The sequence below is a fragment of the Ochotona curzoniae genome, unplaced genomic scaffold (genome assembly GCF_017591425.1).
Source record: "Ochotona curzoniae isolate NIBS_2020 unplaced genomic scaffold, NIBS_Ocur_1.0 contig_2235, whole genome shotgun sequence".
NCBI classification, from domain to species: Eukaryota; Metazoa; Chordata; class Mammalia; order Lagomorpha; family Ochotonidae; genus Ochotona; species Ochotona curzoniae.
The window spans coordinates 2162870-2233222 of record NW_024465384.1 but is presented as its reverse complement, the minus strand read 5'-3'; the positions used below and the strand labels follow the sequence as shown (position 1 = coordinate 2233222).

Below are 70353 nucleotides of genomic sequence, written 5' to 3'. Positions count from 1 at the left end.
AATCCCACACGAAGCCTTAGTGATGACTCCCACAGCTGGTGTTCTGATAACAAAGAAAGGGCCTGTTGAAATAACGGGAAGACCTTCAAGTTCTGAAGTTGACCATGCTGGGAGCTCTGGGCTCAGACTCACACCTGCTGTTCCTAAAAGGAATATGTTCTGATGCCTGCCTTTACTGCCAATCCCATCACGACACTAAAGAGCATCTTTTCTGCGATGAATCACAGGATACTGGACAGGGAAGTCATCTTTGTAATTTCTTGAAAACTGGTTTCATAGGTTGGAAGAAAGAGCAGTTTAATGGATATTATTTCGCATGCTTCTTGTGTCGTAAATTGTTAGCAAGTGGACTGATGGAGAAGGCTAGCCTGGGTGAACAGGGACTCCAGCTGGCTTCATTTTGGCCATTTGTAAGTCACATCATGTTGAACTCACAGCAGGTCACTCAGGGTCAGCTAGTGACAGTGCACGGTTCGGCTGACCGAGCTGTTACTGCCTCTGAGAGAGGCTGTGCACCTGCCTGTTGTTCTAATGACAACAGAAGAGCACTCTGCTTGCTGGCATCAGCTGACTGTACCGACAGTATCTGAGAAGCTGGGGAGAAGTTCCTACATCCTATTTCTGCAGAAAGATGTTTGTAAATGGGTTACAACTAGAGTTAGAAGTAGCCTTCAGAGAAGTATTTCCTGTTGCTCACAGTGTGGACTATGCACCTGCTAACAAAACTTCTCTCCCTGCAGTTTTGTGACTGCAATTTCAGTGCAATAATCACAAACTGTGGGTTTACAGCCTTGGCTCCATGAGGTTCCTCTAGAACCTGTAGTTGAAAGTGTGAGTTCTAAGTACCAGTTCTTTAAACCCAGTGCAATCTCTTGTAACAAAACCTGCCAATCTCACTCTAGAATACCAAAATTCACAAAAGTGGGTGATGCTTTTAAGAGGTTGCAAATACACTGAAGCTACCGGTCACTATAAACTAGAATTCGGCATACGGCAGCCGCCACGTGAGGCTATTCATGAGAACGCCGTCACAGAAGAGACCCCAATCACTGCCGAGTAACAAGAGGAGACAGGATTCGCATGGAGTGTGATGTTCAGGTTATCTTTCTCAGGAGAACTATTTCAACAGTAACAAAGGCTTCATTTCCTCAGGTTTGGGGAATTCACTTCCTTTCCATTAACTCTTTTCCCATTTTCTAACTGTTGGAGAGACTCCTGGTCTTTGTGGGAAGCATTCCGTCGTCTTTCCTAATCTGTACTGCTTTTATCTTTCCCAACACCTTTCCTCTCTGAATGGCCATTTAGGCATGTGTGGACTAACGGATATCACCATTTTGACAAGGCCTTGATCTGGTAGGTGTGTGCTGCCCTCCAGTGGTAGACCTGGGTAAATGAGATGGAAGTACAGAGCACCTAGAGTCAGAGAGGTGTCTCCTGAGGGGAGATTGGCTTCTGTGGAACGCTGAGAGTTAGAAATCAAGGCTAAAGACGGCTGGAGTCTTTTCTGTTCAGCTCGCTTACCCTAGAAATGCTTTGCTTTACAGGGAGGAACCCACTGAGCAGCTCTGGATGCTGTGGATCCCAGTATGTCTTAGCAACATCTTTCCATCTTCAGCACCGATTCCCTTCGACTAGCTTAGCACTTTTGCCTGTATTATTTCTAAGCACTTAGTCAAGTATGTCAGCCTTAAGGAATATAAAGCCAATTCCACAGGCAAGACAGGGACAGCTGGAAACACTGAACCTCACTCTGACCTGGTTGTCTTCTGACACCCTCCTCTGCGCTCCACAGCCCTCCAGACCTGTTCTCTTTCACCCCACCGTGTGGCGGATGCTCGCACCTGCACCTGAGCATGCAGGGGCTGGATGGCCCTCTGAGATGCTCCTGATGTGCTCAGTCTGGAAGCTCCTGTGCTGCACACCCCGCTGTGGGAGAGGGGGCGCACTTGGTGCAGAACCCTCACAGCCACAGCCGCTGTTGAGCCGGCAAGGGCTCTTTCTGCCACTCAACAGTCAAGTCAGGACACTCCCCCTGGGAGTCAGAAACTGTGTTAAGACACAAAAAGGAAGCAGCGAGAAGATAGGCCCTGCTTGACTGAGACAGACACCTGATGCCAGCTGCAAGGAGGAGGCACGATGATGCTAGCGGTGGCTGATGGGGAGGATGGCAATGACATGGCATTGACGGTGATGGGAGGTGACAACTATGAGAGCATCCAGTGCCTATGTATGTGTGCCAAGTGTCAGACTCTGTGCAGGCACTCAACAGGCTGGCCCTCCTCTGACTCTTTCTTTACGGAGGAAGGAAGAGGGGGATTCAGGGAAGGACCCTGACAAAGTCCACCACGAGGCGGAGGTGGCCGTGGAATGCAGGGTTTGATGGCTGCTGTGACAGGGGACATGCAGAGATAAACTGAGCCTAACCCAGCTCGGCTAAGCTTGGATGTTTGGGGAATGCTTCCTGCACCCTGTGCCATTGAAGCTGGCACCAACAAAGCCCTACTGCATGTCGGCAGCCACACACAGCTGCTGGTGTCAACTAATTGTAATGAGACACTTTCTCATAAACATACAGGTTTACTTGAAGTGTCCAGGATTTGCTGAAGGTTGCAGGGAAAGGCCTGAGGAGTATCACAGGACCTCAAGAGATTGTCAGTGTCCCAGCAGCAGGTTCAGGGAGGTCAGAGCTCCAAGCATTCCTAGGTTTGTCCGGTCTGCATGGGAAGAGCATCCCATTGAGGCAGGAAGGTGTAGAGCCAGCAGGAGACAGCAGAGCTGAGAAGTCACTGACCCAGCAGGAAGGCATCTTCCCAAATCACATTAGGTATCTGGCCCGGGTCTTCGCAATACTCTGTAGTTCTTATTTCCACTGTATGTAGGCTGTGGTCAGTTTCAGAGGTGCCAGGAAGGTCTCCACTGCCATTTCATGTAAGGAAAGCCATAGACGCTATAGGAAAAGGCAAAGAGAGGGAACCTCTGTCTACATTAGGGGTGATTTTTTTCCCCAGAATTAATGGGAATGGATTGAATGTTTTATAGTACTAAATTAGGGTACATGCGCACATTTATTGAAAAGTTGGGATAAAAGGTGATGCTGGGACAGGTGTTTTAGTGCGGTGATAAAGGCATGACTTCAGACATCTGCATCCCGTATCTGCTTCCCAGGCCCAGCTGTCTGTTCATGGATGCCCTGGGATACCTGATTGGAGTTCTGGGTTCCTGACTCTTGTTCTGGCCCAGTACTGGCTGCGGCAGGCATTTGGGAAGTACATCCATGGATGTTCATTCATTCATTCATTTCTTCTCTCTCCGCCTTTAAAATAAATACAAACTGGTGAACTTTTTAAAAGATAATGCTTATTCCTCACAACTTTTGAAATGTCCACATATGTCTTCTAGCTCATATAACAAATTAGAAGACTATTTTAAATGTCCTTAGTCATGCTTGCTCTCACATAACACAGAAGCACAAGATACAATAAAAGAACATTTTATTCCTCCCAGGGTCCCTGTGAACCTGACAGTATACTTTGAGAGCAGGCAGCTCAATTAGTGTCATCCTTTATCCTCTGAAATATCTCAGGATATTATTGGATAAAGTATTTTGGTATTCATAAGACCCGGTTATTTCAAAGAGATTATATTTGACGTTTTCCAGTGACAGCCAAGTGCTTTAATGAGTTTTGTTAGAATAAAATAAGTGGCTCCTGTCTGGAAAAACTAATTAGAGTACTTAATAGGTTTAAAGGAGTCCTGTGTTCTTGTGCTGAATTTCCTACCTTTGATCCATAGCCTCAACTTTACATCTGTACAGATTGAGCAGGAGAAAAACGTTGGGATTGTTTTCCAGCATTACACTGTGTATGTTGTTTCACATGTAAGAAGAAAAAATAATACTGTTTCTGTAAAACTAAAATTAACCTGCCTCCCTTACAGTTCCTGGCTTGTGCCCTGGGAAAGCAGCAGAGGACAGTTCAAACACTTGGGACCCTGCACCCACGTGGGAGATCTGGAAGAAGTTCCTGGTTCCTGGCTTCAGATTGGTTTAGCATCGACCATTATGTCTACTTGGGGAGTGAACCAGCGGATGGAAGATCTTTCTTTCTGTTTCTCCTTCACTCTGTAAATCTGACTTGCCAATAAAAATAAATAAATCTTTAAAAAGATTTATTTATTTGAAAGGCAAATGACAGAGAGAGGAGAGACAGAAATACAGAGAGAGCTCTCCCATCTGTTGATTGGCTGCAACCCCTGGGACTGGATTCTGGCCAGAGTGACGCTCCTATGGGAAGCCATTGTCGCAGGCAGCTTAACCCACGGTGTCCCAGCACTGGCTCCTGGAGCTGGGTATTGAACCAACAAACTTTGATACAGGGCATGGAATTTTCATCTCATGCTGTTAAACACCTGCTCTTTTAGAAGCTATTTTTAACATGAAGATATTGAATACACTTTAAGGAGTTTACTTCTGTACTCACACACGTAGCACACTTCACTTCCTCAGCAAGGAGAAGGAATGAGCAAGAAAATGAGTGTGGTAGTCATCAGGGGCCAGTATTGGCCTCTTGAGGTGCCAGCATGCTATAGCCAAGAGCTGGTTGGGCTCCTGGCTGTTCTGCTTGCTGTCCAGGTCCCTGCTAGTGAGCCTGGGAAAGCAGCCAATAGGTCTGAAATTCAGGTCGAAATTGGACTCCTAGCATATTTGTTTGAGAGAGTTACAGAGAAGGACACACACACACACACTGCAAATCTTCTATCTTCTGGTTCATTCTCCAGATGACTACAATTGTCAGCTGAACCAGAATGAAGCCAGGAGCCAAGAGTTTCATCTAGGTCTCCCACATGAGTGCAAGGATCCAGAAACCTGGGCTATAGTCTGCTGCTTTTCCCTAAGCACATTAGCAGGGAGCTTGAGCGGATGTAGAACAGCCAAAAGATGCGAGTGTTGCAGCATCCCTCACCAGCTCAAATGCCATCTCTGTCTTTAAAATTTTTACTTACTGTTTGCACGGCAGAGGTACTGAGCGAGAAGGAGAGAGAGAAATCTTCCATCTTCTAATTTCCTCCACAAATGGCCACAGTGGCCAAGGCTAAACCAGGCCAAAGCCAATGACCGGAAGCTTCACACAGATCTTCCACACAGGTGGCAGGAGCCCACACTCTTGGGCCCACACATCTTCCACGATATTCCCAAGTACATTAGCAAGGAACTGGGTCAGAAGTGAAGCAGCCAGGAATTGAACTGGTGCTAATGTGGGATCCGGCCTCAAAGGTGGAGGCTTAATGCACTGTGCCACAACACCAGCCCCATGTCTTCTTGAAAGTCCTGAACCCCTGTAGGTGGCCCGTGTACCTCTCTCTGCTGTCCCACCTCGTGCACACCCAATGTGATGCCAACACATTCAAATGGTTAACAATGAGTGACAGTCGTCCGTGTTGTAATTGTTACCTTTGACTGTGATTTCTTTGAAGGCAAAGACCGTGTTTGGTTTATCATTGTCTTCCTCAGGGCCCATAGTGAGTTCTCATTAGATTAGTGCTACTGCGCAACTATTAAGTGAATGATGGTGACTCTTATGGGCTCCTTCTTGTCTTGATCACGTCTCTCTCTCTCTCCTTTTGGACCCCAGGGGACATTATGAGCACAGCCCTGAAGAACCTAGACAGCCTGCGCATGCCCAGTGGCTGTGGGGAGCAGAACATGGTCTTGTTTGCACCCGTCATCTATGCCCTGCAGTACCTGAGAAAAGCAGGGTTGCTGACTGAGGAAATCAGGACCCGGTCTGTGGGATTCTTGAATATAGGTAAGCTGCCTGTATCTTCCTTTCTTGGCTACTCTTCTCCTCCAAGCCTTTGACAGGCCCGTCCCGGGCCCCCTCTGTCCCAGCTCGGAGTGGATTTTAAAGCTGTCACTGAGATGGAGAATCCTATATGGCTTCACAGGGTACCAGAAGGAGCTGATGTACAAGCATAGCAATGGCTCATACAGTGCCTTTGGGGAACAGGATGGAAACGGAAGCACCTGGTAATGGGACTCCCTCTGGCAGTGCTGTGATTCATGGCACAGTCGCTGGGTCCCCAGGAACTATTTTGCTACCTCCCCACTACGTTGCTCCTTCCTTCTTATATTCAGTTTTCTTTCTGTTTTAGCCTCATGGCCGAGTCCCTCACTCATCCCCTGGACTTTGTGCCTGCCCATTTCCTGTCCTCATCAATGTAAGTGATTGCTCTCTCTCTGGGCCTCCAGAGTCGAATTCCCTGGGTTCAAATCCTGATCCTGCTGAATATTAACAGTACAACTTGGAGCAAATGTGTCTATGTCCTTACTATAAAGGATATAGAATAATTTAGATTAGGTTTTTTTTCAGATTAGATATTTTTAAAGATCTGTCTGGTGAAGATTTGACGCAGAGAAGTTCTCATTTAATCTCCTTGGAGAAAGGGCTGGACTTGGTGCAACTGGTAGGATATTCCCTATGCTGACATTCAAGTTCAAGAATAAGGAAGTTGATTCTCTGTATCCCTCCCTCTTTTATCCCTCTCACTTACTGGAAAGATAAAGAGATGGAGAAAGAAAAAAAGAGAAGTAAAAACAGACATCTGCTGGTTCACTCGCAAATGACCACAACAGCCAGCACATGGCCCATGCCAAAGCCAGATGCCAGGGACTCAGTCTGGATCTGTCACTTAGCTAGCAGGAATCGCGGGAGGAATGCACTGCTGCCTCCCAGGGTGTGGGAGGACTCAGGACTCCAGCTCCCTGCAGTGTATGTTGATTTCTTGTGACTGTCTCCTTTCTAGGCTCTCCTATTGTAGCCTCACCTGCTTCCTGCCATGTTCTTTCACTCAGGTTGCGTCCTGTACGTTTCTTATAATTTCTGCAATTGGACTTTTCTCTTCTACTCTTACTCCAGTTTGCTCTTACTCTTCAAATTACCTGTCATTTTGCCTGTCAGAGATGTTTGTTTTGAGCTTATATTCCACTTGATTGCCAGCGTGTTTTTATTTGATCATCTTCATTAGCATTTCTTCTATGGTTTCTCCGAGTCAGCTCTGCCATTTTTATTCTTCAAATCTGAAGCCCTTGACTGGGTAAAGCAAATGCTGAAAAATTCATGAAATCCTGTGAGTCAAAGAAAAGGAAAACACAATCCTCAAATAGATAAAGATTCTTACAAGAAGTTCCTCCTTACCTATCTCCATTAGCCCTCAGAATTGCTTTAAATAAACAAAGGTAATGTTCATGTAATTGCTGGAGACAAGAGCGTTGATCTATACTTCCAGGTTCACCTTAGGGATCTATGTGTGGATATGTATACAATTCCACCTCCAGCCCTCTCCCCCCCATTACACATCTTTCTGCTTGCGTTTACAGCATGGTCAATTAATCAGTTAAGTTCCCAGATGGACAGAACTGAAGGGCATTCTGTTAAGTGAAATAAACCAGGTAGAGAAAGACAAAACAGCCCATGTTCTCTCTCACATGTAGAAGCTGAGAAAAGTCGATTTAAACGTAGTCTAATGATTCCTAAAGCCTGGGAAGGATGGGGAGACGAGAAGAGAACAGAGAAAAGTTGGGTAACAGGCACCAAAATAGCGCAATGGAAGGAATAAATAAGAGTGTCCCACAGCACACAGGGGTGGTTACAGCTCAGAATAGCATAGATATTTTTATGAAGAATTAGAATAAAGGAACCCAAAGGCTGCAAAGATAAAGAAATGAAAATGTTGATGACACATACCGTACATACATGCATGACGATTTTTACACTAAACCCCTATGAAATATACAAGTACTACATGACAATGCCAAGTTAAAAGGTAAATGAATAAAAAACTTGGATCCTGAGAAGTACTCATTTCTACTTCACCATACATTCTTGGTGCTTCCTCTGTGGTGAGATGCAGCATTGGCAAAGTGAACATGAGAAGGTCAATTTCTTTTGAGCCTGAATAGCTATGCCTGTTTCCCCGGGGAGACCATTCACTGGAGCCAGAAGCTTGCTCTGTCTTCAGGGGCCATGCCTTGGTCTGAAGCTCAGAGTGTGGATGTGGAGTTGACGGCATATGCGTTACTGGCCCAGCTGGCCAAGGACAGCCTGACTCAGAAGCAGATTGTCAAGGCCACTGGCATCGTGGCTTGGTTGGCCAAGCAATGCAATGCATACGGGGGCTTCTCTTCTACCCAGGTAAACAGTTAATTCTACTGCCCCTTCTCAGCCAGGGCTAGAACCTGGTGCAGAGGTTAAAAAACAAACAAACCACAACAACAAAGCCCACATATTGCCCTTCCCTTCGGTTCAGGGTCTTGGGGAAAAAAGAACATCTAAAAACTACTTCAAATAGTCTATAGAAAAGTAGAACTAAAAGAGAAGTTTATTTTGGTGCATGAAACTGTTAAATCTGTTAGACCAGTTTGATGCTAAAAATTTTTTTTGAGATTATGCTTAGATTTTTTTTTTATAATACCCATTTTCCATGGACTTTTTGAAGACTCCTCAAATGCATGAATTTCAAATATTTTTTTCAAAACATTTTTAATTCCTCTTTTTGAAATATCCTCATATCTTAAAAGATTAAGAAAATGGAGTCGAGTGAATACATAAACAGTAGCAGATGCATGTAATTTTCTTGGTAGCCAATGAAATATGATTAAGTCTATATTTACATGTAAGTAGTATCTAATTCTGGGATGCTATCAGTTTAAAACAAAACAAAACAAAAAACTGCTTCAGAAAGATTGATCTGTCACTTGGTGTATGAGATAACCAGGGATTTCTGTTTATCTAGGTTGGGGTGGGAGGTGCCAAATTGGCAGAGTGGCAATAGCAAGGATAAGGATAGAATTCTGTGATGAATTCAAGTGGCATCCAAAAATTATCTTAGGTCATCACATGAAAAGTAGTTGTAATTCATTTGTTCTGAAAATATGATTAGATGTCTGCCGTGCCCAAATCACTTTGGTGAGGAATCAGCTTAATGAAACTAGAAGTTTCACTAAAGGTATGACATAAATTTAGTCCTAGAAGAGTGACCAGATCTTAATAGGTGGAATGTTTGTTAAAGGTATTAAAAGTACTGGCCTTGAATATAGCAATGACTTAACTGGAATTTTTAAAAATTATAGGACATGAGTTTTCCTTGTTTAAGCAAAATTCTTGACCAAATAGCAGGGAAAACCCCCATCTTGCTCAAGCAACAAGAATGATAACACATGATAACATTTTTAGAAATCAGTGGTGACATGTTTAAAACTTCTCGGTGTCAGAATTGTTTTCAATAAAATCCTTGGCTACCACAAAAAGTCGCAAATCACACATCACCTGCATTGATTTTTCAGCTGATGGTGAGGTCCCTTTCCCTGAATTGCTTCCATATGTTCAAGCAGTAAAGATCTCCCTTTGTTAAATTCCCAATGAACAGACAAAAAAATTGCTTATAGCTCATCATGCTGTATGAATATAAATTGCTCATATCTTCCCCAGAATGGGTGACCTGACTTCCTAATCTACAAGATAGTGATGAATATAAATGTTCTTATTTTTTTAAAAAAATGTTCTTTTTAAAAATTTGGGATATGAAGATGTGAAGTCTTAAAAATTTTGTATCAGATACTCTCCAGTGTCACACATGTAGACATTTTTGTAACAATGAACCAAGTATGACAATCTAGCTGAATACCTCATCTTCTTCCCCTTAGTGGTCATTTATACAGGCCGAGTTTTCAGAACGGAAAGGTTCAAACCACACAGCGCCATGATACTGATAGTTTATCTGTCATAGTCCAAGATGCAGGAAAGATTGTTACATGGCCCGATGGCCAAGAAGTCTTGGCCTGTAAAGAATGACTTCCCAAGGACCCCCACCCACATTGGCCCTGCAATTTTGACAGGGAGATGATGACACAGCTAAACAGGTCCATGGACTGTGCAGGTCTCTGGGCTTCTCAGGGTACTACTGTTTCCTCCCCAAATCAGGAAGCTGCAAAATGCATACTGAACAGTTCCCCATTTGTCTCTGAGGCTAGATCTAATGTATGATTACACGTCCATTACATGAGCCAAATGACCTAAGGTGGTTGGCCAATATCCCTTGACAAGTAAGATACTGTGATTTCTCTGTCAGCTTCCTCAGAGCATAGTTATCTAGATACTTAGAAGAGATAGCCTCCGAACCAGCTAACAACAACCAGATGTGTGTGGGGGCTGTAGGGTTGCCGGAGGTTAATTCCACAGGCTCCTAAAATGGCAAGCATATGCTTGATTGTTTTCCCCAGGACACTGTAGTCGCTCTCCAAGCTCTTGCCAAATACACCACTATTGCCTACATGCCATCTGAGGGTGTCAACTTGGTTGTGAAATCCACCAGGAATTTCCAGCACACTTTCAACGTACAAGTCGCCAACTGACTGATATTTCAGCAAGAGACTCTGCCTATTGTCCCCGGAGAGTACATCTTGGAGGCCTCAGGCCAGGGCCGTGTCCACGTGCAGGTGAGGAGATTCAGGAAGACAATGAGTGTCGTCCATTAGGGTAAGGGCGTCTGACGGCATCTTCAGTTCAAGGGGAACTGGTCTATCCATGCAAGGAAGGTACTATGAACTGTACAGTCTCTGAAATTCTTTCCTACTCTGATTCGGTTGTTTATTTCTTTCTGCCAGCTGGTTTTGAGATATAACATTCTTCCTCTGCAAAATACAGAGACCTTTAACCCTTAGTGTGGAAGTGGAGAAAGCTCAGTGTGAGCAACCTGCCTCGCCCAGATCTTTGACTGTCACTATCCGCAGCAGGTGAGTCAGGTTGGCATCATGGCGGTGCTTGGATCGCAGGTGCTGAGCTGGTGTGTGGTGTGTGTGTTGTATGTATGCATGGTGTGGTGTATGTATTATATGTGAATATGGTGTGGTGTGTGTGTTGTGTATGTGGTATGTATGTGTGGTGTGGTGTGTGTGTTGTGTATGTGTGGTGTGTGTGTATGGTGTTTGTATGTATGTGTGCATGTGTGCTGGGGAGGCAGAGTATGGAGGCAGAGAACAGGCCCAGCTCCCAACACATTTCTGCTTTATCCTTCATGGGGGGGTCTCTGTAATTTTACCAATACTCCTTTCCAAGCCAAGTGCTACCTTATGGAATTACCTGGTCTCCCAAAACATTTAAATTCAACGGCACACTCCTTTTCTCAAGCTTTCCATGCAAGAGACATTCTATATGTTCTTACGCAAGAAGAACAAGATGGGCCATTGTCTTCAAAGGGTTAATGCCTACTAATATTTTTCCTATGATTGATAATTTGTAGCAACATAAAAATATAACAAATTGAGACCCTCTTTTAGGTCTAACTCTGCTCCTAGCTGCAGGAATCCTTTGAAAAGGGCTAAAGCAGTCATTCTCATAACGGATTTTCTTTCTGAATCTACGTGGCCTTCCAGGTCATAACAGGCATCATTTTGTTTTATAGATGGACAGGCCACAATTCAGTACTCTGATCCCTGTGTGTGAGTTAAGTGCAGCAGAGAAATTTGTTCCTTTTTTTTTTTTTTAAGATTTTTTTCTTTTTATTGGAAAGTCAGGTTTACAGAGAGGAGAGACAGAGAAAAATATCTTCTACCTGGTGGTTCACTCCCCAAGTGGCTGCAACAGCCGAAGCTAAACCTATCTGAAACCAGGAGGCAGGAGCTTCTTCTGGGTCTCCCACACAGGTGCAGAGTCCCAAGGCTTTGGGTTGTTCTCTGCTGTTTTCCCAGGCCACAAGCAGGGAGCTGGATGGGAAGTGGAGCAGGTGGGATACAAACTGGCTCCCATATATATCCTGGCACATCAAAGGCAAGGACTTTGGCCACTAGGCTATCATGCCGGGCCTGAGAAAATTATTAAATTATGAAAATTCTAAGTTACTCTTGTTGTCTTTGAAAATGCATTTGGGTAGAAAATGAAGTTTCCATTAGAAATATTTTTTTGAATGGCAGAGTGGGACCCAACACAATAGCCTAGTGACTAAATTTTCGCCTTGTGTATGCCAGGATCCCATGTGGACACTGGTTCATGTCCCAGATGCTGCACTTCTTTTTTTTTTTTTTTTCTTAAAGATTTATTTATTTTTATGACAAAGTCAGATATAGAGAGAGGAGGAGAGACAGGGAGGAAGATCTTCCATCTGATGATCGATGATTCACATCCCCCCCACCCCCGACAATTGACTGCTACGGCTGGTGCTATGCCGATCCGAAGCCAGGAGCCAGGAACTTCCTCCAGGTCTCCCACACGGGTGCAGGGTCCCAAGGCTTTGGGCCGTCCTTGACTGCTTTCCCAGGTCACAAGCAGGGAGCTGCATGGGAAGTGGAGCTGCTGGGAAAAGAACCGGTGCCCATATAGGATCCCGGGCACACTCAAGGCGAGGACTTTAGCCACTAGGCCACAGCGCTGGGCTCTTAATAAGACTTTTAAAAGAACTGTGTCTCCAAGATGGGATGCTGCTTCAATATGTTGATGACATTTTTGGCATCTAGTATTTCTAAATTCTATTCAAATTGAAGCACCATGACCACTTTTTTTTTTTAATTTATTTTCATTGCAAAGCCAGATATATACAGACAGGAGGAGAAACAGAGAGAAATACCTTCCATCGATGATTTCACTCCCCAAGCAGCTGCAATGGCCAGCGCTGTGCCAATCCGAAGCCAGGAGCCCAGATCCTCTTCTGGGTCTCCCATGTGGCTGCAGAGTCTCAAGGCTTTGGGCCATCCTTGACTGCTCCCCCAGGCCACAAGCAGGGAGCTGGATGAGAAGCGGGGCTGCCGGGATTACCCACTAGGACACAGCACTGGGCCCACGACGACCACTTTAAATATCTTGGCAGAACAAGTATATAAAGGGCCTCATAAGAAATCTCAGCTATCCTTGTCTTCAGTAAAATATCTGGGTTTTAAATTAACCCAAGCCATAGAAATCTGCTTCCCAGCAGAGCAGAGATAAGTTGCTCAAGTAGCTGTCCCCACCAATAAGAGATGGTGCAGGGTGGTTTTGAGAATGGCTTTTTTCTGGGTTTCTTTTGAATCTTGATGTCCAGTGTGGGGTTGGTTGTGCAATCTTTGCATAAAGCTGCATAAAGAGGTCAGTATATGCATAGTTACTACTCACATGGGAAGGAGGAATTGTCTTCATGGTCCAGGCTTGGGTTCCAGCCCAATCCCAGTCATCATGGGCACTTGGGCAGTGAGCAAACTGATGGAAGTCCCCCCCCCATCTCTTTCAAATAAAATTTTTAAAAAATGATGTCATTTTTACATATAGCTGCCTTGTTCCCAGACCCCCTCTAGGGACCCCACACATGACTGTAGAGAAATTATTGAACACATGTATTCCGACAGGAATTCTTCATGGACAGAAGCAGCTCCATAGGCCAGGCAATTCCGAAGTCTGGGTGTGCATTAGAAACTCATGGAAGACTTCGGAAGTGGATGTGTTGCCATTGGTGACCTCAGTCCAAAAAGCTAAACCTACAGCACTCACACGTACTCTCTAACTTGGAAGAGGTAAGAGGCTAAAGATTTACACTGATTCCAAGTATTTTTTTTCTGTATTATATCCCACAGGGCTATGTGTAAAACAAAATAAAAAGTTGACTTTAGGGAAGGGGAAAATAAAGTATACTCAAGAAATCTTAAAGTTTCTGGAAGCAGTACAGGAGCCGAGTAAGGTGGCAGCTACACAGAGTCCTAAGCATCAGACATCAATCTCTCTTGAGGAGAGAACAAGGATAAGCAGGCAGCAAAAGCAGCAGCAAAAACCAAGAACAATTTTATGATGATGCTCACGATAATAGACTCAACTCATGTCAAACCAGACTCTTTTCAAAGTGACCCAGATTGATTCCAGCAAGGAGGGTCTTAATTGCAGTCTCAAAACCTGATACATGCTTAATAAATCATTCTAGTGCTCAAACACTTGTTGGATGATATGCCTAACCCTATACAAATCATGACACGCTCTATGGATGGGCTGAAATTCTCCTAAAGGATTCAGAAATACTTGGCCAATCAAAGCATGCAGAGAATCGTACCAAAGCGCATGACTGCATGACCTTTGCTCAAATCCATCCTGAGGCAGGATTGTACCAACTGAGAGTACAAGCTGAAGGAGTGGATTCCTAAAAAAATAAATTAAATAAAATTTAAAAATACACCTCAAAAGACTACAAAGACTCTTCTCCAATCCTGCAGCATCTCGCCCCACGCGTAACAGCAGGAAATGCTCCTTACATGTTGACCTCTCAGAGTTGAGAGGTTACAAGCCCTAGGGAGGACTGAAACTGAACCCACCTTCATTCAGAGCCTGTGATGGGGATATCTCGGGCCCTATGCTCTCAGTCTCCTTCCATCAGCTTCAAGTTACATTGCCCTGCTTTGGAGACTGTAAAGCCATCTCTTACTGAAGTTTCTTCACTACCTGGAGGGAGTGATGCATTGGTTCCAACAGGTTCCACTGGGTTCCAGACTATGAGACTTCTGAATTTATTTATTTATCTGAATTTATTTTATACCGTTAAAAATAGTTTATCACCTTTCAACATTAATTTACTTTTATTTTATCTGAAAGGCAGACAGAAAAAGACAGCGAGATTTTCTTTACACGAGTTCACTCCCCAATTGCCTACAACAGCCAGTGGTAGGTCAGACCAAAGGCAGCAGCTTGTAACTCAGTGTGGGACGCCCACGTGAGTAGTGGGGCCTAGGTATTTGGGCTGCCACCTGCTGCATTCCACGGTGTGCATTAGCAGGAAACTGGAATTAGAAATGAGACTGTGGCATAACAGACTAATCCTCCCGTTGCAGTTTTGCCATTTTACATGGGTACTAGTTTGAGTCCCAGCTACTCCACTTCCGATCTAGCTCCTATGACCTAGGAAAGCAGCAGAGGATGGTCCAAATCCTATGGTCCCTATAATCGTATAGGAGACCCAAAAAGAAGCTTCTGGCTCCTGGTTTCAGATCGACCCAGCTCTGGCTGTTGTGGCCATCTGGGGAATAAACAAGCAGATGGAAGATCTCCATTTCTCTGTCTCTCCTCTCTGTAACTCTTGTCTTTCAAATAAAAATAAATACACTTTTAAAAAAAAATAAGAAGCAAAACTGGGAGGCAGGTCTCTCAAACCTAACCACTGTTGTTAGGTTCTCTTTTTGCTCTGTAAAGATTTATTTATTTGATAGGCAAATTTTCAGAGAGAAGGAAATCTTTCCTCCACGGATTCACTTCCCAGAGGACTACAAATGGCTAGGCTGGGCCAAGCTGAAGCCAGTCTTGCAGGCAGCAGCTCAGCTTACGCAGCATAATTCTGGCCCTGTTTCCAGGGGACAGGAATTGAGCAACAGCTACCTGCGCAACTTGCTCTGCACTGTGCAGAACAAACACCCACCTTGCTCCACCCCCGCCCCACCCCACCCCATAGCACCAACTCCCTGAATATGTATTGGGCAGTGGATCTAGGTTTTAGAGTTCCTATAAAAACAATTCCCCCCCAAACCAAAAAGATCTAAAACATAGAAAATAAAAACATGGTGTCATTATGAGGTAGTAAATAATTGGATGATAACATCTTTTGTAAACACATGATTTCCCTATTTTTAAAAGACTCATTTATTTTTTATTGGAAAGTCAGATATCCAGAGAGGAGAAGAGACAGAAAGGAAGATCCTCCATCCGATGATTCACTCCCCAAGCGGCCACAATGGCTGGAGCTGAGCCAATTCAAAGCCAGGAGCCAGGAGCTTTCTCCGGATCTCCCACACGGGTGCAGGGTCCCAAAGCTTTGGGTCATCCTTGACTGCTTTCCCAGGCCACAGGCAGGGAGCTGGATGGGAAGTGGAGCTGCTGAGATAAGAACCAGTGTCCATATGGGATCCCAGTGTGTTGAAGGCAAGGGCTTTAACCACTATGCTATCGCTTGTTGTGAACTAAGTGTGTGTTTCTTGCTTACATTGCTGGTTTATTCCTGAAATGTTGGTAGCAGGAGGCAACTGGGTCATGCTGAGCCCAGGACTCCAGGGCAGATCCTGGCCATGTTTTTGCACCATCTTGGGGAAATGCAACCCAAGACATCACCCATGTGATCTGGGTCACGGCTCCCAAGGGAGACAGAGGGCAGTGGATTGGGAACATGCTGCCCATTCACAGCGGCTCCTCTCTGGATCTGGCTGCTTGAGAGGCCTCTGGGGAAGGTGGATGAGGAGGCAGACTCTGAGTACAGGCTCATTAACAACCCCTACCTCCCCAGTTCTACAGAAGAGACTGTAGCGATGATGTCTCAGGATCAATGGAAAACTGAAATGCGTCAAAGTCTGGCACAATTAATGTAAATGCGGACAATGGAATCCTTGGGTAGGTATAGTCTTCTAAAAATTTTCTGATCACAACCTGTTGTATGTTCTAGCTGTTCATTAACAATAGCTGTCAGCTCTCAGTACTTTACTGAGATGCCTGCCTTGCCTATTAGAGGCTTCGCTAAACTTTTCTACCTTGCTTACCACTAATTTTTAGTTTTGTGGAGCAGGCAGCTAGTTCAATGCCATAAGCTTGGAAGCCACTCCTTCCCCCCACCACACCACCACCTAGGTGTTCCCTCCTGCCCACCTGTGACACTCACCTATCACCGGAGAGGGGGCGGTTTTGCATTATTGTGGAACCACTCCCATCACAACCCCCCTAAAGGCTCATGATAAGGAGGGGCTCGCCCTCTTGGTCCCATGCTTCCAGTGCTCTGGCACTCCGGCTCTTGGCCTCCCCATTACCTGCTTGCTCTCTGGCTTCCCTTCTCTTCCCTTCCCTTAGTAGTCCCTGAGCATGGCTCTTGTGTGTCTGTATTCCTCACCCTCTGTTCACTGCTTGGGCAGGACAGTAAAGATGTTAATTTCTAAGCTGCTTTGTATTTCTAATTTGTGTACTATTAGAAGTTCCAGGAGAGGTGATGCCTAGCAGTGATGGAATGTGGGCAGAGAAGCCAGGGAAAGGTGGATGCCTACAGCTCTGTTAAGTGTGTCCAGGTTATTCATTGCATGTCTCTTAGGATAACATATTGCTGGGGAAGCTGGGACATAGGTCTTCAGCTTAATGGATGGACTTGAGGGTCATGACCATTTGTTCCTCTTGGGGTTTCAATGGACTGGATTGCTATATAGACTTGTGATTTGCTATTTCTAGTGGGCCATGTTATTACCAAGCTTGGTTAATAAAGACTTCTTAATATACCTTAGACTTGTCTGGCATGATCTCACTTGCACCTTGCAATACTACCTTATAGCTCCAATTCTTTTCTTTTGGGAAAATAAGAATTTCTAGCCCAGCTATGCCCCTTAGCATCTTATTGGCAAAGCCAGCCAGATGAGGACAGGGTCAGTGAGCACAAGCTATCCAGCTCCAGATAATCATGAGGCAGGGCTTCATGCCTATCCTGTTGGTTTATCTCACCAAACCAGCCCTCTGCACCAAACAGAACAGTCTTTTCCAAGGCCACTTTCAAATTCCATAGAACAGACAGCAAGAGAAGAATACCCACACCCAGATCTATGCCCATTTGCCAACTTGAAGAAGATGGATAAGACAGAGTTTCATCTATTCTATGCCCATAACATGATGGGTAACTTCTCTTGAGGGGACAAAGTTAGGTAGTAAGACAGAAATTAATTCGTGTGTGTGTGTGTGTGTGTGTGTGCAATTAGCCTATGGAAACCAAAATACCTGAAGAAAATAATGTAACAGCCTCAGAAGCACACCTTGGAAGCTGCTCAATGTTTTACATTACCAAATCCTGCCCACACTCTGATAATATAACAGGTGTTCCTAGCCAGCCTCCCCCACCACAAGGAAAACAAAACACCCCAGGAGAATCCTCTCTAACTGCAGTCAAGTGGGCTACCAATAAACCTTGGCAAGAATTTCAACTATTTCACACCCAGAAAACCCTTTGTCTAGGAGAAGAGGGTGGAGGAAGGGAAAACAGTAGGAAGATTTAGGCCCAGTATCCTTGGAAGCCCCTTTCTATATGCAAACTGGGCTTTCAGCTCTCAGTTCTTGGCTCACACACCTGCATGGCCTGTCAGGTAGATTATCTTCATTAAACTTGGTTACTTTGCTTATCATCAAAAACAAGCAAATGTTTAAAATGAATCAGTATTTAGTCAATGCTGACCAATGAGAACCAATGGTCTGCGATGGGTTCTGTACTTCGTTCTCACAGTAGTCCTGAAAGGTTACAGATAAGAAAAGGGAGACTCACAGAGGTTATATCCCAGGCCCATGGGCAGATAAGCAGGAAAGTTAGTGAGTAGCAGTCAGATTTCAAACCCAGATCTCACAGTTCTTGCTGTAAACAACAGTTGGCTCAAACCATACATATGCTCGACTTTGCTTGCTAATGTGCTTTGTTCATCTTAGTATGTCCACAGTGTAATGTATGTGTATGTATTGGAAATAGTAGGAGAGAGAGAGAGAGAAAGAGAGAGAGAAAGGGGGGAGAGAGATTTTGCATCTGCTAGTTCACTCCCCGAATGGTTGCAATAACTCTGGTTTGGTCATGCAGGTCTCCCAGGTGGGTCACAGGGACCCAAGCATGTGAGCCATTTTCTGCTGCTTTTTCAGGCCATTAACAGGGAGCTGGATCAGACATGGAGAAACGAAGAAGCTGGACTGTAACTAGGAGTTCTTATCACAAGACAGTGTCATAGGCAGTGACTTTACCTGCTATGCCACAACATCAGCCTTATGAACTCAAGTTTTCTGAATTACACATTAAAAGCTAAAACACCAGACTATCTTTGCATGTTGAGACAGTAGCATATGGCCCACAACTGGCTAATTAAGCTACAGAAGGCACAGCCTGTGCAACACCAATGTGTTGCTTTCACTGCTTGAGTCATTAATAGAAATTATTCTCAAAGCAAAAATCAAGGCACTCTGGACATCCATGCATTTTTCGTATCTCGTTAAATTATACGGGTAATACTGACAAAACTCCCACATTTCTCATGAATACTTTTGGTGTCAGGATCCATTAGATTTACTTTTTCGTTCAGTAATTTCAGTTAACATACCAATTTAGATGCATAACATTCATTCATGATCAAATAATGTACCTTTAGCTTTCACCAGCATGTTGTAATCCTATGATGTTGATCCAAGAAAAGCAAAAAGCTTAGTGCAAATTTGTTGCTACAAACGAAACCATCAACTAAGTTCATTATATTGATAAGACATGTTTTTCTGCCTGTCTTTAATTAACAATTGTCCTCGGAGATATGTTTTCTATATGTGCATGTAGTTGGGTGGATTTTTGAGTGCATTTATACACAGTTGGAAGTGGGGAGAAAGAGAAAGATTTAGAAAGTAGAAGACAACTGTGAAATTACTAAGCTTAGAGAAGTCATTCAATACAAAGATTCGTGACCATTTGGTGCTGCAACACTTATGAAAAAACATATTTTAATATGCAAGCTTTCTCCTGACTCCTCTCTCCTGGGGTCCCAGGCTTATTTCTAATTCTAGGTGTCAGTATTAATTCTCCCAACTAAGAAAATACGGAGTACGGTCTTCATAGACAGCAATTTTTGCAATAGTAAGTGAAGGATTAAAAACAAGATACACATACTTTGACCTAACGATTATACCTGAAAAAACTTATTCTACAGTTAGTGGTGTAACTATTCATTAGCCTTGCTGTTTTATGGTCTTGGGCATGTAATCTAATCACTGTGAGCGTATGTGTGTGTGTCTACGCTGATGCCTGTCCCAATGATGTATTATGAAAATATAAATTTACAAATAGCAAAAATGTCTATCAAAAGGGAATAATTCAGGACATCTATTCAAGGGAATTCTGGGCAAGAGTTTAAAAGGAGTATGACGCTGCTAGAGAACATCCTATGGAATAAATTCTTAGTTCAAAATCCTTGAAGTTATGTTAGCAAATCCTATGAACTCCACCTTGAAAGGATACTCAGTATTTGATCACTTATCATCGCTTCCATTGTTATCACACTAGTCAAGTATAATAGTCTCCTAACTGATTTTCCTGTTTTTAACCCTGTCCTTCTTGCCTATTCCTAATGTAGCAGCTAGAACGGTCACGTTAAAATTTAGGTCAACTCCCCTGTACCTGGGTGGGAGACCTAGAAGAAGCTTCTGGCTCCTGACTTCAGATTGGCTCAGCTCTGGCCATTGCGGCCACCTGTGAAGTGAACCAATGGACATAAGATCTTTCTTTCTGTTTCTTCTTCTCTCTGTAAATCTGCCTTTCCAGTAAAAAATAATAATAATAATAAATATTTAAAGATATTTAATACAAATCACACTACTCTCAAATTCTTTCACCAGTTCTCAGTTGGAGGTAAAGTCCAAGTTGGGTTCTCTCATTTGATCCATCCCATCCTCCTACACTCTTACAAATCTTTGCGGCTCTGACCTAATCTCTAATTTCTGTCTCCCTCTGGCCCAGTGACTCTGTGCTTCTTGTTCCTCTTGACACACTGGGCGCTGCCAGGCTAACACAAGGAGCCAAGAAGTCTACCCAAGTCTGTGATGTTGGTGGCAGAAATTCAAGTCATCGTCTACTGCTTCCACAGCACTTCACAAGGATCTGGTTCCCAAGTTTGGGGTAACTGCGACTCGAGCAGGCACTCTGATATGGGAAGTAGGTGTTCTAAGTGGTGGTTTGATCTGCCACAACACAATGCCTGCCCCTAGTTGCTGCTTTTTGATGGATGTGGCTGCTGGCCTTGGGTTTTTTTTGTGACCATCACTGCTGACCCCTCCAGGCAGTCTGGCAAGAAGGGTCTCAGTGGCACATATTCCCCCTCTCATCTTGGCCACCTTCCATCACTGCTCCCTGCACAGCAGGGTGGGAACACTGTGGTCGCAGCTCATCTGTAGGTTCTTCTTGCCTTAGGAGGGTGGGACCCTTCACCTGCCCTAGGGCCAGCGTGGTGGGGCCTGGCCTTCTGGAGTGTTCTCCCACCCCACCCTCACTCCTCATGTCATTCTGTTAGTCACTGTGCGGAGGGCCCCTACAACGATGACAATGACGACTCTTAGGATGCTGACATCCGATACATGTTTACTGCCTCGCACAGGTGCTCCGCACTGCCTCTGCACTCCCTTTCTCCTCCAAGCATGTTGTGCTCCTCTGGTCTTGGCCTGGTTGCTTGTGTTGGCTGCAGTGATGGTGGCTGAGGTGGGCGGCAGTAGCTGTAATTCCCTGTGGCATAGGATGGCAGCAGTGGCCATGGGGAGGCCAGGGCCCTCTGAAGTCTCCTCTCTTCTGTCGCTATGAATCGGACTCTTGTCAGCTTAATTTTCAAGCCAAACACAGAAGACAAGTGTGTAGGAGGAAGTTTTACTTCCCTATGTTAACTGATATGCTAGTTTTGCATTGCTGCTGCAGCGATCTGCTACTGATGCACTAGTTTTTAAAACAACACGATTATTTTATAGTCTGCAGGTTGGAAGTCTGCACGCACCTCAGTGAAGACCAAGGGCTTGGGTGCTCTTTCCTCAGCTTCTGGGGAAGGAGCCGTTTCTGTGCTCCTCTAGCTCCTTAGATCTTCAAAGCCAGCAGCGACAGCCTGAGTGCTCTGACATCACTTGCGGCCACCTCCCTCTTTTGCCTTCTCTTATGGGCCCTTGCAATGATGCTGTGTGCCCAGAGAACCCAGACATCTTTCTGTTTTAAGGGAGGCTGGTCAACAACCTTAATTCTAATCACAAGTTTCATTTCCTTTTGCCATGTGGCATAGCAAAGTTATGGGTCACAGACTGGGACATCTTTGGTGGTTGAGGAGCCCAATTATTGTTCTGTTAAACACCACTCTTTAGTAGACCTTGGGAAAATAATACTCATATCTATGTCTTTTCCTTTTTTAAAAAAATTATTTTCCATTTTTTGGCATATATGTTTCCCTGGTATCTTCGTGGATTTATACACAGAGTTGTTTTCCTGGTTAACAAAAGCAGAATCGGCTTGCTGTAGCTGGCATTTACAAGGGCATATGCCAACTTCCTTTGTGCAAATAATTCTGTGTGTGCTAAGCATTTTAAATATTGTTTGCACTACTGTATTTTCACATACTGTGAAGGATGAGATGTACTTATGGGGTTTGGAGTCGGGCAGGGAATAAATCGAACTCAACTTTTGGTGATCCTGTGGACCCTCAGCGATCTACGGAAACGTCATGTGCTTTAATTTCTCATGTAAAACTAGCTGAAAAGATTGTTGAGAGGGTTGGCTTTGTTTTTCCTTTTAAATTTCTTCCTGTATGCTTAGCTTTCTTGGCCTAGGGCATAAAACGCCAGACAATAAAATATTGTGGTTGGTCCCAGCATGGGATTGTACCTGCAATTAAAGACCACAGCACATATTTTTTTTAAGATTTACTTTATTTTATTGCAAAGTCAGATATATATAGAGAGAGAGGAGAGACAGAGAGGAGGATCCTCCATCCAATGATTCATTCCTCAAGTGACTCCAACGGCTGGAGCTGTGCCAATTCAAAGCCAGGAGCCAGGAGATTTTCCGGGTCTCCCATGTGAGTGCAGGGTCTCAAGGCTTTGGGCTGTCCTCGACTGTTTTCCCAGGCCACAAGCAGGGAGCTGAATGGGAAACAGGGCTGCTGGGATTAGAACCAGCGCCCATATGGGATTCCGGTGGGTTCAAGGTGAGGACTTTAGGCACTAGGCCACTGCTTTGGGCCCAGCATATATTTTCTTAAGACAGAAAATGAGCCTTATTTCTTATTTACTTAGCTCTGAAAAGCCAAAGAAAGATAATGAAAGAGTTATCTTTCCTCCACTGGTTCTATAAATGCCCACAACAGGTGATGCTGGGCAGGGCAGAAACCCAAGCACTTTAGCTATCACATGTTGCCACCTATGGTACCTGTTAGCAAGGTCGAGACAGAACTTGAACCCAGGTCCTCAAACAGGACACAGATGTCCCAAGATGCTTCTTATCGCCTGTGCCAAACACTCAGCCCATCAGACACATTTGAAACCTGGAAGAGGTCAACTAATTACTCAAGAAGGGAATGCTGTTTTCATATAGAATGTATACATGTATTAATTAAACCCATTACTGCACATGTTCATTAATTAAATTGGGACTTAATAAAAGTCATGAAAAGCTAAATACAAGCTAGAGTGAGGGTGTTTGTTGTAGTTAAGCGGCAGCTTAGGACACTAGATCCAACACTGGAGTACCGACTGCAGTCCTAGCTTCCTGCTAATGTTCCTGAGAAGGAAGTAAATGATGACCCAAGGACTGGGGTCCCTGATCCCCACATGAGAGACTCCAATGGAGTTCCTGTCTCCGGGCTTCGGCCCAGTCCAAATCTGGCTGTTGGGAATATCTGTGAAGGGAATGAGTGGATGAAAGATCTGCTTTCCCCTTTCTGTAACTCTTTCAGATAAATAAAATTTTAAAATTAAAAAAAAAAAAGGAAGGAAGGAAGGCCTGACGCAGCAGCTAAAGCCCTCGCTTTGTATTTGCCAGGATCCCATATGGGCACCGGTTCTAATCCCAGCAGCTCCTCTTCCCATCCAGCTCCCTGCCTGCGGCCCGGGGAAAGCAGTCAGGATGGCCCAAAGCTTTGGGACCCTGCACCCGCGTGGGAGGCCTGGAAGAGGCTCCTGGCTTCGGATCGGCATAGCATCATCGGCTGTTGCGCTCACTTGGGGAGTGAATCATCGGACGGAAGATCTTCCTCTCTGTCTCTCCTCTCTGTATATCTGCCTTCCCAATAAAAATAAAATAAATCTTTAAAAAAAAAAAGAAAGAAGGGCGAGAACATTCTTTTAATTGACTACTATTTATTGGAAATCTACTTGCTGGTGGAGGGGTTATGGAATGTCCCTCTTCTACATGTATCTTTCCCTTTTCTTTCCTTCTTCTTTTCTTTTTCCTCCCTCCTTCCTTTCTTCTTTATTTGAAAGCAAGTGTGAAGTGAGAGAGATCTTCCAGTTACTGGTTCCCTCTCCAAATGCTCCAAGAGCTGGGCCAGACTGAAGCTGGCAGCCAGGAAGGCACTGAGTCTCTCAGGAGAACCCCAGTGCTTGGACCATCCGCTCTGCCTTCCCGTGTGTACAGCAACAGAAAACCGGACCAGAGGAATAAAGCTGATAGAACTTGAGCCAGTACATGGTGTGGTTATTCCCAACTAGCAGCTTTGTTTGCTGTGCCACAGCACCCATCCCTAAAATTACTTCTCTTTTAGGCTACAGTTTTCTCCACTGAAAAAGGAGGGGCATGGATCATTTTCCAGTTCATTATTTCTTTAAAAGTCTAAGAGTCTAGGTATTTCTTTTTACTTCTTCCCAACTAGAACTCAAAGTGGCATTCAGAGCTGTGGTGGGATGGCATTAGGGCAGGTAGAGAGAGTGTGTGTTTCATCTCTGCAATAGAATATTGTTTTAGAGTGAAAGTTACTACTTTTTTCTCTACATCATCCCTAACTCGTATTTGTATAAGAACATTGGCACACAATCTCACTTGGTCGCGCTAATGTTACTAACACCTCTAGTCACCTAGGCCCCTGTGCAATGCACCAGGATGGGTGTAGCAGGGACATCTTAAAAAATGTTTCTTCCCTCTTTGGTTGATGTGCAAAATTACATGAGTTTTCCTTCCATTTGCTTCAGCTGCTGTTAAATCGTTGATTTCCTGTTAAATGCTGATCTCTGCTTGTTCAGGTGCTTGCAGGACGGGTGACCTAGGTAGGTTTCTACACCACACTGTGAATGCATTTCCTTGTCACCTATTAGGCAAATGGCCCTCAGTGTTATGCAGAGTAAAGAAAAGTTCCAGCTTCTATTCAGAACAACTCTTTGGTTTGAAAAGGAAAAGCTTAAATCCAGCAGCACCATTGAATTAAAAATGGGAAAGTTTAGCAAAGGTTAAAAAAAAAAGAAGGCAGTTGAAGATTCTGTTAGAAACCCAAATTGTTTGGCCTTGTTTAGACTGAGGTAAGCTCTTTGGTGCGGTCTGTAGCCAATTTAGTTTCTGAAAATAACTTTCTTATGTTTGGAAAATTTCCTCTAACTTCAGCTTGCTGTTGGTATTTTCTTTTTTCCTACTTAAAAAAAAAATGTTTTACTTAGATCCGTGACCCTGGAAAACTAGTCTGTTTTGGAGAGAAAATGAACTTGAGTCCTATGAAATAGAACTTTCACCAACAAACATGCTGATAAATCAGTCATAGGCTAATTTTTTTTTTAAATCAGGTACTCAATAAAACGATGCATCCCTAAGGGCATCTTAGTCATCCAGCTTAGTACACACACACACAATAGGAAAGGTGGGCGGTAACTATGTTCATGGGACTGAGAGTTCCACTTCCAGCAGGTCTGAAATCTACAATGGCCATGTGCCTCCCCCTGGACGCAAGTTCTACGGGACACTGGGAAGAAGGACGCACACGCGGGGTTCCCATCCTTGGAACGTCTGACAGACCTTCCTTGGATAATTCTCCCATGCAACCCATGAGTGATGTCCTTTACACATTGTATCATTTGAAAATGATGTGCAGATAGATCCTTTCTGGTACTTTGGAACGCAGAGCAGCTCAACGTGTCCGTTCCTCAGTGTCTGCAAGATAGCCTGAAACTTTTTGGACATGCCCAAGTTCTGGGTTTGAATGCAGCCACTCCAGAACTTTTTTCAGGTCACGCCCTGCCTACACTTTGCCACCTGGCCTGCCTACAAACCCCTTTCACCTCTTCACACCCCACGCCTTCCCAGTCCTCTGGCTGCCCTCTGATTTCTTCCCTCACTTCCTTGTCTGACTGGTTCCCAGAAGCCTGGCACAGATCTTTCTCTGACAGAAATCTGGCTACTGCCAACGAAGATTCCCAACACTTGGCAACACAAATCTGAAGAGATACAATTTATAAATAAAGATAACACTAAATCTTTTTTTCTTGAAATCTTTCTCTCTAAAAACAAATCATATGAGCTGTTAAAAGAAAATTGCCGGCTGGAATAGATTCGAAAAAAACTCTGACGCCAACCGAAAACGGACCAATCCCGGTTACGGAGCCACAAGACAATCCCTCCTGTTTGGAAAGCTTCACCTGGGCCGCGATCTTTGTTTTGTGCACGGGATAAAACCCGACCTTCCCAAACACTGCCTGGCGCCTGGTGCGTGCTTCATAAACACCCGTGGCACCAAGTCCGAGAGAGAATTAAAAAACGGATACATTGACACGGAGCAACACGACAAAGGCTACCCCCCACCCCCTTTCACTGCTGCTTTCCCAAATAGGGCCCCATTGTTCTGCATCTCTGGATACCCTGCCCTTCGCCTGGTTTTCTGTCGTTCTCTTCTGTTTGCACCCAGTGACATCCCTCCCCCCGCAAAAAAAAAAAAAAAAAAAAAAAAAAACACCCCAGATCTCCACGGAACGGAAGGCCGGTTGCAGGCGGTCGCAGCTTGCAAAGGCTCGCCGCTGGAGCGCAGCGAGCGGGCTTTCCCGCTTTTCTGGGAGTTGAGGCGAGGGACTCAACAATCATCAGGCTCTTGTCCTCCTCCCTTCAAAGTTTTTTTTTTTCCCTGCCCCTCCCTGTCCTTTCCTCCGCAGTCTCTGCTCCCCGAGACCGCCGTTGTTTTTTTTTTTTTTTTTTTGGAGGGGGGGTGTGTGCCTTTGGCTCTTCCTCCCTCTCTGCCTCTGGTCCCTTTGATCCTTTCTTTCCAGCCCTTATTCCCAGGAGCTCCAGAAAACACCTTCTTTCTCCCCTTGCACGTCACTTCCCTCCCTACTCCCACTCCTCTCCTGGAGGTGCGTTCCCCACTAGAGGCCAGCACTTTATCCTCGTGTTGTCCCTCCCACCGGCGAGCACCACTCGTAGAGAAAGAAAAGGCAGGGGAGGAGGAAGGAAAAAAAAGAGGTGAAAGAAGGAGCAAAAAAAAAAAAAAAAAGAAAGAAAAAAGAAACCCCATCCCATCCTAACCCAACAGCAACCCTAGGCTGGGGCCTGGGGGCGCCGAGGCCCGGGAGCGGCGTCGTCATGGCAACGGGCGCCGGCAGGAAACCAGGGCCGCTCGGGAGGGCGCCGAGGGGAGGGGGCGGGCCGGGGGAGGGGTCCGGCTGCCCCGGAAGCACCTCCCCGCCAGCCCCCCACCCCCTCCTCCAGCCCGGCTCTGAAGCCCCCCGGCCCGCGAGCCGCCCCCCCCCAACTCACCTCATCGGCCGGGCAGGAAGTGACAAGGCCCCGAGCGAGCCCCGAGGCCTGGCCGAGCCGGGCGGGGCGGGGAGCGGCGGCCGCGCCGGGCACCTCCCACCCCGCCCCTCCAGGAAGGGGAGGAGGCGAGGGGAGCCCGCCGCCGAGGAGGCCCGAGCGAGCCCCCCGCCCCAGCCTGGCGGCGATCGGCTCGCGGAGGGGAGGGGTGGTGGTGGTGGTGGCGGTGGTGGCGGTGGTGGCGGTGGACGGCGCGCGGCCCATGAGGTGGACGCCCCTTCGGGAGGACGCGGGTGCCGCGAGCCGGGCGCGAAGGTAACCGGGCGGGCTGGGGAGGGGCAGGCGCTCTGGGGGCTTGGCCGCGCGGGGCTGCGTCTGCAGCCACCTCGGAGAGTGTGTGTGTGTGTGTGTGTGTGTGTGTGTGACGCCCCGGGTACCTCCCCCCAGCGGCTGTGCCTGCCTGCTCTTCCCTTTGGCTGCCCCCAAACCCTCCCCGAAGGTTTTGGCTGCCCGTCACCCACTGCTCCTTTTTTCTCCCCTCCTCATTCATTTCTCCTGCCCCTGACTTGGGGTCCCTCCTTCCCCATCCCCCCGAACATGCTGTCTAGTACTTTTCCTTTTGCTGCTGCTCGCGGCTCCGCTGGGTTCTGGACTTGTGCGTCCCTCCTGCCTGTCTCCTGCTATCCAAAAGCACACTTCCCTGCTCCCTCTGGGGGTCAGCTCGCTCCTGGCACACCCCGCCCCCTTGCCCTGGTGGAATTCGTGGCTCTTGGTGGGGGGGGGGCGGTGGTGGAACCTCAGGGTTCTCTGGCCAACGGGGACCCCGCTCCCCCGGGTGCCCGCAGACCCCGTTCTCCAGGTTGCTTCCTCTACGAGACAGAGTTTAAATGCTTAGGGGGTATGGATTCCGTAGCTCCACTGCAGTTTCCCTTTCTAGCCCGCTTCTAGAAGTCCGTGCCCACCCGTCCTCCAATGCCCCTTATCAGGAGGAACGGGACTTAGCCACTGCCCGGATTTCCCCAGTGCTCAGCTTTGCACTCCTCTTCCAGGTTAATTCTGAAAGTTACCATTCGCTCTGCCTGTGCAACTTTTTAGGAGGCACAATACTGCTCCCCTAAATGTTTCCATGTCTGTGCCTCTAATCCCCCGTCATGGTCTGGGTGACAGTTCCCGTTGATTATATGGAAAGAAGTTAAGTGGAGCCATTTCTATTTGTGTTCTATTTCACAGTCTGTTAAGAGCTTGTAAGATACCCACTTGGGGGTGGGGAGAGGGTCTTTTTTTTTTCAGACAGTTTATGGGCTTTTTCACACGTGAATGTAGGGGTTACTGTCCCCATGCGGTCTCCTGTCTCGGAGTCCAGCCAAGTCAGCCCAGGCTTCCCTAAAACTGCCGAACTCTAACCCTTACCCACTTTTTTTTTTTCCCTTCACATGCCGATTATGAGGATTCATGGGTCTGTATCTGTTTAGTGCTTTCATATTTTGGCAAAAGCTGTGGGGAGAAAGTAGGCTGGCGTTGAGGCTGCCATGCCTGCCCCTCTGTCCTTCCGGGGGGCGGGGGGCGGTGCGGGATAAGGATGTATTTGCACTGATATTGGCTGTTCTTCAATGCAACCGAAGCGCTGGGGAGAGTTCTTGGGGGAATTGTGCTGTGATGGGAGGATACTGGGAGTGTGAGAGTGAGAAGTTTTTTCAGCTTTAGGGCTGTGACGGAGCAGTGTAAATTTTTTGTGGACTCTAGCATTTGTTGGATGCTAGAAAATCATTCACCCTCATAAATTCGTTAACAGCCTTTAGCAAAAATTCTAGTTGGAGGTTAATATTCCTAAACGTGTGCTTTGGTGGCCAAGTATTACTAGTGGGCTGGTGCCTCAAAAGTAGCAAATGTAACGATTAGCGTTAACAAAAGAAATAAAAATGAACAACAACAAAAAACTTATTTAGCACCCGTTGCAAGGCAGTTTTGTCTTGCTTGGTATCTTCTGTCTCTTTGCTTTGTCTCAGTGATGTTTTCGCATGTGTCTTGCATCCGTCGTGTGCTCCGCGAGGGTCAATTCTGACACTTGAGAGACTAAGTTGACTCTTGCCCTCCTGAAGAGTTTCATCTTTGTTTAGTGTGCTTTGTCTGCCTGGGAGGGTATATGAAAATGGTCCTTGACATAGAGTCTGATGTATGTTCCTGTACAAATACGGAACCTGAGGTGTAGGAAAAGCTGTACACTTAGGGGACTGGAAACAGTATCCTGAGCTGGATCAGCCAGTTGGTGTGTGGGGTGAGGCCAGCTCAACTATCTTACAGTTTTATTACCTTCCCGGAACCATGTCACTCTGAAGGAAAGATGAAAGAGTTCTTACACTTAGTGATACTGCCCTATCAGATTTCTTGGTTTGAAGAAGTGAAATGAACGAGAGTGAAGACTTGGTGTGCACTAGGGCAGCTCGATCTTAACCTCAGGAAGCCCATTCCTGCAGTTGTAGAATAAGGGTGGTGACGTTCCCGTGGGGCAGTGTGGCATACAGGTGAAGTGTGTAGCCCAGGGACAGGGGTCAACTCCAGCAAATGGTAACCACTGTAAAGATGATAATGGTGCAGATGCAGATACAAACTGAGTTGACAGTGAACTTCAAACTGGAAGACTCTGAAACTGTTAGAAAGTGGCATTAGTGTTGTCAAGGACCATCTTGACGTTCTGTGCATTTTACTTGATGACAGCCGTGAGGTTGTTTCTTTTGACAAGCGGGAGTATTTCAGAAGATAGTGGGGGGAGGGTTGTTAAGGGCATATTGCAGAGGTGGGACTTCTGAGATGAAAGCATGGTTACTGGAAAAAGAAGATGTCTAGATAATGGACAGTATTCTTGAGTCGTGACACAGATGGCATGCACGTGGAGGTGTCAGTGTTAACCCTTTATAATGTTTCTGTCTAGGTCTTGAGTCCGAGCACCACCCTTGGGGACTCTGGGACGCTGTCATGGAGACTGAGAGCGAGCAGAACTCCAACTCCACCAATGGCAGTTCCAGCTCTGGGGGCAGCTCACGGCCCCAGATAGCTCAGATGTCCCTGTACGAGCGACAGGCAGTGCAGGTGAGTGTTGCCTTGGGGTAGGCAAGGACACTGGAGGATTATTGTCACAGTTCCTTGCCAGCCAGATGGGGAAGTGTGGGGATCGTTAATGACCACAGTTCTCTCTAGTTAATGGGAGTCTTAGGAGTTTATAAGCAAACAGAATGAAATTCATTCTTTCAGCTCAGTGTGCGTCTAGCTGGATTCTAACCGTTTGTTTCTTCGTATGGCACCCATCTGGTTTGTGGATCCTATATGGCTTGCAACACCATCTGGGCTGGTCTTGCCAAGGCCAGGATAGGCAGAGCTTTAAATTCATTCGCCATGTAGCAGGCTAAGTTTGAAGTAGATGTTGTTTGGGCTGTGAGTGAGGTAAAATATCCAAATGAAGCTTGGCAGAGATGTGTCCCCTCCTATTGTCCTAGATGGTAAGTTTTTCAGTCTTTGTTCGTTACCCAGAGCAGAGGACATGTCACCTGCCTCCTCACAGATCTGCTTCTGGATAGGTAGCACATTTCGTGTTTGGAAATGAGGCCTGTTATTTTACAAAATTGTTTGATTGTTACATTGTATATTCTGTTAGTGTAGTTCTAATGATTAAGGAGTTCAGTAATATCCAGTTAACACTGAAAGTGAAGTGCCAGTATCCTTTTTAAATGTTTGTTTTCATCTACTTGAATGGTGGCGTAACAGAGAGATGGGTTTTTCATCTTGTGGTTCACTTCCCAGATGCCCACAATGCCCAGGGCTGAGTCAGACCAAAGCCAGGAGCCTGGAACTTTCTCTGGGTTTCCTACATGGGTATCAGTGGGGTTCTGACTGGCATGGATACGGAATGTGTGTGTTGCAAGTGGCAGCTTAAACCTTGCGTTACTGCCTGTTCTACAAGTCACTTTATTAACACTTATCAGCATCATACTGCAGGTACTGGGAAATGCCAATTAGTTGAAACTCTACCTGATTTAATCTTTCAGAAGCCGTTTGTGCTATTTTTTTCATTATTTCCAACATTTTAGGTATCAGTCACCTTAACTTAATGTAACTGGGATATTACTTTTGGTTTGAAAAAAAAAATCATTTGAGAGGTAGAGACCTAGTGTCAGAAGAAGTAACTGCTTCTCTGGGTTTTAGAGGACTGTGATGGACATACTGGTTCTGCTGTAACAGTGCGGGAAAGGGCATGGATTTCATCCAGTCTCCCATTTCCCTTGGTGTCTCTCAGGTCCACATTACCCTTCCCCCTGGTTACAGTGAATCACAGAGTGAGAGTTCCTGACCATTTCGTCTTTCTTTCCCCAGGCTCTGCAGGCACTACAGCGGCAGCCCAATGCAGCTCAGTACTTCCACCAGTTCATGCTCCAGCAGCAGCTCAGCAATGCCCAGCTGCACAGCCTGGCTGCCGTCCAGCAGGTGAGAGGTGGGCAGCCAGCTGGCCCGCAAGGGAGGGGGGCGGGCACTGCAGGTGGGTGGGGAGCCCTTGGGGCCATCCTGCGTTCTCTGTGCAGCCAGGCTGAGAGTGCAGTCTGGATGGGTCTTAGCTCCTGAGGTTCTGTGGGAGAGTCACGTTTTAGAGGTAGAATGTTTCTGAAATACACTGTGGAAGCCAGTGGCCAGCCGTAACTATTGAGTGCTTAAAATGTGGCTAGTTCAAGTTGAGATAAGCTGTAAGAATTTAGAATTTGCCATACCTCCTAAACGTGTAAAATTATGATGGGCTGGTTTGAAAACAGAAGCTTGAAAAAAGTGAAAGTGAAATAGCAATACCTTGCTATTGCATAAAGCAAATATTTAACAAACATACTAGTAAATATTAATGTCTTAAGAAATATTAATGCAGTTCGGGCCCGGCGCGGTGGCGCAAGTGGTTAAGTCCTCGCCTTGCAACCCCGGGATCCCATATGGGCGCCGGTTCTAATCCCGGCAGCCCCGCTTCCCTTCCAGCTCCCTGCTTGTGGCCTGGGAAAGCAGTGGAGGACGGCCCAAAGCTTTGGGAACCTGCACCCGCGTGGGAGACCCGGAAGAGGCTCCTGGCTTCGGATCGGCATAGTATCGGCCCGTTGCGCTCACTTGGGGAGTGAGTCTTCGGACGGAAGATCTTCCTCTCTCTCTCTCCTCTCTCTGTACATCCGCCTTTCCAATGAAAAAATAATAAAAAAAAATAAATCTTTAGAAATATTAATGCAGTTCCCAAAGTCTCCATACTGTTATCCTGTATGTGCAGAGAAAGCATTAGAGTTCTATTCCCTTGGTATAGTTTATGTGTGTGTGTATTTAAAGTTACTTTTTCAGAGGCAAAGGGAGACAGATAAATGGGAGACTTGGAGAAGGAGGGAGCTGCAGTCAGCTGGCTCACAGCCTGCATGCCCACAGTGATGGGACTGAGCGGGACTGCAGTGCTTGGGGCTGGGCCGAGTGGAGAGCTGGGAGCTCAGTCCAGGTCCGTCTCCCACAGCAGTGGCAGGAACCCAGTTACCTGGACCATCATCTACTGCCTTCCAAGATTGGCACTAACAGGAACCTGGAGTTAGGAAATGGAGCTGAGTACCAAACGCAGGCATCCCTGATGTGCTTGCTCCTAAATATGTATGTATCTAAATATGAATGAAGAAAATCAACAGAATGTGAGGGCAGAAGGCATATTCAAACTGTAAGGAAACTTAAAACAGTCCTTGTTTCACATGTGCTGGCTCAACTGGCTAAGCCTCCACCTGCAAGTGCTGGCATCCCAGATGGGCGCCAGCCAGTTTGTGTTCCAGCTGCTCCAGTTCCCATCCAGAGCTTCCTGATAATTGCCTGGGAAAGCAGTGGATGATGGCAGCCTTTAGGGGAGTGAACCAGCAGATGGAAGATCTTGCTCTCCTTCCTTATAAAATCTGCCTTTCCAGGAAAAATAAATAAACCTTAACAAAATTTTCCCTGAACTGTTCCGTGTGATTCCCTCGAAGACAAACTATCCTGATGAAAGGGCCTATTGGAAAGGTAGACTCTTGACATACATTTTTTTCGTCTTCCAATAAAAGAAAAATTAATGGTAAACTCAAATCTTCAACTTTGTCAAAGTCAGAATAAGACAAAAAAAGTCAAAGCAATAATAATGGTAAAAATTCCCTGTGGAACAAAGTGTGCTTTTGCTTAGTGCTTGTTATAAAAGCAGTGTGTCCCCTGACATTGATGTGCCTGTGTTATAATCTGGTGATTCATACAAGCGCAGGAATCCATCTGAGCCCTCCCACTGCCCCTGTGGGATTTTTGGGATTTGGGGTGCAGGAAAACAGATGAAAACTTGATATTTTTGATACTTTCTCTGCTATGAATAATAAAGGAAAAGTTTTCAAATGCAAAGTTTAGATGAATAAAGTAGAAAATATCTCAGTAATTGTGACATACTTGTTATGTGTTGAAGTGATAGTATTTTAGGCCTGTTGGGTTAAGTAAAATAACGTGGTTGAAGGCAGTAGTTCTCCATGAGGCAGCCCACCTCCATGTCTTGTGTTTCTCGAAGTCCTGCTTTTCCTTCCTGGTTGCATCCTTGCACTTGGGAAAGCAAGGATGGGGACTGAGTACAGCTGTGTGTCCCTCTGTCCCTAGCTGGGGCTCTCCCATCCCTACTGGAGACTGGAGTTCTGGGTCCGGTGCTAGTGCTGGGTCTGTGCTGCTGCGGGCCCTGGGAGGAGCACACCTGTACCGAGCCCTGTGCTCTTGGCATCAGCCTGATGGAGCCCTGGTGTCGCAGGCATCTGCAGAGTGAAGTCATCGGTCCTCTCTGCCTTTCAAATTAAATCCTTTTTCTTTAAAAAAAAAAGTTTAAAAAAAATTGACTTGAATGTTTATTCTTACTGCTTAACAAAATGCGCTGTAGAAAATGACGTCTGGGCCTCACAGTGTTCAGCTTGGAAGGCTGAATCACCTGAAGACAGCAGACAAACTCTTGTTTGCCCGGGAGGGTCGTGGTGCAGGTTGTTGGGTTTGTAGCGTAGTCAAGTGAGGGTTATTGGGAGATCGAATGCATAGTACGTATAGGATCTGTTCTTTCCTGCCATCTCCGTGTGTTTTGTGTCTATGATTGATTATTGAAGATGAACGGTTTTTCCCCTCATGGTCTGCTGTTTCCCTTTCAACAGGCCACCATCGCTGCCAGTCGGCAGGCGAGCTCCCCGAATACCAGCACTGCCCAGCAGCAGGCCACCACCTCACAGGCCTCCGTGAGTGTCGCCTCTCCTCCCCTTGTCTCTGGGTGAGATGGCTTTGTGTTGCTGACCTGAAGGGACCGATTGTGCCGTTGCTAACTGTTCCTGGTAGAGAAGGGTCGTCAGGGCGGGTAACCAACCTGGGAACCACATAGGGGTCTCTGCTGAGGAGCTCTAAGGAAGGAGTGAGGAGTCCTGGGGAACAAGAGGCAGTGACAAAGGAAAGGGAAGGAGTTCATTGACATAAAATCTGTCCTGTCTGATTCTCAACTGTTAACACTGCTAGGTAGCAATTTTTTTTTTCTACTTCCCACTTTGGTAATAACATGAAGAAGCCAGGATTTGGTTTGGGGTAGGGACTTACTAATACTCATTTCCCTCCAACACCGTGGAAGTGAGATACTCTTCTTGCTGGCCTTGCTCTGAATTTGTCACTCATGTCTATTGTTTTCTTAACTTCTCCTGAGTCCTGGCTCTTTTCTGTGCCCTGCAGATCAACCTGGCCACTACGTCGGCCGCACAGCTCATCAGCCGCTCCCAGAGTGTGAGCTCTCCCAGTGCCACCACCTTGACCCAGTCTGTGTTACTGGGGAACACCACCTCCCCACCCCTCAACCAGTCCCAGGCCCAAATGTACCTACGGGTAAGTTCACAGACAGTCACCACATGGTCCCAGCAGCATGATTGGTTTGTCATTGTCAAAGATGTGATTGCATGCTTCTGTATTTATCCGTAATTACTCAGATGTTCTGAGGTAAGCTGGTCTACTTTCCATGCCATACTTTCTCTAGAAGTGCTCAGGATTCACTGGTAACCTGTAGGCTATACTGAGATCCTAACGTAGAGGATGCTGACTTTAAAGTTTAGCTAAGTTAGAAGTGTTAGATATAGACTAGCCATTAAACCTGTGGCTCAACTGTACAAATTCCAAGTGTTACCTCTCAACCTACCTACTTACTAGTGCTTGTTCTAAAATCCACATCTCCGTTTCTTTGATGGTTGGCTCTTTGTTACCAGCCTGTAAGGTTCTGCATATTCTAGGTTTTCTTCTGGATGATTCATCACTTAAGGAGAGTGAGAGGTTCTGGGTTGGTGTGGAAAGGGGCAGGGCTTAGCTGTTTAATACCCTTTGTTTATTTTGTATTGTGGTCCTTCCCTTCCATTTTCTTCTGTCTTTTCCTCTTGTCCTCTCTGCTCTTCCTCTTCCTCCTCTCCTCGCCAGCCACAGCTGGGAAACCTGTTGCAGGTAAACCGGACCCTGGGCCGGAATGTGCCTCTAGCCTCCCAACTCATCCTGATGCCTAATGGGGCGGTGGCTGCAGTCCAGCAGGAGGTACCATCTGCTCAGTCTCCTGGAGTCCATGCAGATGCTGATCAGGTCAGTGGCAACCACTTCACCTGTGGATGGACACTGGGGAGGACGAAGGGGATGACCACGGACCGGGGTCCATCCTCTTGTCTGTTAGCATTTCTCATATTCTTGTTTTTGTGTGTCTGTGTGTTTTCCCTTTCATTAATCACTACAAAACTTGGATCTCTTATAACTTCTGAGTTGATTAGAGTTAGAAAGAGTGGTAGATCTGCCTGGAAATAACCCTGTGGACCTGGGAAGTCTGATCTCAGGGGAAATCTCCTAACTCCTCATCCTTGGTAGCTCTTTTTTTTTTTTTTTAATCACAGAGTCTTACTTCTCTCCCACAGTGTTGTCTCCTGAAGGTTAGGGGGTGCCAAGTGAATTCTGCGTTTAGACGTGAAGCTGACCTGGTTGAGTTGCTGGAAGAGTGTGTGGTTCCTTTGCTCACGAGTTACCATAGCTCTCCACTTTGAGTCTGCTCTTGTTCACTGCTTCTCCCAGTGAAAGTCTTGGTCACTGTACTTTCCCTGACTTGTTTTCCAAGCACTTATGTTTTCATTTTTAGCTCCTTGTGTATATAGAAGGAATACAAACTAAAATCTTAATTATAGAACCTGTAGTTATTTCATCTTTTTCGTCTTATTGGATGGCAAGTAAATGTTGAGCTCTTTCTGTTGCTGTGCTCAGATGTGTCCTAGAGGTTTGGGAGGACTGAAAGGAAATGAATCTGATCTATGAAGCGCTTAGACAGTGAAAGTGCTCAGTGGAGTGGCAGCAGCTTGGAGAGACCCAAGAGGTTAGCGGGGAGTCGGCTGTGTTACTTTGTGGGATATTGAGTGGAATCTTGAGAGATGTAGAACTTGATTTGGAATAAGAATAAAATCAAAGGAAAAAGCAAGTTGTAAGATAACAGATCATATATTTCTGAGTGTGCAAGGTGGTGGTTGGGGATGACAGGCTAGATTAAGTGACAGTCATGGCCTGATGGATAGGGGAGGTCATTGCAAGGCAGGAGACCTCAAAGGCAAATCAAGGAGACTTGAGGTAACCTCACCCATGCAGGGACCATCACTGGCTCCTGAACAGTAGTTTTATTAACAGAATAAGGAAAGTGCTTTAGGAACAGTCCTCCGGGAACATATTCCCATGGAAGCGTGGTGAGCTTCCTCGGAGGTCATCTCGGCAGAAGGTAAGAAAAGGCTGTGGTGGAAGCGAGTTACTACCGCTTCCCTGTCCAGCCTTCCCTTTCATGTGTCTGCTCATTCATCACATGTCTGAGTGTCAGATTACTGTTGACAGATAGCAAGGGTTAAAAGCGTGCATCTGAACTTTGGGTCAGTTTTCAGCTTTGCCTTACTCCGTAAGGTCTTGGACATCTGTGCAATAGGTATTATAGTATTCCTACCTCAGGGTGCTGTGAGAACTACATGATATGATGTGTGTAACTGCCTGAACTTGAGTGTTGTCGAGTGTTAACGTTTATTATTAGTGGATCAGACATTCTTTGGCCTCGGATGTCCAAGAAAGTCGTGATCATTACATTTATGGTAGTCAGGGAGCACTGAAGCTCCAGGCAGGAAACCGCTGGCTGTCTAAGTGGTATAACGATTACTTAATTAGAAAGGATAAGGTACTCCAGGAGGTGACATTTGATTTTGGGTTTGTAGGAGTGGCAGAGTGTTAAAGGCAGTCGAACACTGCGTCTCAAGGCTCCCGGGGGGAAGGAGCTGTTTAGGCTGAGAACTGGAATGAAGGCATATTTCCCACGGTTTAGCAGAGTGAGCTAGAAAAGAGGGGGGAGCAGAGGGAACCCTCGTCTTACACGCCTTAGAGGCTGTGTATAGGGCTGGTGCTTCATGAAAGGGCCATCCTCTGAAAGGATTTCAGACATGTGGAGAAATGATATGTGCTGACTCCCCCTGTGAGGATTAAATAGAAATGGGTGAGTGTGGATACAGGGAGATTAGAGGCCTACAGCAGGTTAGAAGAAAGCTGGTGGATTAGGTGGGTGGCATGTTGGAGGTAGACAGAAATGTGTAGATTTGAGAGTGACTTAAAATTCTTGAAAGCAATGAACCAATTCAGTGGATGTGCAAGTTGAGGCAGAGGCCAGAAAAGATCAGAGGCCACACACTGCAGTGATATACGTGGTGGCGCTGTTTACTCCATGACAGGCTGTGGAGAATTGGATCCAGAGTGAGATTGTGCTGTGGATGTGCACATTGAGGAGTGCTTGTGAGCTGTCCACAAGGAGATGTAAAGATAGCCAAAATAAACGGGTGTTGAGAACTGCCAAGGAACATGATGGGGATGGAAGAGAGCATTTAGAATGGCACCTGCAGCCATAGGATGAGCCCTTGGAAGGTGGAAATGTGGAAGGGGCTGGCAGGCTAACCAAAGGCAGTGGAGAAGAGTGACACAGGGGAGAGGATGGGGTCCAGACTTGAAGATGAGTGGGCTGACTGTTCAGAGACATGTGTGTGTAGAAGGGGACGTGCTCCACTCTTCCCAGTACGTAGGGAAAGAATGCTGGACCTACCACAGAGTGGGTGCTGCTGCAGTAGGGTGGGGGATGAGTCTAGAGTAGTATATGTTTGACAAACGAATGATGGGAATGAGTGCAGTGAATATACAAAATTAAGAGTTTGGGTGGGTGACAGAAGGCAAGGTGAAGCTGCTGGAAGAGGACATGTGGTCAGACATGGCCACAGGAGGAAATCCCTACACGGGGACAGGCTGTAGAGCCGAGGCACAGTTGACAGGGTCAGCTTGTGGAGGCTAGGGGGCAGACAGGACCCAGAGCCTGGAAAAGGACTGTAGGAATAGCAAGTGATGGGTGCGGGTGGCGTGTAGGCTGAGTACTGGAAGCCATGAAATAAGGCTCATAGGATGCTGTCTCTGTTTCTCTGCAGAGGTGGAGTGAAGGGAGAGCGAGCAGATCATGTGGAATGTAGGGAGGGTAGGAAAAAGTCAAAACAAGCCAGTATATAAAGGAAACTGATGTGAAAAACTAATTTCCAAGTAATACTGTGTGCTCCAGTACCCAGTCCTGTTTTTAAGATTTATTTATCTTTATTCATAAGGCAGATTTTACAGAGAGGGAGGTCTTCCTTTCACAGGTTCACTCCCCAGATGGCCACAGTGGCTGGAATTGAGCCAGTCCGAAGCCAGGAGACAGCGGCCAGGAGCTTTTTCTAGGTCTCCTGTATGAGCCACCCTTCTCTACCTTCCTGGGTCAGAAGCAGGGAGCTGATGGAATGCTTGGCACTGCAGGTGGAGGAGTAGCATGATGTGCCGGCCCCTCCTGATAGTCATGCAAAACTCTCAAGTGCTGCCTTCTGTCACTGCCTGCATCTAAGTTGTTACTATTTTCACTTGGCTCACTGGACTGGTTTTCTAATAGTTTTGTTCAGCCTTACCTCCTTACCATCCTTTTCCACATTATTATTAATTTGAAGAGCAGAGTGTCACGGAGGGAGAGATGGTACCTGATTCTAGAGCCTGGAAGTGTCTCCTGTGTGACTGCCCACATGGCTGCAGTGGCCGGGAGTGGGGGGGGGGGTGGGGGCCATGAGCTCAGGCTGAAGCAGGAACTCCCCCTGGGTCTCCCATGTGGATTCCAGGGGCTGAAGTCCTTGGGCTGCCTTTTGCGGTCTTATCTGGAGTGTTAGCAGGGAGCTGGATCAGAAGTGGAGCAGCTAGAACTGGACCCAACACTCTGATATGGGAGGTCAGCCTTGCAAGCAGGTTTAACTTGCTATATGCCCAGCCCAGGATAAATATTTTCCAATGAGAAGATATACAACATTATTAGTATTTTGTAGACAGAACTTGGGAAATGATAACATTTGTCTCCCTACACTGTCCTCGTTGATCTGTCCCTGACCCACTTTTAGTTACTGGGTGATTTTTGATAATATGGGAAGCAATCCCCAGTTCCATGCACTGACCGCCCTCACTCAAGAGTAGTTACTGGATGCTTATCTCTTCCCTTGTTCCATTTTTACATAGTTATATTGTACTTTATATATGTGTGAAACATTGTTTTTGTTAAGGAAAATGTCAGCTACTCCCAAATAGAGAAAAAAACTATGGGTCCTTACATACCTGCCATGAAGCTCCAGTAATGATCACCTCATGACCAGTCTGTTTGGGTCCTTCTCTGCTCATGGTACTTTGGAGCAAATCCCACAGGTCACATCTGTTTTCACGTGTACTAAATTGACCAGGTCCTTGTTCAGCATATAATCTTTTCAAGAATGTTCTCTGTTATCAATGCTACTTGCAATGCAGAGAGGGACAGAGAGCTCCCGCACCTACTGGTTCATTCCCCGGTGGTCTAGAACGATCGGAGCTGAGCTGGGTTGAAGCTGGGAACCAGAAACTTCATTCAGCTTTCCCACAGTTGTGGCAGGGGCCTGGGAATCCACTGCTTCTCGGGCTGCGTTAGCAGAAAGCTAGATGAGAAATGAATCCATCTAAGGCACTGTAAGCTGCAGTGTGGGCACGCTAAGCCATAGCTTCACCTCCTGGACCACAGTGCCTGCCCTCAATGCTGTCTCAACGGCGTATTGTCAAGGTTCTTTTTGTTTGTTTGTTTGTTTTTTCTTTCATTATAATTCATTAATTTCTATATAATCTCTTGTGTGAACAAACTACTGTTAATTCATTTTATATTCTGTAGATGGTCATTTGGGTGCTTCTAGGCCCTTGTTGCTAAGAATAATGCTATCTATAAATAATCCATACATCTCTCAGGTACACATGGTAAGAGATTATCTTGTGGAATTCCTGGCTGGAGGGTGAGTAAATGGTTTAACTTCAGGATATCATACGAAATTTTTTCTTCTTTTCCCCATATTTGTATCAGAAATGCACAAAAGGGGCCTATGTGGTGGTGCAACAGGTTGCGTCACCATCTGCAGCACTGGCATGCCAGTGTCAGTTCAAGTCCTGGCTGCTTCAGTTTCAATCCAGTTTGCTGCTCATGTGTCTGAGAAAGCAACGGGAGATGGCCCAAGTCCTTGGGCCTCTGTCACCCACATGGGAAGCCCAGAGGGTGTTTCAGGCTGGCCCAGTCTTGCCATTGTCACCATTCGGGGAGTGAACCAGAAGACGGAAGGTCTCATTCTCTGTAACTCCGCCTAAAGTAAATATGGGGGAAAAAAATGTATGAAAGAGTGATTTCAACTAGACAAATTCTCTTCAGTGTCTTTGTATAGTCAATTAGACAGTCATCATTTCTTTCCATGATTTGCATACCTTGTTGATGTTGGGAACACAATAAGAAGATAAACTTGCTATTAATAGTTTAATGTTCAGACTCTCCCAAACATCTTAATGATCTAGCACATTTTTACCTCCCTAGCCCCAGCCTACCTTCCTAGCTTCATTTCTTTCTGCGCTCTTAGCTCTGGAAACACAATGAAATGTTTTCTTGGTTCTGTGGCCTTGTAAATGCTGTAAGTCATGCCTTTCCCAGAGCAGACGTTGCTTGTTTTAGATCTGACATGACTTCCTGGGTCTCCCCAGTTCCAGTGGATTTTCTTTCTCTGTATTTATGCATATGGTTACATCATAATTGGTGAATCTCTGTATTTTCTGGTAGGAAGTATACATTAAGCGTAGGAACTGTCTCATTCGTGCCTTTTCAGTATCTGGTAGATGTTGAATGAATGGAGAGGACAGGGAAGATAAAGAGAATAAATAATCAAATTTGATGACAGGCTTAATAGTGAAAGAAGATGAAAAATCAGATGTTTGATTCCTATATAGTCTCTCTGGAGGACTGGAGGCCTCTAACGTATACCATAAAAGAAGGGGAGGGGTATGAGCTGAGTCACAGAAATCTAGCCTTCATGCCTCCAGTCCTCCTTTTCTCAATCCATTTTTTCCTATTTTTCAGGTTCAGAACTTGGCAGTGAGGAACCAACAGGCCTCAGCTCAAGGATCCCAAATGCCAGGCTCCACTCAGAAGGCCATTCCTCCTGGAGCCTCCCCTGTCTCTAGCCTCTCTCAGGCCTCTAACCAGGCCTTAGCTGTGGCACAGGCCTCCTCCGGGACCTCAGGCCAGTCCCTCAACCTTAGTCAAGCTGGCGGAGGCAGTGGGAATAGCATGCCAGGGTCCCTGGGGCCAGGGGGAGGTGGCCAGGCCCCTGCAGGTTTGGGTCAGTTGTCGTCCTCAGGGATGGGCGGTGGAAGCTGTCCCAGGAAGGGCACAGGAGTGGTGCAGCCCTTGCCTGCAGCCCAAACAGTGACTGTGAGCCAAGGCAGCCAGACTGAGGCCGACAGTGCAGCGGCCAAGAAGGCAGAAGCAGATGGGAGTGGTCAGCAGAACGTAGGCATGAACCTGACACGGACAGCCACACCTGCCCCCAGCCAGACACTTATTAGTTCAGGTAAGCTGTCAGCACTCATGATGTTCTCTCAAAACCTGTTTCAGATCTCCAGAGTGTATTTCTTTGCTTTTGTTCTTGTCTGTTTCTCTTGACCCTGGAGAACCGCAAGAGGAACATTCCATCAGCCTTGAGCACAGCTCAGGGAGAGGAGGCTAGGTAACAGCTGGGGGGCTTACCTGTCCCGCCAGGTCTAGGCAGTCCTCCTTGTCCATGTTCTTGGGCCCCGTGTTCTGGTTCACTCACTGTACCCTTTCATTCACCTGATCGCACAGAATTTTCTTGGAAACCTCTTGGATGAGCAGATTGCGGTGCTCATGTGACTTAGGACTCAGTGTAACGGATAGATTCACCTTCTGTGTTTCATGGAGGTCTGTGCAGTATAGAACAAATGCCTGAGAACACTGAAGGTTGGCAAGTACAAGCATGGTTTAATATTAGTCAACTCGTGGTGATTTCTATCAGTGCTAAAGCATAATAAAGGATCAATAGAATAGTGACCCTAAGTAATTTACACTTGCTTCCAGTCTATGGGTAAGACAGGGTTAGGCGCGTTTGCCTTCTTGGTGGTCTCGGTCTTTGTTTCTAGCATTAGCTCCTTAGCTGCTGATGTGTCTTAGAGAAATTGGCCTAGGAACAATGAAGAGTTAAGTAGTCATTGGTATTTTCTTACTGTGGCACTTATATTTTCGAGGAGCTTTCCTTTCACAGTGTGTGTGTTCTCTGACAGTCTGCTGAAACAGAGAGAGGTAGGTGAGGTCAGAGCTGGGGCTGCTGCCGACTCTGAAGGCTCCTCAGATGGTGACCTGAACTGACAAGGAATGCGTGGAAAGAAGTTGGATTCTCTACGTCTAAACTCTTTCTACAGTGATTTTTGGGTGTCTAGCACAGAGCTGGCTGCTGGGGAAGTGAAAACAAATAAAATGTGGACTCTGCCCTTGAGAGAGACTAATGATCATATGGAGAAAGAAGAGGCCAGTAATTCTCTTTTGCTAAATGCAGGTTAAAAGATGGGAGATTTAGTTGTAGGACTTACATGAACACAAGGAGTTGCTGAGGAGTGCTAATTGATTGGCCAAGGGAGTTCTTTGAGGTCTTGAAAACAAGAGACTAGAGTTCATTGGTGATGCCTGATGCAGTGACAGGAGGATGGATTAGGTGATGTTCAAGTTCACTTTCACTTTAGGATGATTATGTTCTGCTTTTTTTTTCTCTTTGCCGCTGCAGCCACGTACACGCAGATCCAGCCCCATTCACTGATTCAGCAACAGCAGCAGATCCACCTGCAGCAGAAACAGGTGGTGATCCAGCAGCAGATTGCCATCCACCACCAGCAGCAGTTCCAGCATCGGCAGTCTCAGCTCCTTCACACGGCTACACACCTCCAGCTGGCTCAGCAGCAACAGCAGCAGCAGCAGCAGCAGCAAACTACAACCCTCCCTGCCCCCCAGCCACCACAGGTCCCACCTACTCAGCAGGTCCCCCCTTCTCAGTCCCAGCAGCAAGCCCAAACCCTTGTTGTTCAACCCATGCTTCAGTCTTCAGCCCTGTCCCTGCCACCTGACCCAGCTGCCAAGCCACCCATTCCCATCCAGTCCAAACCACCTGCAGCGCCCATCAAACCTCCTCAGTTGGGGGCTGCCAAAATGTCAGCTGCCCAGCAACCACCCCCCCATATCCCTGTACAAGTGGTGGGCACCCGGCAGCCAGGTACAGCCCAGGCACAAGCTTTGGGGTTGGCACAACTGGCAGCCACTGTACCCACTTCCCGGGGAATGCCAGGTGCAATGCAGCCTGGTCAAGCCCATTTGGCCTCCTCACCACCTTCCTCCCAGGCTCCTGGCACCCTGCAGGAGTGCTCTCCTACACTGGCCCCTGGGATGACCCTTGCTCCTGTGCAAGGGACAGCGCACGTGGGAAAGGGTGGAGCTTCCACCTCCTCACCTGTCATGGCCCAGGTCCCTGCCGCCTTCTACATGCAGTCTGTGCACCTGTCGGTAAGGGAGGGACTGTCGCCTGTGTGAAAGGACCTGGGGCTAGTGGGAGTAAGAGTTTAATGGGGGAGTAGAGAAGATGTTAATACTAGCATTTATCTGCTCATTTTATGAGAGACAGTGACGTATGTAACACTTGTTCCTCCTAAATGTGTTAGTGAAATCGCTCTGGGTTTGTGTTCTAAGTGACATCGAAGCATTGTCAACAGAATTAGTCTTTGGGGGAAATGACAGTTCTTGATTGGTGCATAATTAATGTAAGCTCTAGGTCAGAATTGAGTAACACAGCATTTTCCTTTGTCCACATACACAAGTTACATTTCTTGGGGATTGTCAGGAATGTTAGTATACCATGGGAGGCATACATGAGTTTTCTATAAAACCAAGGAAGCGATTGTGGTTCCTTATAATTCATCTCAAACCCTGGTTTGTTTCTTATTCACCTCCTAGGGTAAACCTCAGACATTGTCTGTTAAGCGCAAGGCCGAGTCTGAGGAGGACCGAGACGATGTCTCCACATTGGGTTCAGGGCTTCCGGCCAAGGCGTCTCCTGCAGTTGAGAGCCCGCAGGTCCTGGAAGAGAAGAGCAGTCTTGGAGGTGAGCGAAGGACTTCTCAAATGCTCCCCAAATTCCTCCTGAATGAGCTCTGAAGGGTAGATCTGGCTTGACAGAAAATAGGCCCAGGCGTGGTGAACAAATGAGAAAATCTTAAATACAAACCATCCAGGTGGATGATGAAGGGTGAGCGTGAGTGTAGCAGAAGATGTGGCTCATCCAGCTAGTGGATGGATTACTTATGCAATCTTATGTCTGTTCTTTAATCTGTGTTTGTTTTCCAGAGAAAGCTGAACCAGTGGCCAGTGTGAATACTAACACCCCAAGCAGTGAACTCTTAGCCTTGACCCCTGCCCCATCGGCTCCACCTCCTACGCTAGCCATGGTCTCTAGACAGATGGGTGACTCGAAACCCCCACAGGCCATTGTGAAGCCCCAAATTCTCACCCACATCATTGAAGGCTTTGTCATCCAGGAAGGAGCAGAACCTTTCCCGGTGAGAGCAGGGCCGAAGGTGGGCCTGTCAGATAGCTGCCATGTAGCTGCCCTAGCATGCCATTGCCATGTGGCACGAGGTTAAGGAGGAAGAGGAAACGGGTCTAGAAGTAGGAAGAGAAGAAAGTCGCCTTTGTAATTTTTAGTAAAATAAACCAGGTTGTTTTATAAGAAAGAAAGTTGTAGTGGACAAGTTAGAGACTTTGTCTAGGTTCTGTGAGTTGCAGAACTGATTCTAGCACTCGGGTGGCTTAATTGGTAAAACTAAGTAAGGAGCCATGGTACGAAGCCACTGCTTCCGAAAAAAAGCAAAACCAAGTTATTCTGGAAAGCCAGATGGAAAGTGATTCTCTAGGAGCCAGTATTCCCCCTCCACTGAGAGAGCCCAGACAAGGACATGACAGTGGGAAATGTTGGAGGAATCAGGCTAACTGAACTGTCACTTTTTCTGGGACAGGTGGGTTGTTCTCAGTTACTGAAGGAGTCCGAGAAGCCGCTGCAGACTGGCCTCCCAACGGGGCTCAGTGAGACTCCTTCAGGTGACCCCTTGGGAGGGGACAGCCCGTCTGCTGGTGAGTAGAGACCCAGAGGCAGGTGTTTGACGGGTCAGCGTGAAACAGTAATTACTTACATAAAGTAGCAGTTAGATGAAGTCTGTCGAGACACAGAAGCCATATTTGATATTGGAGCATGTGGAATCACACTAAAATAGTTCTCAAGTGAACTTTTATCAAGCAAAAATAACCTGTTACATTATTCCTTACTGTAAAGATAAGTTTGGGGCTCATGTGGCATATCCCTAAAGCTTCCCTGCCTGTGATGCTGACATCCCCTATGGGCTCTAGTTTGAGACCCAGCTGTTCCACTTCTGATTCAGCTCCCTACTAATGCACCTGGGAAAACAGCGGATGTCGGCCCAAGTGCTTGGGCTCCTGCGCCTTTGTAGGAGACCCAGAGGTAGCCATGGGCTCTTGGGTTTGGTCTGGCTTTTGTGGCCATTTGGGGAGTGAACAGGTGAAGAGAAGCTGATCTTCCTTCAGCTGGTTCACTGCCTAAATAGCTGCAACAGTTGTGGCTGGGTGAGGCTAAAGCTGGGAGTCTGGGATTTCATGTGAGTCTCCCATGTGAATGGCAGGGGCCGAAGTTGGCTGAGCCATGCTCTGATCCATCCCTTGCTGCTCTTGAAGGCATAGTAACAGGGAGCTGGATCGGAAGTGGAGCAGCCACGTCTTGTAGCGGCATCACTCACAGTGCTTAACTTATTATGCCACCATGCCAGCCCCAGTGTTTGTATTATTCACTCAATCCTAGCCAGCAGGCTGAGAGGTAATGACATTGATGGTCTCACTTCTCCATTCTCTTCATCTTAGATTTTGTAACATATTATCGGAAACTCTTACCTAATATTTTCCTAAGCATTAGTGGTAAGGTCCTCTCCCATTCAGAAATGGAATTGTATCTGAACCCTGAATATGAATTATGTAGGATGTAGATAGGAAGACTTTTTTTTTTTAAATGAGAGCAAACTTAGCTTGCCTACTTACTTTTCAATAGTGTAAATCCTGGAGGAGCATAACTTCACATTTCCCAGGAAGCTTGCTTCCGAATTTGGTGAAAACCATGTCCTTGTCTCCATGAACATGAATCGCCTTGCTCCAGATGACTGTGGTTTTGTAGGGTTTCCAGCCAGGAGCCATTGTTGTCCAGATAGAATTGTTTCGCCTTGAGCATAAACACCTTCCATTGTACAAAGAGCCATATGTTCCCTTTGGCTTTGGAGATCTCACCCGTCACCAGCCCAAGTGGCCTTGTACCATAGCCTCTGAGAGGGCTTGCTCCGTCAGCCCCTCGCAAGCTCTGAGACGGTGGGGAGAGGAGTTGGAAATGCTCTTGATGGACAAGTCTTCACGGGGCTGGGTTTCTGACTGGGTGTTTTTGGGATCCTCAGGTTGTGTAGGTCTCTGGGGGCACACCATAGCCCCCAGTTGGGATCTAGCTGTGGGAGTGATGAATGGTGGCCCAAGGGGCAGCAGAGCCCTTGGGTGGCTGCAGCCATGCCTGTTTTCCAGAGCTGGATAAGAAGACGAGTCTCCTCAAGTGCGAGTACTGTGGGAAGTACGCCCCTGCCGAGCAGTTTCGTGGCTCCAAGAGGTTCTGCTCCATGACTTGCGCTAAGAGGTACTGAAGGTGCCCCGCCCCACTCTATCCCGTGTTGGCTTCTCAGTCCAGCGTCACTCTCCTTTCCAGTGAGGGCTTTCAGATGATGCTTTGTGGCTCACTCCTTGCTTTCAGTCTTTTCCGAAATTGATCTTTAAACACCGAATCTCACTGAGGGTAGGGTAGGCAGATAGTCCTCCACAGTGCCTTTGACCCTGGCTGTGTGCCTTGACCCATAGGTACAACGTGAGCTGTAGCCACCAGTTTCGGTTGAAAAGGAAAAAGATGAAAGAGTTTCAAGAAGCCAACTACGCTCGTGTTCGCAGGCGTGGACCCCGTCGCAGCTCCTCAGACATAGCCCGGGCCAAGATCCAGGGCAAGCGCCACCGGGTGAGTGGCTGTCACAGTTACCTTTCAAACAGGACTTTTTTCCCTATTACCTTTATTTCCTTTTTGTTTTTAAATTATTTTTATTGGAAAGGCAGAGTTGAAAAGAGAGAAACAAAATCTTCTTTCCACTGGTTCACTCCTCTAATGACTACAACAGCCAGAGCCAAAGCCTAGAACATCTCTTGGGTCTCCCACATGGGTGGACAGGCTCAAGCACTTAGGGCATCCATTGCTACTTTCCCGGAGCAGCTGGATTGGAAGTGGAGCAGGTGGAACTTGAAATGGTACCCATATGGGATGCTGGTACTTAGGCTGTGGAGCCAGCCACTGAAACTGGGCTTTTTCTCTTGTGCTATAGGACAGTGCCTCAGACTGTGTAGATGGGTGTGAGACCAGAACTCTTGTTCACCTTGACCTCCTTTGTAACTCTTTACCTGAACACTGGTTCCTGTATCCATTAGTCCCTACCCTGTATTAGAGAAAATCTAGATCTGTTTTTAGGACAATTGGAATCAAGGAAACAATAGCTTGTCCTTGGAAGGTCCTTGGGCCTTTGTGCAATGAAGTACAGGTTATTGTACAGTATGTTAAAGTTAGTTTCTCCCTTATGCTTAATACAGGGAAGCTGAAGACACTTAACCTTGACCTGTTGTTTTCTGTGTAGGGTCAAGAGGACTCTAGCCGGGGGTCAGACAATTCCAGTTACGATGAAGCACTCTCTCCAACATCTCCTGGGCCGTTATCTGTACGAGCTGGGCATGGAGAGCGTGACCTGGGGAACCCCATCACAGCTCCACCTACACCAGAATTACATGGCATCAACCCCGTGTTCCTGTCCAGCAATCCTAGCCGTTGGAGTGTAGAGGAGGTGTATGAATTTATTGCTTCTCTCCAAGGTACTGCTGGCCTCTGCAGCCTTTAATCCCCTTAAGTCATTCCATGGGCCTCCAAGAGGGACTGTAACAGCAGGAGCCCGAGTATGGCTGTACACAAACGCTCAAGAAATTTATTCAGGATGCTAGCTAACAGCATGGTTTCTTAATTTCTTAATGGGTGGATGTTGTCTTCTAGTATCTCCATGACTTTACAAAGCCTGATTATCTGTCTTCTGGTGTATCACTATCACTTATCTATAACTTTTGTGTGATATATACACACTTTTATACAGTTGCTCTTTTTCTTTGAGGGGCACAGAAAGGCCAGTCTCCCTTCTGCTGGTCCATTTCCTGGATGGTAGGGTTTGGAGCTGAAGCTGGGAACTCAGTCCAGGTCTCTTAGGTGAGCAGCAGGTCCCCGTCCATGGAGCCATCAGCACTGCTTCCCAAGTGACAGTCGGGAGCCAGAGCTGGCTCTCAAACAAGGCACTTCAGTGTGAATTAAGGACACCTCAACCACTAAACCCAGTGACCGCCTCAGAATGTTTTCTCCGTTGGAACAGTAGAAACTAAGAGGCCATTGTTGCCTTACTCCCTTCCAGGCAGTTTAATGTGGAAGCTGTTCTTGGCAGACTTTCCCACAGCAGTCACCCTACTTTTCTTGCTGTTGGTCTGAATTCTTGGCTCTTTAACAAAAATGTCTCCAACTAAAAGAAAACATGTAGTTTGTGTTTTCCCTTTTCCCTCTCCGCAAGTCATTGGAATGAAGTTATTTCTGTGGTCTTCATCATGGCCATTTCGTTTCAATACGGCAGTTGTTCTAATTTGCTATTAAAATTTGCCATGTCAGATTTGGAATTAACTATTATTAGGCACCCATTCTTTAATATTTACTTTAGGTCCTCCAGTGCTACCATGTAGTTTCTCATGAATTCTCACCATTTTCTTCTAGGGTGCCAAGAGATTGCAGAGGAATTTCGCTCCCAAGAGATTGATGGACAGGCCCTTTTATTACTAAAGGAAGAGCATCTTATGAGTGCCATGAACATCAAGTTGGGCCCTGCCCTCAAGATCTGCGCCAAGATCAATGTCCTTAAGGAGACCTAAGATGACTCTTGCACAGATGGGCCCAAGGCAGAGGCTCCCTTGTGTGTGGGCTGTAGCCTGGTGTCAGCAGAGACTGCAGGGAAGGGAGGACCGTTCAGATCATCTAACCTTCTGAGGGGACTCTCAGAACAGGGAAAAAGAAATGTGAGGATTTGTTGCTGGTGCTACATGTGGCAGCTCTGATATTTTCTCTGGGTTCTGCTTTACTTTTGAACCTCATTTCACAACGCTCGCCATTCTCTGCCTGCAGAGGCGGTCTAGGGAACTAGGGCTGCTCGGAGTGTCAAGAAAGGGTCTCAGTTCTCTGGAGTGGGAGTATATAAGCTGTGCTGAGGCAAGGGATGGGAGGAGCACCTTTGCCTCCCCAGGAGGAGAGGTAGGGTGGCCCGTCCCATCTTCCCTCTGGACTGTCCCCCCTTGTGACCACTCCCTTAGTGTTACTACTTCCTGCATCCCGCAGGGGCACCAGTCCGCGGAGATCTGGTTGGCATCATTCAGATCTGCTGCAGGGACTCCCAAGTGTACGGCACATGTGTCCGTTGTCATTCTGTCTACATCCCTTCCAATTTCTTTGTTACCTTCTTTCTCCAACTGCTCTGTCCTATAGCTTTATAAAACCGGAGGGCGTGCTGCTGAGGTCAGGAATGTAAGTACCTGCCTTGGCATTGTTCCTTATACAACAAAAATATTAAATATTTTTTTCTTCCTGAGTAAAAGGATGAAAATGGGTCTCGGTTGTCTTACTCCATTTCCACGTCTTTTACACAAATGCCCAGGCCAACACATCTTGTTTGTTTTTTAATATTACATATTTTTGTACAAAAAGTGGTGTAATTTTTGCATTTTAAAACACCAAGATGGGGAGGAATGCAAACAAATTAACAAAGATGCTTTTATAACATTATTTTCCTGTTTAGAAAAAAAAATCATTCCAATAGTACTGAAAAGTCTAAACATGAATTTTCATTCGCTTCTCTAAAGGATTCTAGAAGGCCTCGCCTACTGATTCTGTCCCTCTTGTGTCCAGTGGGGCCATGTCACCTTTCAGTGGCCCGGAAATCCACTATTGTACAAAGATGAGCCCAGGTTTCTGGGCCTTGACAGGGAGATGGGAACACGAGAGGATTATCAGAGGATTAAAAACCTTTCCCCACAGAAATGTGAGCAAGACGACACTTCCCTGAGCCAGCAGAAGAGACAGGTGCAGCAGCCGTTCTACACTTGGGGCGGAGGACGGCACAGCCCCATTGTCCTGCTTCCGTTCCCTTTTCTGAAGATTAAAAGAAAGTTTAAAATCACATGCCCGTGAAGGAAAGTGCAAACATGTTTAGAAATACTAGTAGAGGAACAAGAAAAGCTGTACAAATGGAAGAAACCATCAGAGATTTGGCCGTCAGGTAAACAGACTACTAGAGTCCTTGTAGCATAGGCAATGGGGCCAGTTTTCTTTCCCTTGAACCTGGATTAGGTGTTCTGGCTATATGTGGACCAACAGCTTCAAGTCCACCACTCCAGGGCCACCCCGAAGCCAACAGGTGATGTGCTGAACTCTATAATCCTGTAGTTGGGAAAGTGTGTATTTTTCCTGTCTTAATCCCAGTGGTGGGAGAACATGTCAAGAACATCCCAGGCTCAGACCAGATGGGAGTACTTGGACTGCCTCCAAGTAGTTCCAAGCAGCAAGAAATCACATCCTGGTTCTCATAGACTCTTGCAGCGCACAGAGTAATGGCAGGAAAGCAATCAAACCTGTATAAATAATATCCTCTGCATTTAAAAAAAGAAAAAATCCAGTGTCTTGAAAATTTGTAAAAATGTGTTTAAAAAAGGGCCAAGGGACTTGCCTGCCATTCCCTTCTGCCCTTCTTCCCACTTGGACTTTCTCTGGTAGCCTGTGTTCCTAGGCTCTGGCATATCACACCTGTACCGCTGGAAGAAAAAAACTATGGGAGCACGGGAAGGCCGTTTTGGTGAGTAGAGGATACAAATCAAAAGCGAACTGGAAAGCAAGAGCAATGGGCTGAGTGGACACTGCCTGGGAGATCTGGCTGAGGATGCTTTGGTTTGGGGGACCGAAGAGGCTGGACTCCTCCAGTGTAATCACATTGGTAATAAATGGTCATCCCTTTCTTCGGACTCCTCCCCCAGCTGATCGTCTCCCACACCACGATATGCAGCAGGCACATTGCGGGGTTTAGAACGGCACACGAAGTCACAGCCATCCTGGAGGGGGAATAAAAGGAAAACATGTGGAACAGCGACCCTTAGCGGACGACAGAAAAAGTGTATTTATGGTCCAAGATGGTGGCAATGACTCGAGCTCTCCAGGGATAATGAAAAAGACCCAAGCAAGGATTAACTAGATCAATTTATGAGAAATAGAAGTTTTCTTCTAACTGGACCTTGGTTCCCTACGCAGACCCCCTAGGAGTTGTTGGGATGTAGCAGAGGGCATTAACCAACAGCCAGTGTCTGCTGTGTCCTCGCGAGACCAGAGCATCTGCTCTGACACTGAGGCCTGTCCAGCTGGGACTTCTGTGGCTCCAGCACTCGACTCGTGCGCCCTCAGTCTCAGTACAAAATCTCTGGGTCACCTAATCCTGAACTTGGGCTACAGACTGCCCCATTACTTACTGCTACCAGGTTGCCAAGATCCTGCCAGAAGGCTAGGTGGGGAAACTGCTCCATCCCCTTGGCTCCCACCACCAGTCGCTGGTACAGGAAGCCTCCGATGATATAGACGGCGACAAGTGATGCGAACCTAAAGAGAAAAAAGTCATGTGACTCCAGTGTGGTGGCACCTGCTGGTTCACTCCCTTATGGTTCTAGCAGCCAACACTGGGCCAGGGTGAGGCCAGGAGCTTCCTCAGAGTCTCCGGGTGGGGACAGGGGCCCAAGCACCTGTACCATATGCCACTGTTTATTCCCAGGTGTAGGGAGTGGCAAGGAACTGGAAGAGCTGGGGTACAGACTGGCACCTGGTGCTCTGCTTCAGATTCTAATGTACACAGCAAGTAGCAAGAGATGGCTAAGTGGGAGACCCTGAGAGAATTACAGGCGTCATCCTCGGTCATTGTGGCCACAGTGCAAACCAGCAGATGGAAATCTCCATCACTCTGCCTTTGAATTAAAGAAACAAAAATATCTGTTTACAAGAATGTGACACAGGGTAGGCATTTAGCCTAGTGGCTGAGAACTCTGCTGAAGGGGCCAGTGTTGTGGTGCAGTATGTTTTTTTCTTTTTTAAACTATTTATTTTTATTGCAAAGTTAGATATACAGAGAGGAAGATCTTCCACTGATTCCCTCCCCAAGTGAGCACAACAGCCAGAGCTGAGCCAATCTGAAGCCAGGAGCCAGGAACTTCTTCCGGGTCTCCCAAGCAGGTACTGGGTCCCAAGGCCTTGGGCCATCCTTTGCTGCTTTCCCAGGCCACAAGCAGGGAGCTGGATGGGAAGTGGGGCTGCTGGGATTAGAACCGGTGCCCAAATGGGATCCCTATGTATGCAAGGTAAGGAATTTAGCCGCTAGGCCACCACCCCGGTAGCGTAGTATGTTAACCTGCCACCTACAATGCTGGCATCCCATACTGGAGTGTTGATCTAAGTCCTAGCTGCTCCATTTCCCATCTGCCTTCCTGCTACTGTACTGGAAAAGGCAGATGATAACCCAAGCGTATGGGTTTGTGCTGCCCACATGGGACGAGCAGCTTGCTCTTGGTCTTGGTCTGACTTCACTCTTGTCATTGTGCCATGTCGGAAGTGGCCCAGTGGCTGGAAAAGCCCTGCCCTCTGTCACTTAGTGTTTCAAATAAATACATTAAAAATTTTTTTGTTAAGATTTCTGCATCTTGGAGCTGGCATTGTGGCAAAGTAGGCTAGGCCTCTGCCTGCAATGCTGGCATTTCATATATATGCCAGTTCAAGTTCTGGCTGTTCCACTTCCCATCTGGCTTCCTAATATGCTGGGAAGGCAGCCGAACAAAGCTCCTAGCTCCTGGCTTTGCTCTGGCTCATCCTAGGTTGCCACTGCTATTCGGAAAGCAAACCAGCAGATGAAAAATCAACCTCTCTCCTTCTCTGTGACTTTCAAATCAATAAACTACATCTTATTTTTAAAACAGCATGTCCGTACCTCTCTGTGCCTAGTTTGATACCCAGCTCCAAACAGTGCAGACCCTGGCTCAAGTGAGTGTGTTCTGCCACACACAAGGGAGTCATGGATGGAGTTCATGGCTCTCAGATTGGGCCCAGCTCAGTCCTGGCCACTGTGAGCATTCAGGAAATGAACCAATGGACAAGAAATGAAATGAAATGAAAATTTGCCAGAAAAGCTACATGGCACAGTAGGTGATTCTTACCTTGCAATCCAGAAAAACAGCCATTTCTAAAGTTCTAATCATCTAATACTCAGATAGTATTAAAAACTACCCAGCAGTCCATGAAAATAAAGCATCACCAAATGCAATTATTAGGGGCAGAACACATTACTTCATTAAGAAATTTGGCGCAGAATGTTCCAGCCAGCCTTTTCATATCAGCACACACACAGAGATCTGAGGGGGCAGGGACAACAAAGCGGACACACACACACTACTCACGTGATCAGTAAGATGGAGCCCACGCTGAGATGGGACACCTCCGGCGGGCAGGCCAGGCTACTGTCCAACTCAAAGAGGTAGAAACAGTCTTGAACTTTGCCTCGCTCTTCGGACACAGGGTTAAAATTATCCTGCAGCCCAGGGCATGGAAGACAAGACACGTGGTACAGGGTTTCACTCTCATCCAACAAGGGGGAAACAACTCCCAATCACCTGCTTTGTTCCTGGTCAGAAGCCCAGTTACCCGGGGACACGGGGACCTCAGTCTGAGCAGTCTGACAGGGACACTGTCGGCCCAGCCCATCTGGATCTGCTCCCTCAGTTGGCGGTTGGCTCTCTGTTGTCCTCCCTGGGGTCAGCCCAGCTCGTCTGGATCTAACCCCCTCAGTCGGTGGTTGGCCCCTCCTTTGTCCTCCCTGGGCTCAGCCCAGCTCATCTCCTCTCAATCTGTCCCCGATGGTGGTCGGTCCCTCAAGTTTCCTCCCTGGGCTGAGGAACCCCGGCGTGCTCACCGCCAGTGTGTGTCGGTTGCAGGAGATCATGACCACCGCACGGCGCTGCTCCTTGCCACAGTGACGGTCATATTCGTCGCCCCCTTTATAGATCAGCATGATCCAGTCACCTGAGCGACAAGGCAATGGTTTCTAAGGGGCAGGGGAGGACGCTGGAGGCAGATCTGGGTAATATGGCAGGGCACAATTACTCAGCCAACGACAGTGGTTTTCGTTAAAATAACCCTGTCAGCATGAGCTCTGTGCACCAGAAAGGCCAGGCTGAAACTGACCTCTTTACAGAGTTTTATATGCCTTTAAGACAACTAAAGAAATCAGATATTCATGTAAGAAAATGATGCTTTCATGTTAAAGGCAGCCAACTGACAGTGCAAGAACAGCAGCAACTTCCACCTCCCATGAGTTACATTTTCTGAACACTCACTAAGAGCAAAAGGGACTCCCTACAACTGCTGAGCAGCAGGAGGCACCCCAAGATTTCGGAGGAGCCACAGAGAGATCAAAAGCCGATGTCCAGCTGGGAATCCCTTCCTCTCCTGTATCTCCCGCAAACTGTCATTTGAACCAACCATCACGTAGATGAAGCACACAGGGGTTCTGCTTTCAATTTCGCATCCGAAAACAACAAGAAAAGTGAAATGACTTGTTTAAAGTCGCAGGACCAGAAAACAGAAGCGGGCTCTAGCTCCTGGTCATCTGACTGCAGGCCCAAACTCTGCACGGTAACTTTATGATTGCTATTTTAGACGAGTAACTAGCTGTACTGGAGATTTGATTTATCTGTTCCTGGCACTGAATTAGACAAGTCCTTTGCAGCCAAATGATTATAGGACTTTTACAAAATATCACCACCACAGCAGTGTCAGTAGGGAAACTGTGGTTTGCCAAAGAGCTTCATCTCTTAACATTTAACTGCAAACTCCGACTAAAATCGGATGAGAAATGGTGGCAAGTTGGTATGACTACATCTGGCTGAGTGAAAGACCTGGAGGTTACACACTGCTGTCTGGATTCCGCATTTTTCCTAAGATTTTTCGCTGCCCTTAAACACATCAATGGCCCAGCCTCTGGCTCTGGAGCAGCTGGGAACCCAGGCACCCTGTGGTTTATGCCCACCATGGGCGACACACGACAGAAAGCCTCTTCTGGCCATGACACGTGGGACCATCCAAACAATTGCCCTGCATCAACACTCAGTCCACATGGAGGGCCTTACTTCCATTGAAGATGTGCGTCTCATTGTACCGCCCCACCACCGTCTCCTTTCCGCTGCTTTTGTCAATCTGCACCAGGCCTGCCCCGGACGTGTGGTTGCCAGCCTCGCGGCATACCCTGAACTTGTAGAGGTATGTGTCTGAGCCCTGGCCCACCGTGCTCTCGAAGCTGTGGAGACAAGTGAGAGGAGACAAGAGTCAGGCTGTCAGCTTCCCTGTCCTTTACAAAGGAAAAACAAAACAAAACAAAACAAAAAACCAAGCAGGCTGCATGGACTTCTGATGTGGCTCAATGGAAGCCAATCAATATCTGTGGAATTATCAGAGACTCATGAGCCTATTAGACCATTTTAATTGTTGATGAGGAACAATTCAAATAAAACAGGATAGATACTTCAGATAATTCTAGAAAGCCTGTTCTAGGCTGCTATTTCCCTGTCATCAAGGGTGTCTATTTTTCCTTTTATTTATTTAATCGCGTCTCGGCCTTTTGACTAAGATCAAGCATATTTATTTATTTTCTGATACAGTTCCACAGGCTCAGGGGATTTCCCCTTCATCTTTCTCCACTGATTTGCCTTATATTTCCTCAATAAACAAACAACAGTCAGAAGTCCATCACATTTTTATGACACACTGCAAATTCCAAGCCGGGGTTTTAGTAGCAGGGCACACTCACTTCTCTTTCCCTGAAGTGAAGACCAGCTTGTAGAAACACAAGCATTATTCCATACCTGCCAAGACACTACAGGACTAGACAATGGTTGAGTCCAGCATCCTAATGTCAAGACATTAAGCAGTGTCCATCTTGGAGCTGGACTCCCATGTTTCTCAATGGCTACCTGAAGGTTCCTGACATTCATAACATGGACAAGCCTAACACATTCACCTGAGGAAATCCTACCGTCGGGAGGTACCGAACCATGCCTGCATTTCTGCAAGCTGGCCTCATGGATCAGCTACACTTCTGGAAAAGAGAAGTGCATGCTGCTACTAAAAAACGTGGGGCCTGGCGGCATGGCCTAGAGGCTAAAGTCCTCTCCTTGAACACGCCCAGATCCCATATGGCAGCCAGTTCTAATCCCAGCAGCCCCACTTCCCATCCAGCTCCCTGCTTGTGGCCTGGGAGAGCAGTTGCAGACGGCCCAAAGCCTTGGGACTCTGCACCTGTGTGGGAGACCAGGAGGAAATTCCTGGCTCCTGGCTTTGGATCAGCACAGCACGGGCTGCTGCGCTCACTTGGGGAATGAATCATCGGATGGAAGATCTTTCTGTTTCTCTTCCTCTCTGTATATCTGAATTTCCAATTAAAAAAAAAAAACTTGTTGTGTATCATAAAAAACAGCAAGATGGCATGGCCACATAAGACCCAGGTGGCTGAGGTTCAGTTGAGAGCATTTCCCACAGGGGTTATTGCCCACGTATCCAGTGGGAAGAAGAGGGGTTTGAACCGGCGTCTCCCGCGGCCCGTCTTCAGTCACCTTTTGTTGAACAGTGGTGTCAGCCTCTTCAGGAGTGCCAGCTCCTTCTCGGACTCTTTCCCCTTCTCTCCCACCAGGTCACATGTTTTTTCTTCTGTCTGCCAGGAGTCTCTCACGGCCACGGCCAGCAGCAGCAGCAGCAGCAGCCCAGCCCTCCAGCAGCCGAGCAAGGGGATCATGCTTCGGGGGGCGCTGGGGGATGAGGAGGGGCAGACGAGGCGCATGAACTGGCTGTGGAGAAAGCGGAAGCGACAAATGGAACATTTTACACAGCTCTGGGAAACTCAGATCAAGATAGCTCATTTCACAAGCCTATGACTACTTCATAAATACAGCTGAAATAGGTGGTCTGCCACCAAGCAAATGCCCACTTGCCTATTTAAAGAGGGTCTTGGAAAGGTTCGCTTGCAGAGAGAGCAGTCTGAATAGCTGGCACGCTAACCTTTCCTATCATTGTCTAGGCACACCTAACCACCTTTGGATTCACCATGAGTGTGGAAGAGAAGTGAACACAGCCACCAGCACCTACAACTTTATCCAGTCCACTGCTTCACAGAGAGTTAGGTTATGGGGAGAAGAAAACTCAGTACATCAAGACAGCTCGTCCTTCACTCTGCTGGGTCCCAAATCGCGAGGATGTCTTGCTTTGCAGTAACGATGGTTGTCGCTAAACTGATGACAACCCGAAGCGTGCTCTCGCTGGTGTACTAAATCCCACTCACGCACTACTCGAGGGCTGGAAAGCCATGGCTCTCAACTTGTTTGCTTTTCTTGAGCTCTCCTTCACACCCAGCAGATCTTGTAAGACTCCGCCACTGCTGACAAGTTCAACCAACAACAACAACAACCCTTGTCCCAACGACAAAGTTAATGCTTCCAATCTTTTTTTTTTCACATATGAATAACACACTGGTAGTCAACTGACTTCACTGTCGCTTGGGAAGTTAAAACTTGAAACAGACAAAACTTAATGGGTACATATGAGCTTACAGATGGGAACCTGCAAGCCCCAGCCTCGACCTCTGACCGTGCACTATGCTTGCTTCCAGGGTTAAATTCCCACAGTCCCCATGGGCAATGTTTGACAAGTTATCTGCCGGACAGCACTTGCCCCAGTTCACCACAGCAGGTTTAGTGATTCACTAAGCTTATTTCCAAAGAATAAGTCTAGCCAGCCGAGAGGTTCTCCCTACGTTTACAAGACCAAACCCACAATTGCCAGCAACTTCTTGTAGAACACCGGCCTTCGGCCAGGCTCGGTGGGAAGCACTACAACATCATGCAGCAAAATACGACTGTTCCCACTTCATGGATTAAAAATGGAAAGACAGGAGGTGCAGTGAAGCCCGCTAACATGGCCCCAAAGCTCCTGGCCTGTGCTCCGCTGCTGCACGCGCCTGGATCTCCTTTCAGGACAATGTCTTGGGGGGATGGGAGCGGGCAAACAAGGCTGGGCACGTGTTCGGACAAAGCCACAGGCAACGGGGAAGTGACTCTTCACTCAGTCTACCAAGGAAACAAAAACTGACCTCAAACTGCGGCCCTCCCCGAGCTACCCATTACTCAACAGGACTCGCTGATTCCCTCCACTGAAATAGGGGACTCCCGCAGACTGATTCAGCAGGCAATTTCCATTATGTTCTCTCAGGACCTAAGTTAAAATGTCAGCCCGTTGAACTGAGATTTCTTCTGGGCCCAGTGCAGTAGTCTAGTGACTAAGGTCCTTGCCTTGCATACACTGGGATCCCTTATGGGCGCCAGTTCTAATCCTAACGGCCCCGCTTCCCTTTCAGCTCCCTGCTTGTGGCCTGGGAAAGCAGCAGAGGACGGCCCAAGGCCTTGGGACCCTGCACCCGTGTGAGAGACCCAGAAGAGGCTGTGGGCTCCTGGCTTCGGATTGGCTCGGCTCTAGCCATTGCGGCCCCTTGGGGAGTGAATCAGCGGAAAGAAGATCTTCTTCTCTGCATAACTCACTTTCCAATAAAAATAAATAAATCTTTAAAAAAAGAAAAAGAAAAGATGTCTTCCTTCTGTGCTACCCAGGAGCCATTCCTTTTCTGGAGGGAAATCTCACACGGACAGCTGTGTTCTTTTGGTTTCAAAGTGAGCTCTCTATCTGCTAACCGAAGCCCAGAAAGGCAGTTTCACGGAACAGCAGGGATAAAGCGGTGAAGGCCCTGCAGCCAGCCAAAGCTGAGCTCAATGCTGCCTTGGCCCCTCAGATCCGCCAGGCAGGGCGAGAACAACCAGGAAAGTTGCTTCTCCAGCCACTAGGGCCTGCTGGCATAAAGAAAACGACTAGAAAAACGGACACATCACAGATGGACAGCACAATTAGGAAGGGGACTGGGCGCCAAGGCCTGGGCCCATGCTACCATCAGAGACCACGGGGATCCTTGTGGCAACAAGGGGCAGGACTTGAATCCCGCTTGAATGTTTAGGATCCATTGGGACGAGCCTGGGACCTGGACCGTGGGGCTGGCCTGGGCCACCTTCCGGGGTAATGGCTTTTACCTTCCTCTCGATTCTCACGTGGCACCCTCCGGGAGCCCTCTTCTTCACCCGCTTCGAGAAGAGCAGCCCCAACTAGCTGGGAAAACAAAACAAACCTTCAAAACTCAAGCAACAGCTTCTGTAAAGCTGTCTGCAGGGAGGAACCCCCGGCGATGACGGAACGCCCCTACTGGCCGGCACCCCTCCATCTTTCCTGGGGGGAAGTCTGCGAAGCTCGCCCCTCTTCGCCAGGGGCAGGGGTCTAACAAGGACCCAGTCCCAGCTCCACAGGGGCTCCATGCCCCGCGGCCAGTCCCTCTCCGGTGGCCCTACGCGTCCTTTGGAGGGTTGGGTCTGTATTCCCTCTCCCGACGCCCCCATTCTGGCTCAGGGAGCCTGATCTGACGTCCCCGGCTGCCCCACTCACGTGGCGCAGGCGACCGAGGCTCCAGGTCCTCCCCGGCGAGTGACCACCGGCCAGCGAGCGGTAGGCGGCGGACCCCGACTTCCCACTCACCCTGGCGCCTCGCGGGGCCCCCCCAACTTCGGGAACCGGAAACAGGAAGCGCCAAGCAACCACCGGGCAACTGCTCCTCCCGCCAGACCCCGCGGCCTGCGACCCTTTTCCCTTCACGGTCCCAAAACGACAACCCGCACTGCTGATTGGCCCGTATCCCAGGCCTCGCTCCCACCAACTCCAATCGCGACGCAGACTGGCACGTTGACTTTTTTTTTTTTACCTTTTCCGAGGTTGCCTCTCTACCAATGGGGTCCCAGAGTCGTACCTCGGGGGGCCCTCTCGGTTCCTGCACCCCTCCCGCCCCCAACCCCCGTGACGCAGGGTCACGCGTGCTCACGTGACGGGCCGTCTCCCTGGCAAGGGCGGGAGCGAGGAAGCGGAAGCAGCTGGCCTTGCGTGTGTGGCTGTCTGGGAGTTGTAGTTCTCACGGGTCGGCTCCGGGCGCCTGCGCAGAGGATCACGGTCGCGGCATGCAGGAGGCGCTGTTCTTCTGTCTGGCGGGCTCCTTGTCCTGCAGTGCCCGGGAGGACCCGTGGGCGGTGCAGCGATGGGGTTCTCACTTTTGTTTTAATCCTTGAGGCGTTGTTGTTTTTTATTGTTCGCCTCGTAGCGTTTTGCTTAGTGAGCCAGCTCTCTGCAGACACAGGGTGGGATTCCTTTCCATGGCAGTGTATGCCCAGCGTCTCGGGGGCGCGAGTTTGGCGTCTGTGCCTTTGCTGAAGCCCTCTGCGTTCTCCTCCAGGCTTCTCGGCCACCTGACAAGTCTTGGCTGTTTTTGCAGTTGCGGCTGCTGTCAGTGGCGCACGTCCACCGACTTCTCTGCCTCGGAGCGCGGGCTTGCTACCTGCCCTGCCCTGGCCTGGCCTGGCTTGGTTGGTTGGCTGTCCCTGCGTGTTTGTATGCACCTTAAGGGAGTATTAATTCACTTCGTCTTCACACCAATGTCACGAGAAAGTAGGAAGGAGCATCGGAAAGTTTATGGGGGGGGGGCGGAATTAAAAGATTATTTCGTTGCAAAAGGACGTGTGTAATCCATGCCTCGCAGGTGGTCTTCAAAAAGTGCATGGAAAATGTGTATTGTGAAAAAATTCTGCGTTTTCAAGTTTCATTCAAGATCTTTTAATTCCATTTTCTAAGATTCTTTGGAAGTTCCTTGATAGCTTAATTCTACAGAGAAGCAAATTGACCTCTCTAGAGGTTGAATGTGGGACCAACTCAGCCAGGGTTCCACAGCTGTTGGGAAATGAAATAGGGCTTACATTCACAGATGGGCATGTCAGCTCCTCACTTCAAGCTCTCAAGCACTCACTACTGTACCGACCATATATATTTCAGTATTTGTTTACTTGGGACCTGCAATTTAGGCTAGGTAGGAGTCATTTGGTGGGATGTTTCCTTAAGGAAAAAGTTTAGGGCCTGGCGTGATGCCTCCATTGGCTAATCACCCTCCTGGCAAGCGCCAGGATCCCATACGGGTGCCAGTTCATGTCCCACCTGCTCTACTTTCCATCCAGCTCCCTGTTTGTGGCTTGCTGCTTCACTCCCCAAGTGGCTGCAGCTGCCGTAGTTGAGCCTATCTGAAACCAGGAGTCAGGAACTTCTTCCTGGTCTCCCATGCAGGTGCAGGGTCCCAGGACTTTGGACCATCCTTGACTGCTTTCCCAGGCCACAAGCAGGGAGCTGGATGGAAAGTGGAGCTGCTGGGATTAGAACCAGCACTCATATGTGATCGCAGCACTTGAAGGGGGAGGGTTAGTCAGTGGAACCATGGCGCAGGACCCTTCAAAAATGAATAAATCTTTAAAAATGAAAAAAGTTTAGCAAATAAAATTATTTTAAATTAAGGATTATATTTGATTATCTTTCTGATCATAAAACCAATTCGCAATCAGAGCACAGAACGGGTGAGTGTTGGGGTGCAGTGGATGCAGAACAGCTGCCTGGAAAACCCAAATTCCATATTGCAGTTCTCCTGGGCTGTCTCAGGCTTGTGCTTCTAATTTGGCTTCTTGTTAGTGCACACCCACTGGGGGCAGCAGATGGTGGCTCAGACACTTGGGACCCTGACACCAAGTGGGAGACGCAGCAGGGGCTCTTGGCTCTTGACTTTGGTGTGGTCCAATCCTAGATTTTGTGGGCATTTGAGGGAGTAAACCAACAGGTGGAAGATCTGTTTATTTCTGACTTTGTTTTACCATAGAGTAAAACAAAAGTAACACACAAGCTCACCAACAACTGGTGTATTTCCTTCATGAATAAATGCCTCACCTTTTCAAAAAATTTAATACTGCAAGTATTTCACTACAGGGCTCAACATGATATATTTCAGACCCAACTGCCTTTTGACCTCTAAGTGACTCTGTAGGGTCATCCCTAGTCCTAGGAGAGGGTTTAAAAAAAAAGTCCTTAGATGACTTGCTATCTGGTGCTTTTGTTGAGTGTCACTGTCCTGTAGCGATGGACTTAGTGCACGGAGCTGATAATAACACGGGTGGACTCTGAGTGATGGTGGAAAGCCGAAATGTAATAGGGCATAAGACTTCATACAACAGGTGGGTCATATAGGATAAGGGAGGAGGTATTGAGCTCATCAACAAAACCCATTAACTCTTTCTTTGCTTTTGTTTGGAACTCCTTTTGTTTTGTATATTCCACCAAGTGTTCTCATTCCCATGCTGTCCACTCAACTGTTCTCATACAAATAACATCCATTTAGTTATAGGAATGGTTCACACTCAGTTGTTTTCATACAAATGTTATCCTATCAGTTGTAATCCTGTGCTCACTGACCTTCTAGGGTCACAATGTCCCTTTACACAGGAGTCTCTGAAATATCTGTTACCTGACATCTGGAACACCTGTTAGAAATGTTCCTTAGGGCCCGGCGCGGTGGCGCAGTGGTTAAGGTCCTCGCCTTGCACGCCCGGGATCCCATATGGGTGCCGGTTCTATCCCGGCAGCCCCGCTTCCCTTCCAGCTCCCTGCCTGTGGCCCGGGAAAGCAGTGGAGGATGGCCCAAGGCTTTGGGACCCTGCACCTGCGTGGGAGACCCGGAAGAGGCTCCTGGCTTCGGATCGGCATAGCATCAGCCGTTGCGCTCACTTGGGGAGTGAATCATCGGATGGAAGATCTTCCTCTCTGTCTCTCCTCTCTGTATATCTGCCTTTCCGATAAAAAAAAAAAAAAAATCTTTAAAAGAAATGGTCCTGAAAAAGTCCAGACGCAATCCTGTTTGGGCTACTTTTATCTTTTTTTTTTTTTTTCTTTCTGCCTCATGACCTGCGGATCCATTGTCTTGCATTTACCTAAAACCACACTTTTACCTGTAAGTCTCACCAATAGATTGTACTTTATGTGATCTTAGGTTATTTATTTATTATTTTTGTCTTTTGTTTCCTTCCATCTTTGTTAGCCAGTTTTCATAACCAGAGTACAGATGTTCACCATTCATCAAGGAGACCATGAAACCACCTCCATGGACCCTCTGAGGGCAGCATGCAGGCTGGGCAAATGGCCTTTCGGCTCCTCTTCGCAGAGCCTCTTCTCAGCAGATTCCCAGCCTTGCAACTGTCCCTCCAGCTTATCTCGTTGGATACATTCTGACACTCTTTGGCACGTTTTTTAAATCTAAGCGTAGTTTTTTCATCACATACATGTTAGCGAATCTTATCAGGATTCCTCATATTTCCCAAGAACAAGGGACTGTCTTACACCAACAAGTAACCACAATTAGGAACTCTGATACAGCACCTAATGAACAATCTCTTTTCAAATCATAACTTCTCATTTCCTCAGCCCACAGGCCAAGTCAGAGTCACACACACAGTTAGCTGTCACTCGACTGTGAGAGTGAAACATGCAGGCCCCTCATCTTTTTTTTTTATTATCTTATTTTTGATGATGTTTACACAGTTGGTTAGGATGGGAAGGGTTGGTGAGCAGGAGAGACCACTGTTTCTACAAATTCCTTATCTCTTTCCAATATTTAGGGGGAGATGGGAGACAGGGAAGAAGCCATACCCAGCATTCCAACCGCCCAAATACCCAGCGATGGGGAACAGCCACCTGGTGTCATACCGATGTGGAGCATGTTTTGAGGGTTCTGATCGTGGTTTTGATCATTCTGATATGTTGTCAATCTCACCATTCCAAGGATGAGGAAATCCTTCCAAGGTCCATTGGCAGACACAGTCTACCCCAGAGTCTCCATTGACCCAGAAATTTACTGTTAAGCTTCTTTGGGGTGGTTGACCAATTTCTTATGCCCTTCTCCTCTGCTGTGGTATCAGATGTCCTCCACAGGCCCCAGTAGACTGCAAGTACATCTGGATATGCTGTGCACTGCACCATCTTCAGGAACTGAGGAGGTCCCGTTCAGACACATGCACTCCCCTGTCACAGGTCCTGCCATTCTTTCCATGCTTGGAGTATAGTGGTTTAGTTAGGGCAATCCTCAAAGAAATCTCATCTGAGGTGATCCCAGATCTGACTTCTGGGTGCTTGTCAGTATGGGGTCTGGTTCACTGACTCACCCACATCAGCCCACACACACACTGATAGTTGCAATCATTAGGTCAGATCTATCTCCAGCCTTGCTTCTTACACAAATCAGTGAGTGCTGCGGCACAGCCCAACCCCACTCACCAAACGCTCAGCCTCCCCGCCCCCACACTATTGTGCCTGCCAGCATGTGCAGTGGACAGATCTGGTTTGTCCCACATTCCATTCAGCTCTTGTACATATCATTGGGCATTGGAGCCTAACTCAACCCAGCCAACTCCACCCTGCAGCCCACACTCATGCCAGTGGGTGCCACCGTCTGTCTGGACAGGCCTGCCCCCAGTCCTGGTTCTCATGCTCACCAATGGGAGCTGCAGTGTATTGGAGAAATGTCCACAGTTTCCCTATTGGATCCACTCCCTGCCCCAGATCTTGTACTCTCCACCTGGTTCTGCAGTCCAGCTTGACAGGACTTGCCCCCAGTCCCAGCACTTGCCAGCTGATGCTGTGGAAAAGCCCGACCATCCTGCACATATTCCGGTTCATGTCTGTACCAGTGGATACAGTAGGTTAGCTTAACCTGGCTCTCCCTCTAAGCCAATTCACATGCAAGCCAACAGGTATTGTAGACCTGCCCGGCTTAGTCTGCCCCCATTCCCAGCTCTCATGCAGGGGAGTCACCACATCTCTCCCACTGGGCTCACATTCTCCCACCCCCAGATCATGTGTGTGCTGGTGGGTGCTGTGGCCCAGCTTGGCATAGCCGTCTCACCTCAGCATTGGCCAGCAGGTGCTGCAGCCCAGTCTGGCACTGTCTGTTCCCAGTACCAGCTCACACTGGCAGGTGCTGCCATCCAACTCTACCCAGACAGCCCCCAGTCCTGGCCCTAATGTGAACTGTTTGGTGAGAACATGTCTGGGATGAAAACTTTTGGGACTCTACTGCTAAGCTGCAGCTCCCATTGGTAAGTGCGAGAGCCAGGGCTGGGGGTAGACCAATATGGGCAAGGCTGAAACACCTATGATTGTTGGCATGCTTGTGGGCTGGGTTCAGGGGTGGGCCAGACTGGGTTAAGCTCCAGCACCCACTGGTGCTAGTGAGAACCATAATGAGTGTTGGCATGCTTGTGGGCAAGCAAGTCATATCAACCAGACCACAATATTCCCAGCATGAGCAGGATCAGGGGCTGGGAGCCACTAGGTAGGAGAACTGTAGGTATTCCCCTCCTGGACTGCAGCTTGCACTGCAGCCCAGGTGATCATGACAGCCAGGACTGGAGGTGAGCAGACCTGTCAAGGCAGCACTCCTCAGCATATGTGTGACCGAAACTGGCTCCATCAAAACACACCAGTCAAGTCTTAGGTCACCTCTGACAAGGTTTCTTAGGGGACTTCCAAACTAGATGGCTGGACTCAAATCACGACTAACAGGCAAAATCACAAGGAACTTGATCCAGCATTGGAATGCTTACAGCTGGACCTCCTCAGTTGCTGGTGCCTGTGCAGTAGACACCATGCCCAGATGCACATGCCCAGGGACATGATGGTCAGCTCATCTAGGCCAGCAGAGGACATCGAGTGCCTCATTAGACGATGGAAAGCGGAACAGATCAGACTACTCTCCTGACCAAGCTTGCAACATGTACCTGGGCCTGTGAGTGCACGCTGAGGTGGACTTGATCAGCCAACAGAGCTTGGAAAGATGTTCTCAGTGGTAGGAAGACAATGGGACACCTCATAGGTCTGAAACTGTAACCAGCTGTAAGCTTGTGAGAATGCTGTAAGAACTGAGGGCAAAAGAGCCCTGAAGCAGTAGGAAGAGAAAAAGCACGGTCACAGGAACTGCCTAATCCTCAAGTTTTATCCCAACCACTGTCCTCCCTACCTGACCCTTCCCACCCTAGTTAGAGACCCCTCAACTATGTAAATCATATTAAAATAATTGAATTCTTTAAAAATATAATTTAAAAATTGGGTAAGGTCAGTAGTAAAATAGAGCTGTCAGAGGAGAATCCTTGCAATTCATCCAGTCTGAACAGAGATGGAACAGGAAAAGTTTCGCTTTTGTGTCATTCGAGCCTTAGAACAAGAGGAGAAAGAATGTGAAACTGAAAAAAAAAAAGTTTGAATAACAGAATACGCCTTCCAAGTTTGGTCAAAGATGTAATATTAAGTGTGCAGAAGCACACCAAACCCCAAACAAGCTAAAATCAAAGCAATGCAGGCCTCCAGTCACCATAAAGTGCTGCAAACTAAATATAAACGTGAGGCAAAATGAAGATTCTTAAAATTTATTTTCAGCTAAAGATAGGGAAGGCATATAAATCCCAGTAGGCCGGGAATGCAGGAATGGACATTAAGGTAAAGATGCAAAAACTAATGCCAAAAGAATCCCCCTGGTGCCTATTTGAAAGCAGAGACAGAGCTGGTTAACAGGTGGGAAACCTATTCAAAACACTGGTTCCTCAGCAGAATACAGGCACCTGTAGAAGTGTGGGGTTGCATCCCCAACAGGAAAGTGGAACTGGTTGGTGTATCTTCCTTCTGGATTTTCTCCTATACAGGGTGTGTGGGGAATGGTCGGGCCTTATTGGGGGGGTTGTATGCATACTGGCTGGTGACAGAGCGCATTTAATATTAATTAAATCCCACTGAAATCCCTTTTAAATCCCATTTCGCACTGCCTTTTCCCCATGATAGGGCAGCACTCCTTTTTGCAGCAGCATCTCCTAGAACTCAAAGTTGACTCGTTCTCCCCACTCCCAAACCTCCCCAATTCTCTTCTAGACTCAAGCGTGCCATCTCTCCCTTCACAGCACCCACCTTTCAGATTCCAATGTGTACATCCCACCTTATATTCATTTCCTTTCTTCCTGACCCCAACAACCTCCACTCTGCTACTCCACCCTCTCGAGTCTCCTGTCCAGAACGTCCTTGCCCTGGACGGCAACGGATTTGTGTTGAAGCGAGACTCTGGGACGCGCCGGTCCCTCCAGATGCTTGGACAACTGCGGTGCCAAGCCCAGCTGAGGCTGAGCTGTGAGCTGTTTGTGGTGCTGACGCGAGGGGTCCGCTTGGGCTCGATGGTCGCTGTCCGTGGTCCCGAATCGGTTTTTGGGCTTCAGCAGCGGCGGGAAGGCCGGCGACGGGGCCGCAGGTCCATCTGGAGACCGCGCTTGCAGCCGAGGCTGCGGATCTCCAAGGCTACGGTTCTCGGCGCTCAGCTCGTCCGGCCGCTGTTTCAGCTCGTCGATGCGCTGGCGCTGCGTGTGGATGAGGCTCTGTTGATTCTGCACGATGGCCGTGAGCTCCCTGAGGCTGAGCACCAGGTTAGTTCACACCGGGTTTTCCAGCAGGCCCTCCGTGGCCAGCGCTGCCACCTGCACCTTTCTGTATCTGCTTTGTAGGAGACGCCCACCGCACGTGGAAGCTGGGCGCGTGGGAGCCAAGTTAGCGCCACTGAGACTTACATCCGCCCTGTGGCCGGGACTGCTGCTCCCCGGTCTCCCCTCACTTCAGCCGGAGGAGGCTCCGCATCCTGCAGGAAGCGAGATGGACCGCGGCCAGGGGCCTCGCTGACCACACCATTGAGATGCTGTCTCGTGGAGGGAGAGAGAGAGGTGCTGGCAAGTGGGAGAAAAGGGGAGAGGCTGGGAGGACAAACCAAGAGAGAAACAAATTGAAAGGAGGCAGGCATAAGACTGTCAGAAGTTATGCTTGCTATACCGGCCATCCCTAGGACTGGGGGTGTCTCTTAAAAACCTTTACCAGGAGAGGCCACGCTTGCCTTTCACACGCAGTAGTATGTTCTGCTGGGGAATTCCCTGATACACAGTGTTAACGAGGCTGTAAAAGACTCTAGCCTGGCGTTTCCGTCTGCACCTTCCCCCAGCCATGAGGGCTGTCTGTGAGGGGTTTTCTCTAGCAGCGACCCCTCAGGACTGTGGATGGGAAGGAGACAGGGTGGTGGGAGCTCCTAGAAGACGTGTGATTGTGTGATTCCAACCTCCGCTCCCTGACACCTGCCATCCTCTGGTTTACTTGCCCCCCCCCCCCATCACAGACACACTTTTTAAATGGCATCATCATACTGAAAAAAGATTTTTTTCCTCCATGTATGTATATTTTGGAGTATGATAATTTCCTGGTTGTTGATAATTATAGGGCAAATGCAGTACCAGTTGTTGGCTTCTGGCCAATTTCTCATGGCCAGAAGCCAGAAGGACAGGGAGAGCCCTTAGTTAGGGATGAAGGTAGTGCCTTTCATCTGAGCAATCCTTTAGAGTTTCCAAGACACTGATGTGTTCACTATTGTTTAATCCTACACCCATCCTCTGGGGAAAGCAGGAGAGGGATTCTTATTCCCCTCCTAGCAAATTCTGAGGCCACGTGACATCTTGATTTTCGCAAGGGTCTCCTGGAGTGGGAATTCCAGGGTTTAATGCTATGGTGCAGATGTATCTACCACACGTAGAGGATGGTAGGGGAGCTCCTGGGGAGCAGGTCCCTCTCTTTATGTCTGCCTTTCTTTATGTCAAATTAAATGGTAAAATATTGTGTTAAATTGTGTGTACTTAATCATGTACATGTACATGTAGTGATGTATTATATAATTCACTTTTTCTACACTACAAGGGTATTTCCAAATGTCCATAAAAATGGGATTGAAAAATAAGATTATTTTGATCCACAAAAATTTTGAAGTTTATATGTTTTTTTTCATAATACCCATTTTCCAGAGTCAAGACATATTCCGAGCAGGTTATTTTTTATTTGGAGATCTGGGCTTTGATGGGGAGACTTTATGTCCCCTCCCCCATCAATCCCTACCCCCACCTCAAAGTTAAGAGCTGGATGGTGTTTTCATCTGAATTATCCTTGTAGGAATTGTAGATGAGGATATAATCTACATTTAGTAGAATGGGAATGCTCTAAGATCCTTGATGCCTGCTCGCTTCAGCAGCACATACACCAAGATACTTAGTGAGAGCATTGCCCTACAGATGGAATCTATTCCTAAGACCTTGAGGAGGGACTGTCCCAGGGCAGCACCGAGTTACATCTGAGGACAGATCAGTCCCACCAAGGGTAAACAAGTACTAGAATCAAGCATTGTTTGGGGTCTAGGACTGTCAGTCAACTGGTGCCTTCAGGTTTCTTGGCTAGATTGCAATAGGGTTCAGGCACAACAGGATAAAATGGATGATAGCTTCATTTATGGCACTGAGAGCCTGAATAATTAGGTTGT

At 47.4% G+C, this 70353-nt stretch overlaps 2 protein-coding genes across 4 annotated transcripts; one reads left to right on the top strand and one right to left on the bottom strand.

The window, feature by feature from the left end:
* The first annotated feature begins 27453 nt into the window (after positions 1-27453).
* PHC1 (polyhomeotic homolog 1) lies at positions 27454-50668 on the top strand. Its single transcript, XM_040972207.1, has 15 exons — positions 27454-27525; positions 30140-30297; positions 31576-31686; positions 34398-34478; positions 34957-35106; positions 35686-35841; positions 41723-42215; positions 43440-44209; positions 44657-44804; positions 45047-45258; positions 45715-45829; positions 47327-47435; positions 47654-47804; positions 48469-48700; positions 49632-50668. The coding sequence occupies exons 2-15, from the start codon at positions 30184-30186 to the stop codon at positions 49784-49786; spliced, it is 2997 nt and encodes a 998-aa protein (XP_040828141.1). The 5' UTR covers positions 27454-27525; positions 30140-30183; the 3' UTR covers positions 49787-50668.
* Positions 50669-50921: 253 nt separating this feature from the next.
* M6PR (mannose-6-phosphate receptor, cation dependent) lies at positions 50922-60917 on the bottom strand. Of its 3 annotated transcripts, none has more exons than XM_040972208.1 (8): positions 60826-60917; positions 60107-60182; positions 57593-57823; positions 56114-56280; positions 54898-55007; positions 54386-54516; positions 52421-52547; positions 50922-52009 (listed from the first exon to the last, which is right to left on the bottom strand). In XM_040972208.1, the coding sequence occupies exons 3-8, from the start codon at positions 57814-57816 to the stop codon at positions 51887-51889; spliced, it is 882 nt and encodes a 293-aa protein (XP_040828142.1). In that variant the 5' UTR covers positions 57817-57823; positions 60107-60182; positions 60826-60917; the 3' UTR covers positions 50922-51886. The 3 variants fall into 3 exon arrangements, with proteins under 3 accessions (XP_040828142.1, XP_040828143.1, XP_040828144.1); XM_040972209.1 differs by lacking the exon at positions 60826-60917 and adding an exon at positions 60513-60791; XM_040972210.1 differs by lacking the exons at positions 60107-60182; positions 60826-60917 and adding an exon at positions 58183-59307.
* Positions 60918-70353: the final 9436 nt, after the last annotated feature.

Bases quoted from the DNA above. Each gene is read 5' to 3' on its own strand.
- PHC1 (XM_040972207.1), top strand. From the start codon at position 30,184: ATGGAGACTGAGAGCGAGCAGAACTCCAACTCCACCAATGGCAGTTCC. The intron at 30,298-31,575 runs GTGAGTGTTGCC...TTCTTTCCCCAG, and splicing joins ACGAGCGACAGGCAGTGCAG to GCTCTGCAGGCACTACAGCG. The intron at 47,436-47,653 runs GTACTGAAGGTG...CTTGACCCATAG, and splicing joins TCCATGACTTGCGCTAAGAG to GTACAACGTGAGCTGTAGCC.
- M6PR (XM_040972208.1), bottom strand. From the start codon at position 57,816: ATGCGCCTCGTCTGCCCCTCCTCATCCCCCAGCGCCCCCCGAAGCATG. The intron at 56,281-57,592 runs GTGACTGAAGAC...TTGTCTCCACAG, and splicing joins ACACCACTGTTCAACAAAAG to CTTCGAGAGCACGGTGGGCC. The intron at 52,010-52,420 runs GTAAGTAATGGG...TTCCCCCTCCAG, and splicing joins ATCTTGGCAACCTGGTAGCA to GATGGCTGTGACTTCGTGTG.